This window comes from Patagioenas fasciata, chromosome W (genome assembly GCF_037038585.1).
Source record: "Patagioenas fasciata isolate bPatFas1 chromosome W, bPatFas1.hap1, whole genome shotgun sequence".
Taxonomy (NCBI): Eukaryota; Metazoa; Chordata; class Aves; order Columbiformes; family Columbidae; genus Patagioenas; species Patagioenas fasciata.
In genome coordinates, this window is record NC_092559.1 from 59,025,368 (window position 1) to 59,090,042 (window position 64,675).

General features: G+C 49.9%; 2 protein-coding genes, 2 long non-coding RNA genes, 2 other non-coding genes and 3 pseudogenes across 7 annotated transcripts; 4 read left to right on the forward strand and 5 right to left on the reverse strand.

The window, feature by feature from the left end:
* Positions 1-2,782: 2,782 nt before the first annotated feature.
* LOC136114508 (adenosine 5'-monophosphoramidase HINT1-like) lies at positions 2,783-5,850 on the reverse strand (annotated as a pseudogene).
* A 4,694-nt stretch (positions 5,851-10,544) lies between these two features.
* Positions 10,545-13,604, reverse strand: LOC136114512 (adenosine 5'-monophosphoramidase HINT1-like; annotated as a pseudogene).
* Positions 13,605-19,308: 5,704 nt separating this feature from the next.
* On the reverse strand, positions 19,309-21,173 carry LOC136114550 (uncharacterized). The gene is made up of 3 exons (XR_011736327.1): positions 21,139-21,173; positions 19,512-19,616; positions 19,309-19,436 (listed from the first exon to the last, which is right to left on the reverse strand). It is a non-coding gene; the product is annotated as an uncharacterized lncRNA (long non-coding RNA).
* A 4,884-nt stretch (positions 21,174-26,057) lies between these two features.
* On the reverse strand, positions 26,058-29,125 carry LOC136114680 (adenosine 5'-monophosphoramidase HINT1-like; annotated as a pseudogene).
* A 5,697-nt stretch (positions 29,126-34,822) lies between these two features.
* On the reverse strand, positions 34,823-36,687 carry LOC136114551 (uncharacterized). The gene is made up of 3 exons (XR_011736328.1): positions 36,653-36,687; positions 35,026-35,130; positions 34,823-34,950 (listed from the first exon to the last, which is right to left on the reverse strand). It is a non-coding gene; the product is annotated as an uncharacterized lncRNA (long non-coding RNA).
* Positions 36,688-43,924: 7,237 nt separating this feature from the next.
* Positions 43,925-47,046, forward strand: LOC136114639 (large ribosomal subunit protein uL22-like). 2 transcript variants are annotated; one of them, XM_065860063.2, is made up of 7 exons: positions 43,925-43,985; positions 44,335-44,387; positions 44,490-44,530; positions 45,341-45,475; positions 45,735-45,833; positions 46,261-46,452; positions 46,958-47,046. In XM_065860063.2, the coding sequence occupies exons 2-7, from the start codon at positions 44,348-44,350 to the stop codon at positions 47,003-47,005; spliced, it is 555 nt and encodes a 184-aa protein (XP_065716135.1). In that variant the 5' UTR covers positions 43,925-43,985; positions 44,335-44,347; the 3' UTR covers positions 47,006-47,046. The 2 variants fall into 2 exon arrangements, with proteins under 2 accessions (XP_065716135.1, XP_065716134.1); XM_065860062.1 differs by having other exon boundaries at positions 43,963-44,065.
* Positions 44,184-44,256, forward strand: LOC136114691 (small nucleolar RNA SNORD58). Its single transcript, XR_010653135.1, has one exon. It is a non-coding gene; the product is annotated as a small nucleolar RNA SNORD58 (small nucleolar RNA).
* LOC136114690 (small nucleolar RNA SNORD58) lies at positions 46,521-46,594 on the forward strand. Its single transcript, XR_010653134.1, has one exon. It is a non-coding gene; the product is annotated as a small nucleolar RNA SNORD58 (small nucleolar RNA).
* A 206-nt stretch (positions 47,047-47,252) lies between the features above and the next one.
* LOC136114640 (UPF0729 protein C18orf32 homolog) lies at positions 47,253-53,430 on the forward strand. The gene is made up of 2 exons (XM_065860064.2): positions 47,253-47,354; positions 52,494-53,430. The coding sequence occupies exon 2, from the start codon at positions 52,519-52,521 to the stop codon at positions 52,756-52,758; it is 240 nt and encodes a 79-aa protein (XP_065716136.1). The 5' UTR covers positions 47,253-47,354; positions 52,494-52,518; the 3' UTR covers positions 52,759-53,430.
* The last annotated feature ends 11,245 nt before the right edge of the window (positions 53,431-64,675 follow it).

Here is a 64,675-nt window from a genome sequence, read left to right on the forward strand (position 1 = left end):
CCCCCCCCCCCCCTCAAAGTGACAGGCTCTCCGGACGTTTCCCAACTTTTTTATCCCCAAAACGTCCTGTTCCTACCCCAGTCACTGTTGTTCTTTAAACCACCAGCCCCCTTCAACTTCTGCACAGAGGAATCTGCCTTTTAGGCTTGGTGATGGGTTGACCTTGGCCAGCTGCCAGGGGCCCAGCCAGCTGCTCTCTCTCACTGCCCCTCCTCAAGAGGACAGGGGGAAAGAAAACAGGATGAAGCAGCGTCAAGGTTTAAGGCAAGGCGGCAATAAACCGTGGCAGACGCTCCCTGTTATCCCCTCATTTTCACGCCACCCCTTTCCTTTAGATGGGAAAGATGATAAAAAAGATAAGGGGAAAGGAAGAGAGACTCAGACTTCAAGTTGGAAAGTTTTAAAGGGTTTTCCTAATGCTACTAATAAATAGAGAATATATACGAAATCAAATCTACAAAAGCAATCATCTCAAGCGCTCGATGTGGAGCTGGCGTCACTCGAGCAGCGGCGGAGCTGGGTGTGCGGAGCTGGTGGCTCCAGCAGGTGCAGGCCAGGCCCCCGGAAGTCATGGGCGGGACTTCACAGCAAACCGGAACCGGGTTGCAGGGATGCAGGGCCTGAGGCCTGTAGATCACAGGCAGACAGACAGGGTCCTCTCTAGATGCCAGCCATGGTCAAAGAGAGCTCGACCCTCGTGATCACCCTCTTACACAGGGGGTATGACGATTATGGGATGGAACACTTCCGTTGGTCAGTGCTAGTCACCTGTTCCACCCACCCCTCCTCAAACACGCCCCTCTCGCAACGGAACGTGGGAAAACTGATCAGTCTTTCTTGGCTACCATAGTAATAAATCTAAACACGAGCTTCTTCGGCATTCCGTTGGTCTCTTATCAGCACCGAGTACAGCATCCCAGGAAAAATATGCAGGCTAAAACTCAGAGCAGTACAGCCACCTAGAAGAACTTAGCTGAAAGGAAAAAAAAAAAAAAAAAAAAAAAAATCACTAAAAGAGAGCCGGTCTTGTTTTTAACAAAACCGGGACAAGAAGTTCCTCCGGGAAATATCCACCAGCCGGATCCGCGGGCAGCAGGGAACTACCTGCCCCGGACAGCGTTTTGCCCTTCCTTAAATGCGTTTTCACAGGGGCGCCACCAGCGTCGCTGAGTTGCTCAGCTTTGGCCCGCGGTGAGTCCCGTGCCTAGCTGCCTTGCCCAGACAACTTGCACCGGGAGAGGGGTTTCACGGTGATACAAGACAGACTCTTTTTTCTTTTTTTTTTGTTTTTTCCCCTCTCTCTCCTCTTTTCCAGTGAGACCAATCATCCACTGGAACAGCCTCCCCAGGGACATGGTAGAGTCCCCATCGCTGGAGCTTTTCAAGATGCCATTGGACAGGGTGCTAGATAAAGGTTGGACCAGACGATCTTTTGAGGTCCCTTCCCACCCGGGCTGCTCTAGGATGCTACAATTCTTCAGTGGGTCAGCGTTGAATAACCCTTTGCTCTCTCCGGTTTGGAGCAAAGTATCGGCAATGTTGCCTGCGAGGTGAGGCGCAACGTTCCACCAGGCGCCACAGACTTCCAGAACCTCTGGTAATCACTCGCCCGAGTCTCTCTGAATGGCTAAGCCATACCTAGCTTCTTCACAATCCCCCTGCCCCCACCCAGAAGCAGGAACACCTTCTAGATGCCTTAGGGAGTTTACACAGACAGAACAATAGACCTTACCTGGCTCGGTCAGTCAGTAAGCAAACACACACTGCACCAGCGCAGTTTCGAGGCAACATCACGTGTCAGTTTCCACCTACTTCAGGTAAATCATTTCCATCTCCTCCCCAGGGAAGATGAAACAAAGGCGAAGCCCTCGGGTGTCACCAAATTTCACCTGATGGCTTGGGGATACAGAAGAGATGACAGACGCCTTCCAGTGGGCATCTCAGATGCCTCTGCCTCAGTAACATAGCCTTCAAGGGCAACAAAGGATCGCCCTGCTTTCCCACGCCCATCTCCCTTTTTTAACAGCTGTTAAAGAAAGACGAAGTTTGCCGTCTCCCTGTGATGTACTTTTGGTTTGGGTCTGGCTGGGACGGAGGTAACTTTCCCCACAGCAGCCCTCGTAGTGCTGTGCTTTGTAGCTCTAGCTAGAAGGGTGTTGAGAACACACCGATGCTTTGGCTACTGCTGAGCAGTGCTCCCACAGCACAGAGGCTGTCTCTCCAACCACCCCCACCGTCCAGTGAGCTGGGGGTGGGCAAGAGGTTGGGAGGGGACAGAGCCAGGACAGCTGACCCAAACCGACAAAAGAGAGATTCCACTCTGCTATGGAAGCACCGCAGCTGCCATTCAGACCGACCGTTTTCTCCTGCCGTATCCCTCCTCACCAGAAAAGGGACATCAACGGGGCCTTCTCACACAGCCGTTGATAAAGCGCTCCAACAGGAGTTGGATGCTTCCAACACATTGCCCTGTGCCGAAACCACCCTCGTACGGCATGCCTGTAGCGTCACGTACGGTATCTTCTCAAGTTTCAGCAGCAGCCTACGCTGGCTTTATGTACATTTGCGTACCACTTCCAAAAAGCTACGAGTTCGCTTCGTGCCACACACGGGAGACTACTGCCAAGCGGTTCCAGCGCCACGCTTCAAATGACTGGGCAAATCATTATCTGTCTACAGAACGCTGTTAACGGACCGAAACGTTCCGCACACTTGCACTCCGGGGAGACACCCTTTTAACCTGCAGAACTCTTTCCCCTCAGTAAGACGCACAAGACGGAGGTGATATCCCCATGCTAAAACTTTATTGTGCAACTGCTGCTCAAAGCTTTTAGTACCTTCCACAGACACACGTCACACAAAATTAGACATCAACAGTGGCTAGACTGACGGGCAACAGACAAAAATCCATTCAGAGGCGGTTCGTGCACGCCCAGCGACTCTTGCGGCGCAAACAAATCTCAGCCGGGCGGACAGGCCAACTCACGGCCACCCCGAATAGGTAGACGTACGTGACAGACAGACTGCCCACCCTCGGGCCCTTCATCCACAGCCATCCGGAATCCGTTGGTCAGACCCAGGCGAGCAGCACGCTTCTTGCCAACAGTCATTAAATGCCCGGGAAGCTGGAGAAGGAAGTACAAACCCATAAATTAATAAAATAAAAAGCCACACGCAAAGAGGGGAGAGGGCAGGAAGGGAAGGACTGAGAGCAGAGGACCACCCCCCCAGAGAAACCAGCGTGCCAATTCCTAGCAATTCAACCACTGCCCTTCAAATTACTGTCTGTCTGTCCGTCTGTCTGTCTGCCCCCCCGCCCGCCCGCCCGCCCGCAGCTGACATTTGCCAGGCAAAGCTACAAAGACCTATAATGCACACCACTATGGGGGAGGGGGGGAAGCAGCTATGCAATTTGTTTCAAGCAAGACACCGCCCAACTACAAAACGCCCACGGAAGCCAAGTTTGTCTCTGGGTTAAAGCCCCCTTATATCTCCAGGCAACGTCAGCAATTCTGGTGCAAAATAAGCTTTAGGCTGCCTTCTGCATGGCTTTACGGAGTCTTTGAACTCGACTTTTATAGATAAAAGTGAAGCACCCAGCACCTCTCAACCAGCTTTGCCCTTCCTCGCCCCTCACCTGCCAAAAACCCCAAGCCCTCTTCTCCATATTAGAAGAACAACTAGCACTACTCCTCCTCCTCCTCTTACTCTATAAACCATGACAACGGGCATCAGACCGCACTCCAAAACAAAACAGCCCTGCATTTTGCACCAGAAGTACATACCCAGGGATGAGCATTGCTTCACGTCGCCGCTGTTAGTCAAAAAGCTCAATTCCATTACGAGCCAGAGGCAAAAGATTACAGCGCTAGAAAACCCAGAATAGCCTCCTGTGCCCTATCAAGAGGAAAAGAGGGGCTGGGGAAGAGTCCAGTAAATTAGGAACTAATTACAGGTACTCTTCAGCGTACAGAAAGCTTCCAGAGTACTTACAGAGTCACCGGAACCTTCAGCTTCAGATAACCTGATAATCGGCTCCCTAGGCATGACTAGGAAAAGCGTCGCAGCTTGGGGTGAAAGATCACGGAACGCAAGGCACTGGAGGAAGAGCAAACAGTTAAAACGTAACTGGCTTCAGAGAAAGGTAACAGCTTAAGCAAATCAATAGGCCCCGCTGGACTCGTACAGAAGCAGATTACCCGAGACCCCAAACGCAAGCCGAGACGTTGATTTTCTTTTTTTTTCCTCGCGCGATATTAATACTTTCTGTACTCGAAATACAACCTATTTACAGAGCCCCCTCCAGAAGTGGGATTCAGCACGCAAGATGACAGGGGCAACGAGACGGGCCAGTGCTTCAGATTAGCGACCTCCAGTATGGTTTAATTTGGGTTGATCATTTCCTAAGCAGTTTTTCTATTCAATGCGGTCCACGCAGAGGCGGGAGGCAAATGGCTTAACTGAATCGGCAAAGAATTCAGCGGAGCGCGAGATCAGCGGCCGTTCGTTTGCCGCGGTACAGGGAGCTCAAGTACTGAACAAAAGCACGATCACAGGAAGCCTGCAAGGGCATAGCGCGAGTCCGCCTTCTATGCTGCACAGAAACCCTACCTTCGAAAGCAGAAGACGTCCCTAACCGTTAACCTTCAGCATTTTAATAACAAAATTATACAGGATACTAACTGAAAGTTAACATCACGTAGGCAACGGCCGCAACTTTTTTTTTCCCCGCAGTCTAAGCAGCTCACTCTTGTTACTAGCACGCTGCGGCGCACCAGCACCCGTGAACGTTGCAAGCACGCTGTTATCGTGGTCCCACTTCACCACAGAAACAAGATCTGGGAAGCTTTGGCAGCCTGCAGGATGACCCGTTTCTAGATCGGTGGTTTTAGTTGTTTTTTATTTTTAAGAAAAACAAGAACAGTTGTACTTCTTTGCTTTAATAATCCAGTTTGGGGGTTCAGAACCAAAACCTAGCACAGCAGAGCTGCGAAATCTCTAGAATGCTATTACGAGGCACATCAAGACCTGCCTTTCTCCTACGCGGAACTAACTCCTCGCGGACCTTCACTGTTCACGTACGTACACCGGGAATCCCCGAGGACACTGACTGCGTGTACTTAACCTAAGGTTTCAAGACTACCATCCTACACGAGGTAGGGCCGCTCCCATCCCTCGGCAGCAAACTTTGCTCGACTTGCAGTGCCAAAGGGATATCACGCGGCAAACGTCTGCGGCTGCCACCCAGTGCGTAACCGTCAGAGGCCCTTCTCTGCGCGCGCGCATACACGACACGGAGCGAGGGGGTGGGGGGGCTGGAAACCGAGGCGAACCGGACAGTACCAGCAACCCGGTACGCGCCGCGGCAGCCGGGGGACGGGACAGGACGAGACACCGACGAAGCGCGATGTTTTAGGGCTGGTGCGGTAGAGAGCGCCACAACCCAGAGAGGCCCCGTCCGTCGCCCGTCCCTCCGCCCACCCGCAAGCAATGCCGCCACCCGCCCTGCCGCGCTCCCGGGCAGCGCGCAACGGGTCCTCGGCTCAGGGGGGGCCTGCGAGCGCGGGGGGGAGGGGGGGGAAGCGAAGAAGAAACGCGCACAGAGCAAAGCCGCGGCTACCTTCTCGTCCTCGTAGACGACGTTGGCGGGGAAGCGCCTTGCCGCAGACAGTAATGGCGCCGCCAGGCCGCCCGCGCCCCAATAATCTCGGCAGCCACGACAACGCCCGTTGTCGCTTCCTCCACTCGGCCAGGCCCTCCGCGGCTCCCATTGGGCCGTCAGATCGCCGCCGGCCGATCCCGCGTCTCGATTGGCCGTCTCGTCTGTCGTTTGCCCTCGTCCCCGCCCCCCTCGACCTGGTGCTTACCGGGGCTCGGGCAGTTTGCGTGCGCTCGGGCCGCGGAGGGATCTGGGCCGTGTAGTGCTGCGACCCTGTGGGCGGGCAACGAGGTCTCAGAAGAGGCTGCTGTAGCTAGAAGTACTCTTTACTGTTGTTTATTACCGCAGCAAGTCCACCCCAAGCGTGCTCGCGGCTGCTTTTGGTGCTGCTTTTCCCTCCAGTCAAATGACTGCTTTTGCCAGGGCAGGGCAGGCCTTGACTTTTCAGAGCATTTCGCAGAACCAACAGGGCTTGCTCTAAATTGTTCCCTGAAAGCCCCACTTCAGCTGCAGATGTCTCTAAGCTGCATGCCTCCTGGGAGAAAATCAAATACAAAGCGCGTGTCTTTCCAAGCCAGCTCTGTGGAATCAATCCTTTTTTCTTGTCTCTCTGTTTCTTTCTACATAGAGGGCGACCACCCCCCCACCCCCCGCCTCCACTTCCTTCTGAACAGTTTCTAGCCGTGGATTGCAGCGCTCCAGTCGCGTGAGTCATCCCACCAAGTTTCAGTGATAGCGATTAGGCCATAGCTTTCCAGCTGCACAGTGGCTTCCAACTCCTCCTGTTCGTTACCTGTGCTGCGTGCACTGGTATGGAGGCGCTTCAGTTGGGCTGTTGACCCTCTCACCTTTTTGGAGGATCAAGCCCCGATTCCTTTGCGGCGTTTCGCAGGTGTTCCCCTGTTGGTTCCTAATGCGTCAGCAGCCCCTGTTGCTCAAAACTCCCTCCTCTTCCCCCGCTGAGTCTAGTTTAAAGCCCTCCTTGTCAGTCTGGCCAGCTTGTTGGCAAAGACCCTCTTGCCCCACCTGGTCAGGTGAAGCCATCAGCTCCCAACAGACCCGGCTTCTCAAAGGTAGATCCGTGACCATAGAAGCCAAAGCCCGGACACCTTAATCCTATCGTGTGAGGCTATCAGCGAGAACCCAGCACCAAATCCAACAAAACCGTTTGGCTGGAGACCGGGCTGATAAGCGGCCGAACCCGCGTGAACGTGGCAGAAACATCCGACTACGAGTCAACCACTTCATGCTATAAATGCGTGCGGCCATCAGGCTCCCTTGAGCTCTCCCTCCACAGCAGCCGGCTGCGCGGCGGCGATCTCCCCTTGAGCAGGGACGCCTCTCGAGGTTTCCCCTTGAGGCTGAGAGATCCCTTACCTGACACCAGGCATCGACGGGCTGGTAAGCGACACGTTTTTGCACGCGTGCAACATTTAAGATGCGTATAGTAAGCTTACGCGAGAATCTTTGTATCCCATACTAGCTTTAAGCGTCGTAAATAGCATCCATCTGTACTTATTAAATATTTTGCACACCTACATTTACTGATTAGACCTCAATAAACTAACTACTAGACCAGATCAGATCTGAGTGATCTCTTGACTCTTCTCCTGTGACACCCGGCCGCTATCAGAAGCGTCACTGGTGCCCAATTCTCAGCTTTGGGTCTCCTGCGCTACTGAAATTTCAGTTACAGAAGACCGATGGCTACCTGGGCTTCAGTCAAATCAACATTCAGCCCTAATCCTTCCTGACAAAAGGGTCAGGAACTACATCTTCAGCCTTTCTTATTGTCCCTTTATCCCTCGCATCCTCAGGGCATTGCCTTCTCTAAAGCTCCGTTTTAATCGAGTTTAGCCAGACCGAGTTAAGTTAACCGAGCTCACAGTCTACTCCATGACCTCTTTGTAGCTGTTCCCGGGTTTCCAACGCACGCACAAAGAGCATCCGACGGGCTCCGTCCATTTTCATCCCTTTGCGCGCAGGGGCTCCAGTTCTTTGTCACTTGTATTACCAAGCGAGGAAAAAAACGGAGACCGGGTCCTTTTTTCTCACACGAACCTCTTATTGCTCAGAAAGAAGGCTTTTTCTCATGAAATTTGCCCCCCCCCCCCCCCCCCCTCAAAGTGACAGGCTCTCCGGACGTTTCCCAACTTTTTTATCCCCAAAACGTCCTGTTCCTACCCCAGTCACTGTTGTTCTTTAAACCACCAGCCCCCTTCAACTTCTGCACAGAGGAATCTGCCTTTTAGGCTTGGTGATGGGTTGACCTTGGCCAGCTGCCAGGGGCCCAGCCAGCTGCTCTCTCTCACTGCCCCTCCTCAAGAGGACAGGGGGAAAGAAAACAGGATGAAGCAGCGTCAAGGTTTAAGGCAAGGCGGCAATAAACCGTGGCAGACGCTCCCTGTTATCCCCTCATTTTCACGCCACCCCTTTCCTTTAGATGGGAAAGATGATAAAAAAGATAAGGGGAAAGGAAGAGAGACTCAGACTTCAAGTTGGAAAGTTTTAAAGGGTTTTCCTAATGCTACTAATAAATAGAGAATATATACGAAATCTACAAAAGCAATCATCTCAAGCGCTCGATGTGGAGCTGGCGTCACTCGAGCAGCGGCGGAGCTGGGTGTGCGGAGCTGGTGGCTCCAGCAGGTGCAGGCCAGGCCCCCGGAAGTCATGGGCGGGACTTCACAGCAAACCGGAACCGGGTTGCAGGGATGCAGGGCCTGAGGCCTGTAGATCACAGGCAGACAGACAGGGTCCTCTCTAGATGCCAGCCATGGTCAAAGAGAGCTCGACCCTCGTGATCACCCTCTTACACAGGGGGTATGACGATTATGGGATGGAACACTTCCGTTGGTCAGTGCTAGTCACCTGTTCCACCCACCCCTCCTCAAACACGCCCCTCTCGCAACGGAACGTGGGAAAACTGATCAGTCTTTCTTGGCTACCATAGTAATAAATCTAAACACGAGCTTCTTCGGCATTCCGTTGGTCTCTTATCAGCACCGAGTACAGCATCCCAGGAAAAATATGCAGGCTAAAACTCAGAGCAGTACAGCCACCTAGAAGAACTTAGCTGAAAGGAAAAAAAAAAAAAAAAAAAAAAAAATCACTAAAAGAGAGCCGGTCTTGTTTTTAACAAAACCGGGACAAGAAGTTCCTCCGGGAAATATCCACCAGCCGGATCCGCGGGCAGCAGGGAACTACCTGCCCCGGACAGCGTTTTGCCCTTCCTTAAATGCGTTTTCACAGGGGCGCCACCAGCGTCGCTGAGTTGCTCAGCTTTGGCCCGCGGTGAGTCCCGTGCCTAGCTGCCTTGCCCAGACAACTTGCACCGGGAGAGGGGTTTCACGGTGATACAAGACAGACTCTTTTTTCTTTTTTTTTTGTTTTTTCCCCTCTCTCTCCTCTTTTCCAGTGAGACCAATCATCCACTGGAACAGCCTCCCCAGGGACATGGTAGAGTCCCCATCGCTGGAGCTTTTCAAGATGCCATTGGACAGGGTGCTAGATAAAGGTTGGACCAGACGATCTTTTGAGGTCCCTTCCCACCCGGGCTGCTCTAGGATGCTACAATTCTTCAGTGGGTCAGCGTTGAATAACCCTTTGCTCTCTCCGGTTTGGAGCAAAGTATCGGCAATGTTGCCTGCGAGGTGAGGCGCAACGTTCCACCAGGCGCCACAGACTTCCAGAACCTCTGGTAATCACTCGCCCGAGTCTCTCTGAATGGCTAAGCCATACCTAGCTTCTTCACAATCCCCCTGCCCCCACCCAGAAGCAGGAACACCTTCTAGATGCCTTAGGGAGTTTACACAGACAGAACAATAGACCTTACCTGGCTCGGTCAGTCAGTAAGCAAACACACACTGCACCAGCGCAGTTTCGAGGCAACATCACGTGTCAGTTTCCACCTACTTCAGGTAAATCATTTCCATCTCCTCCCCAGGGAAGATGAAACAAAGGCGAAGCCCTCGGGTGTCACCAAATTTCACCTGATGGCTTGGGGATACAGAAGAGATGACAGACGCCTTCCAGTGGGCATCTCAGATGCCTCTGCCTCAGTAACATAGCCTTCAAGGGCAACAAAGGATCGCCCTGCTTTCCCACGCCCATCTCCCTTTTTTAACAGCTGTTAAAGAAAGACGAAGTTTGCCGTCTCCCTGTGATGTACTTTTGGTTTGGGTCTGGCTGGGACGGAGGTAACTTTCCCCACAGCAGCCCTCGTAGTGCTGTGCTTTGTAGCTCTAGCTAGAAGGGTGTTGAGAACACACCGATGCTTTGGCTACTGCTGAGCAGTGCTCCCACAGCACAGAGGCTGTCTCTCCAACCACCCCCACCGTCCAGTGAGCTGGGGGTGGGCAAGAGGTTGGGAGGGGACAGAGCCAGGACAGCTGACCCAAACCGACAAAAGAGAGATTCCACTCTGCTATGGAAGCACCGCAGCTGCCATTCAGACCGACCGTTTTCTCCTGCCGTATCCCTCCTCACCAGAAAAGGGACATCAACGGGGCCTTCTCACACAGCCGTTGATAAAGCGCTCCAACAGGAGTTGGATGCTTCCAACACATTGCCCTGTGCCGAAACCACCCTCGTACGGCATGCCTGTAGCGTCACGTACGGTATCTTCTCAAGTTTCAGCAGCAGCCTACGCTGGCTTTATGTACATTTGCGTACCACTTCCAAAAAGCTACGAGTTCGCTTCGTGCCACACACGGGAGACTACTGCCAAGCGGTTCCAGCGCCACGCTTCAAATGACTGGGCAAATCATTATCTGTCTACAGAACGCTGTTAACGGACCGAAACGTTCCGCACACTTGCACTCCGGGGAGACACCCTTTTAACCTGCAGAACTCTTTCCCCTCAGTAAGACGCACAAGACGGAGGTGATATCCCCATGCTAAAACTTTATTGTGCAACTGCTGCTCAAAGCTTTTAGTACCTTCCACAGACACACGTCACACAAAATTAGACATCAACAGTGGCTAGACTGACGGGCAACAGACAAAAATCCATTCAGAGGCGGTTCGTGCACGCCCAGCGACTCTTGCGGCGCAAACAAATCTCAGCCGGGCGGACAGGCCAACTCACGGCCACCCCGAATAGGTAGACGTACGTGACAGACAGACTGCCCACCCTCGGGCCCTTCATCCACAGCCATCCGGAATCCGTTGGTCAGACCCAGGCGAGCAGCACGCTTCTTGCCAACAGTCATTAAATGCCCGGGAAGCTGGAGAAGGAAGTACAAACCCATAAATTAATAAAATAAAAAGCCACACGCAAAGAGGGGAGAGGGCAGGAAGGGAAGGACTGAGAGCAGAGGACCACCCCCCCAGAGAAACCAGCGTGCCAATTCCTAGCAATTCAACCACTGCCCTTCAAATTACTGTCTGTCTGTCCGTCTGTCTGTCTGCCCCCCCGCCCGCCCGCAGCTGACATTTGCCAGGCAAAGCTACAAAGACCTATAATGCACACCACTATGGGGGAGGGGGGGAAGCAGCTATGCAATTTGTTTCAAGCAAGACACCGCCCAACTACAAAACGCCCACGGAAGCCAAGTTTGTCTCTGGGTTAAAGCCCCCTTATATCTCCAGGCAACGTCAGCAATTCTGGTGCAAAATAAGCTTTAGGCTGCCTTCTGCATGGCTTTACGGAGTCTTTGAACTCGACTTTTATAGATAAAAGTGAAGCACCCAGCACCTCTCAACCAGCTTTGCCCTTCCTCGCCCCTCACCTGCCAAAAACCCCAAGCCCTCTTCTCCATATTAGAAGAACAACTAGCACTACTCCTCCTCCTCCTCTTACTCTATAAACCATGACAACGGGCATCAGACCGCACTCCAAAACAAAACAGCCCTGCATTTTGCACCAGAAGTACATACCCAGGGATGAGCATTGCTTCACGTCGCCGCTGTTAGTCAAAAAGCTCAATTCCATTACGAGCCAGAGGCAAAAGATTACAGCGCTAGAAAACCCAGAATAGCCTCCTGTGCCCTATCAAGAGGAAAAGAGGGGCTGGGGAAGAGTCCAGTAAATTAGGAACTAATTACAGGTACTCTTCAGCGTACAGAAAGCTTCCAGAGTACTTACAGAGTCACCGGAACCTTCAGCTTCAGATAACCTGATAATCGGCTCCCTAGGCATGACTAGGAAAAGCGTCGCAGCTTGGGGTGAAAGATCACGGAACGCAAGGCACTGGAGGAAGAGCAAACAGTTAAAACGTAACTGGCTTCAGAGAAAGGTAACAGCTTAAGCAAATCAATAGGCCCCGCTGGACTCGTACAGAAGCAGATTACCCGAGACCCCAAACGCAAGCCGAGACGTTGATTTTCTTTTTTTTTCCTCGCGCGATATTAATACTTTCTGTACTCGAAATACAACCTATTTACAGAGCCCCCTCCAGAAGTGGGATTCAGCACGCAAGATGACAGGGGCAACGAGACGGGCCAGTGCTTCAGATTAGCGACCTCCAGTATGGTTTAATTTGGGTTGATCATTTCCTAAGCAGTTTTTCTATTCAATGCGGTCCACGCAGAGGCGGGAGGCAAATGGCTTAACTGAATCGGCAAAGAATTCAGCGGAGCGCGAGATCAGCGGCCGTTCGTTTGCCGCGGTACAGGGAGCTCAAGTACTGAACAAAAGCACGATCACAGGAAGCCTGCAAGGGCATAGCGCGAGTCCGCCTTCTATGCTGCACAGAAACCCTACCTTCGAAAGCAGAAGACGTCCCTAACCGTTAACCTTCAGCATTTTAATAACAAAATTATACAGGATACTAACTGAAAGTTAACATCACGTAGGCAACGGCCGCAACTTTTTTTTTCCCCGCAGTCTAAGCAGCTCACTCTTGTTACTAGCACGCTGCGGCGCACCAGCACCCGTGAACGTTGCAAGCACGCTGTTATCGTGGTCCCACTTCACCACAGAAACAAGATCTGGGAAGCTTTGGCAGCCTGCAGGATGACCCGTTTCTAGATCGGTGGTTTTAGTTGTTTTTTATTTTTAAGAAAAACAAGAACAGTTGTACTTCTTTGCTTTAATAATCCAGTTTGGGGGTTCAGAACCAAAACCTAGCACAGCAGAGCTGCGAAATCTCTAGAATGCTATTACGAGGCACATCAAGACCTGCCTTTCTCCTACGCGGAACTAACTCCTCGCGGACCTTCACTGTTCACGTACGTACACCGGGAATCCCCGAGGACACTGACTGCGTGTACTTAACCTAAGGTTTCAAGACTACCATCCTACACGAGGTAGGGCCGCTCCCATCCCTCGGCAGCAAACTTTGCTCGACTTGCAGTGCCAAAGGGATATCACGCGGCAAACGTCTGCGGCTGCCACCCAGTGCGTAACCGTCAGAGGCCCTTCTCTGCGCGCGCGCATACACGACACGGAGCGAGGGGGTGGGGGGGCTGGAAACCGAGGCGAACCGGACAGTACCAGCAACCCGGTACGCGCCGCGGCAGCCGGGGGACGGGACAGGACGAGACACCGACGAAGCGCGATGTTTTAGGGCTGGTGCGGTAGAGAGCGCCACAACCCAGAGAGGCCCCGTCCGTCGCCCGTCCCTCCGCCCACCCGCAAGCAATGCCGCCACCCGCCCTGCCGCGCTCCCGGGCAGCGCGCAACGGGTCCTCGGCTCAGGGGGGGCCTGCGAGCGCGGGGGGGAGGGGGGGGAAGCGAAGAAGAAACGCGCACAGAGCAAAGCCGCGGCTACCTTCTCGTCCTCGTAGACGACGTTGGCGGGGAAGCGCCTTGCCGCAGACAGTAATGGCGCCGCCAGGCCGCCCGCGCCCCAATAATCTCGGCAGCCACGACAACGCCCGTTGTCGCTTCCTCCACTCGGCCAGGCCCTCCGCGGCTCCCATTGGGCCGTCAGATCGCCGCCGGCCGATCCCGCGTCTCGATTGGCCGTCTCGTCTGTCGTTTGCCCTCGTCCCCGCCCCCCTCGACCTGGTGCTTACCGGGGCTCGGGCAGTTTGCGTGCGCTCGGGCCGCGGAGGGATCTGGGCCGTGTAGTGCTGCGACCCTGTGGGCGGGCAACGAGGTCTCAGAAGAGGCTGCTGTAGCTAGAAGTACTCTTTACTGTTGTTTATTACCGCAGCAAGTCCACCCCAAGCGTGCTCGCGGCTGCTTTTGGTGCTGCTTTTCCCTCCAGTCAAATGACTGCTTTTGCCAGGGCAGGGCAGGCCTTGACTTTTCAGAGCATTTCGCAGAACCAACAGGGCTTGCTCTAAATTGTTCCCTGAAAGCCCCACTTCAGCTGCAGATGTCTCTAAGCTGCATGCCTCCTGGGAGAAAATCAAATACAAAGCGCGTGTCTTTCCAAGCCAGCTCTGTGGAATCAATCCTTTTTTCTTGTCTCTCTGTTTCTTTCTACATAGAGGGCGACCACCCCCCCACCCCCCGCCTCCACTTCCTTCTGAACAGTTTCTAGCCGTGGATTGCAGCGCTCCAGTCGCGTGAGTCATCCCACCAAGTTTCAGTGATAGCGATTAGGCCATAGCTTTCCAGCTGCACAGTGGCTTCCAACTCCTCCTGTTCGTTACCTGTGCTGCGTGCACTGGTATGGAGGCGCTTCAGTTGGGCTGTTGACCCTCTCACCTTTTTGGAGGATCAAGCCCCGATTCCTTTGCGGCGTTTCGCAGGTGTTCCCCTGTTGGTTCCTAATGCGTCAGCAGCCCCTGTTGCTCAAAACTCCCTCCTCTTCCCCCGCTGAGTCTAGTTTAAAGCCCTCCTTGTCAGTCTGGCCAGCTTGTTGGCAAAGACCCTCTTGCCCCACCTGGTCAGGTGAAGCCATCAGCTCCCAACAGACCCGGCTTCTCAAAGGTAGATCCGTGACCATAGAAGCCAAAGCCCGGACACCTTAATCCTATCGTGTGAGGCTATCAGCGAGAACCCAGCACCAAATCCAACAAAACCGTTTGGCTGGAGACCGGGCTGATAAGCGGCCGAACCCGCGTGAACATGGCAGAAACATCCGACTACGAGTCAACCACTTCATGCTATAAATGCGTGCGGCCATCAGGCTCCCTTGAGCTCTCCCTCCACAGCAGCCGGCTGCGCGGCGGCGATCTCCCCTTGAGCAGGGACGCCTCTCGAGGTTTCCCCTTGAGGCTGAGAGATCCCTTACCTGACACCAGGCATCGACGGGCTGGTAAGCGACACGTTTTTGCACGCGTGCAACATTTAAGATGCGTATAGTAAGCTTACGCGAGAATCTTTGTATCCCATACTAGCTTTAAGCGTCGTAAATAGCATCCATCTGTACTTATTAAATATTTTGCACACCTACATTTACTGATTAGACCTCAATAAACTAACTACTAGACCAGATCAGATCTGAGTGATCTCTTGACTCTTCTCCTGTGACACCCGGCCGCTATCAGAAGCGTCACTGGTGCCCAATTCTCAGCTTTGGGTCTCCTGCGCTACTGAAATTTCAGTTACAGAAGACCGATGGCTACCTGGGCTTCAGTCAAATCAACATTCAGCCCTAATCCTTCCTGACAAAAGGGTCAGGAACTACATCTTCAGCCTTTCTTATTGTCCCTTTATCCCTCGCATCCTCAGGGCATTGCCTTCTCTAAAGCTCCGTTTTAATCGAGTTTAGCCAGACCGAGTTAAGTTAACCGAGCTCACAGTCTACTCCATGACCTCTTTGTAGCTGTTCCCGGGTTTCCAACGCACGCACAAAGAGCATCCGACGGGCTCCGTCCATTTTCATCCCTTTGCGCGCAGGGGCTCCAGTTCTTTGTCACTTGTATTACCAAGCGAGGAAAAAAACGGAGACCGGGTCCTTTTTTCTCACACGAACCTCTTATTGCTCAGAAAGAAGGCTTTTTCTCATGAAATTTGCCCCCCCCCCCCCCCCCCCCCTCAAAGTGACAGGCTCTCCGGACGTTTCCCAACTTTTTTATCCCCAAAACGTCCTGTTCCTACCCCAGTCACTGTTGTTCTTTAAACCACCAGCCCCCTTCAACTTCTGCACAGAGGAATCTGCCTTTTAGGCTTGGTGATGGGTTGACCTTGGCCAGCTGCCAGGGGCCCAGCCAGCTGCTCTCTCTCACTGCCCCTCCTCAAGAGGACAGGGGGAAAGAAAACAGGATGAAGCAGCGTCAAGGTTTAAGGCAAGGCGGCAATAAACCGTGGCAGACGCTCCCTGTTATCCCCTCATTTTCACGCCACCCCTTTCCTTTAGATGGGAAAGATGATAAAAAAGATAAGGGGAAAGGAAGAGAGACTCAGACTTCAAGTTGGAAAGTTTTAAAGGGTTTTCCTAATGCTACTAATAAATAGAGAATATATACGAAATCTACAAAAGCAATCATCTCAAGCGCTCGATGTGGAGCTGGCGTCACTCGAGCAGCGGCGGAGCTGGGTGTGCGGAGCTGGTGGCTCCAGCAGGTGCAGGCCAGGCCCCCGGAAGTCATGGGCGGGACTTCACAGCAAACCGGAACCGGGTTGCAGGGATGCAGGGCCTGAGGCCTGTAGATCACAGGCAGACAGACAGGGTCCTCTCTAGATGCCAGCCATGGTCAAAGAGAGCTCGACCCTCGTGATCACCCTCTTACACAGGGGGTATGACGATTATGGGATGGAACACTTCCGTTGGTCAGTGCTAGTCACCTGTTCCACCCACCCCTCCTCAAACACGCCCCTCTCGCAACGGAACGTGGGAAAACTGATCAGTCTTTCTTGGCTACCATAGTAATAAATCTAAACACGAGCTTCTTCGGCATTCCGTTGGTCTCTTATCAGCACCGAGTACAGCATCCCAGGAAAAATATGCAGGCTAAAACTCAGAGCAGTACAGCCACCTAGAAGAACTTAGCTGAAAGGAAAAAAAAAAAAAAAAAAAAAAAAATCACTAAAAGAGAGCCGGTCTTGTTTTTAACAAAACCGGGACAAGAAGTTCCTCCGGGAAATATCCACCAGCCGGATCCGCGGGCAGCAGGGAACTACCTGCCCCGGACAGCGTTTTGCCCTTCCTTAAATGCGTTTTCACAGGGGCGCCACCAGCGTCGCTGAGTTGCTCAGCTTTGGCCCGCGGTGAGTCCCGTGCCTAGCTGCCTTGCCCAGACAACTTGCACCGGGAGAGGGGTTTCACGGTGATACAAGACAGACTCTTTTTTCTTTTTTTTTTGTTTTTTCCCCTCTCTCTCCTCTTTTCCAGTGAGACCAATCATCCACTGGAACAGCCTCCCCAGGGACATGGTAGAGTCCCCATCGCTGGAGCTTTTCAAGATGCCATTGGACAGGGTGCTAGATAAAGGTTGGACCAGACGATCTTTTGAGGTCCCTTCCCACCCGGGCTGCTCTAGGATGCTACAATTCTTCAGTGGGTCAGCGTTGAATAACCCTTTGCTCTCTCCGGTTTGGAGCAAAGTATCGGCAATGTTGCCTGCGAGGTGAGGCGCAACGTTCCACCAGGCGCCACAGACTTCCAGAACCTCTGGTAATCACTCGCCCGAGTCTCTCTGAATGGCTAAGCCATACCTAGCTTCTTCACAATCCCCCTGCCCCCACCCAGAAGCAGGAACACCTTCTAGATGCCTTAGGGAGTTTACACAGACAGAACAATAGACCTTACCTGGCTCGGTCAGTCAGTAAGCAAACACACACTGCACCAGCGCAGTTTCGAGGCAACATCACGTGTCAGTTTCCACCTACTTCAGGTAAATCATTTCCATCTCCTCCCCAGGGAAGATGAAACAAAGGCGAAGCCCTCGGGTGTCACCAAATTTCACCTGATGGCTTGGGGATACAGAAGAGATGACAGACGCCTTCCAGTGGGCATCTCAGATGCCTCTGCCTCAGTAACATAGCCTTCAAGGGCAACAAAGGATCGCCCTGCTTTCCCACGCCCATCTCCCTTTTTTAACAGCTGTTAAAGAAAGACGAAGTTTGCCGTCTCCCTGTGATGTACTTTTGGTTTGGGTCTGGCTGGGACGGAGGTAACTTTCCCCACAGCAGCCCTCGTAGTGCTGTGCTTTGTAGCTCTAGCTAGAAGGGTGTTGAGAACACACCGATGCTTTGGCTACTGCTGAGCAGTGCTCCCACAGCACAGAGGCTGTCTCTCCAACCACCCCCACCGTCCAGTGAGCTGGGGGTGGGCAAGAGGTTGGGAGGGGACAGAGCCAGGACAGCTGACCCAAACCGACAAAAGAGAGATTCCACTCTGCTATGGAAGCACCGCAGCTGCCATTCAGACCGACCGTTTTCTCCTGCCGTATCCCTCCTCACCAGAAAAGGGACATCAACGGGGCCTTCTCACACAGCCGTTGATAAAGCGCTCCAACAGGAGTTGGATGCTTCCAACACATTGCCCTGTGCCGAAACCACCCTCGTACGGCATGCCTGTAGCGTCACGTACGGTATCTTCTCAAGTTTCAGCAGCAGCCTACGCTGGCTTTATGTACATTTGCGTACCACTTCCAAAAAGCTACGAGTTCGCTTCGTGCCACACACGGGAGACTACTGCCAAGCGGTTCCAGCGCCACGCTTCAAATGACTGGGCAAATCATTATCTGTCTACAGAACGCTGTTAACGGACCGAAACGTTCCGCACACTTGCACTCCGGGGAGACACCCTTTTAACCTGCAGAACTCTTTCCCCTCAGTAAGACGCACAAGACGGAGGTGATATCCCCATGCTAAAACTTTATTGTGCAACTGCTGCTCAAAGCTTTTAGTACCTTCCACAGACACACGTCACACAAAATTAGACATCAACAGTGGCTAGACTGACGGGCAACAGACAAAAATCCATTCAGAGGCGGTTCGTGCACGCCCAGCGACTCTCGCGGCGCAAACAAATCTCAGCCGGGCGGACAGGCCAACTCACGGCCACCCCGAATAGGTAGACGTACGTGACAGACAGACTGCCCACCCTCGGGCCCTTCATCCACAGCCATCCGGAATCCGTTGGTCAGACCCAGGCGAGCAGCACGCTTCTTGCCAACAGTCATTAAATGCCCGGGAAGCTGGAGAAGGAAGTACAAACCCATAAATTAATAAAATAAAAAGCCACACGCAAAGAGGGGAGAGGGCAGGAAGGGAAGGACTGAGAGCAGAGGACCACCCCCCCAGAGAAACCAGCGTGCCAATTCCTAGCAATTCAACCACTGCCCTTCAAATTACTGTCTGTCTGTCCGTCTGTCTGTCTGCCCCCCCGCCCGCCCGCCCGCCCGCAGCTGACATTTGCCAGGCAAAGCTACAAAGACCTATAATGCACACCACTATGGGGGAGGGGGGGAAGCAGCTATGCAATTTGTTTCAAGCAAGACACCGCCCAACTACAAAACGCCCACGGAAGCCAAGTTTGTCTCTGGGTTAAAGCCCCCTTATATCTCCAGGCAACGTCAGCAATTCTGGTGCAAAATAAGCTTTAGGCTGCCTTCTGCATGGCTTTACGGAGTCTTTGAACTCGACTTTTATAGATAAAAGTGAAGCACCCAGCACCTCTCAACCAGCTTTGCCCTTCCTCGCCCCTCACCTGCCAAAAACCCCAAGCCCTCTTCTCCATATTAGAAGAACAACTAGCACTACTCCTCCTCCTCCTCTTACTCTATAAACCATGACAACGGGCATCAGACCGCACTCCAAAACAAAACAGCCCTGCATTTTGCACCAGAAGTACATACCCAGGGATGAGCATTGCTTCACGTCGCCGCTGTTAGTCAAAAAGCTCAATTCCATTACGAGCCAGAGGCAAAAGATTACAGCGCTAGAAAACCCAGAATAGCCTCCTGTGCCCTATCAAGAGGAAAAGAGGGGCTGGGGAAGAGTCCAGTAAATTAGGAACTAATTACAGGTACTCTTCAGCGTACAGAAAGCTTCCAGAGTACTTACAGAGTCACCGGAACCTTCAGCTTCAGATAACCTGATAATCGGCTCCCTAGGCATGACTAGGAAAAGCGTCGCAGCTTGGGGTGAAAGATCACGGAACGCAAGGCACTGGAGGAAGAGCAAACAGTTAAAACGTAACTGGCTTCAGAGAAAGGTAACAGCTTAAGCAAATCAATAGGCCCCGCTGGACTCGTACAGAAGCAGATTACCCGAGACCCCAAACGCAAGCCGAGACGTTGATTTTCTTTTTTTTTCCTCGCGCGATATTAATACTTTCTGTACTCGAAATACAACCTATTTACAGAGCCCCCTCCAGAAGTGGGATTCAGCACGCAAGATGACAGGGGCAACGAGACGGGCCAGTGCTTCAGATTAGCGACCTCCAGTATGGTTTAATTTGGGTTGATCATTTCCTAAGCAGTTTTTCTATTCAATGCGGTCCACGCAGAGGCGGGAGGCAAATGGCTTAACTGAATCGGCAAAGAATTCAGCGGAGCGCGAGATCAGCGGCCGTTCGTTTGCCGCGGTACAGGGAGCTCAAGTACTGAACAAAAGCACGATCACAGGAAGCCTGCAAGGGCATAGCGCGAGTCCGCCTTCTATGCTGCACAGAAACCCTACCTTCGAAAGCAGAAGACGTCCCTAACCGTTAACCTTCAGCATTTTAATAACAAAATTATACAGGATACTAACTGAAAGTTAACATCACGTAGGCAACGGCCGCAACTTTTTTTTTCCCCGCAGTCTAAGCAGCTCACTCTTGTTACTAGCACGCTGCGGCGCACCAGCACCCGTGAACGTTGCAAGCACGCTGTTATCGTGGTCCCACTTCACCACAGAAACAAGATCTGGGAAGCTTTGGCAGCCTGCAGGATGACCCGTTTCTAGATCGGTGGTTTTAGTTGTTTTTTATTTTTAAGAAAAACAAGAACAGTTGTACTTCTTTGCTTTAATAATCCAGTTTGGGGGTTCAGAACCAAAACCTAGCACAGCAGAGCTGCGAAATCTCTAGAATGCTATTACGAGGCACATCAAGACCTGCCTTTCTCCTACGCGGAACTAACTCCTCGCGGACCTTCACTGTTCACGTACGTACACCGGGAATCCCCGAGGACACTGACTGCGTGTACTTAACCTAAGGTTTCAAGACTACCATCCTACACGAGGTAGGGCCGCTCCCATCCCTCGGCAGCAAACTTTGCTCGACTTGCAGTGCCAAAGGGATATCACGCGGCAAACGTCTGCGGCTGCCACCCAGTGCGTAACCGTCAGAGGCCCTTCTCTGCGCGCGCGCATACACGACACGGAGCGAGGGGGTGGGGGGGCTGGAAACCGAGGCGAACCGGACAGTACCAGCAACCCGGTACGCGCCGCGGCAGCCGGGGGACGGGACAGGACGAGACACCGACGAAGCGCGATGTTTTAGGGCTGGTGCGGTAGAGAGCGCCACAACCCAGAGAGGCCCCGTCCGTCGCCCGTCCCTCCGCCCACCCGCAAGCAATGCCGCCACCCGCCCTGCCGCGCTCCCGGGCAGCGCGCAACGGGTCCTCGGCTCAGGGGGGGCCTGCGAGCGCGGGGGGGAGGGGGGGGAAGCGAAGAAGAAACGCGCACAGAGCAAAGCCGCGGCTACCTTCTCGTCCTCGTAGACGACGTTGGCGGGGAAGCGCCTTGCCGCAGACAGTAATGGCGCCGCCAGGCCGCCCGCGCCCCAATAATCTCGGCAGCCACGACAACGCCCGTTGTCGCTTCCTCCACTCGGCCAGGCCCTCCGCGGCTCCCATTGGGCCGTCAGATCGCCGCCGGCCGATCCCGCGTCTCGATTGGCCGTCTCGTCTGTCGTTTGCCCTCGTCCCCGCCCCCCTCGACCTGGTGCTTACCGGGGCTCGGGCAGTTTGCGTGCGCTCGGGCCGCGGAGGGATCTGGGCCGTGTAGTGCTGCGACCCTGTGGGCGGGCAACGAGGTCTCAGAAGAGGCTGCTGTAGCTAGAAGTACTCTTTACTGTTGTTTATTACCGCAGCAAGTCCACCCCAAGCGTGCTCGCGGCTGCTTTTGGTGCTGCTTTTCCCTCCAGTCAAATGACTGCTTTTGCCAGGGCAGGGCAGGCCTTGACTTTTCAGAGCATTTCGCAGAACCAACAGGGCTTGCTCTAAATTGTTCCCTGAAAGCCCCACTTCAGCTGCAGATGTCTCTAAGCTGCATGCCTCCTGGGAGAAAATCAAATACAAAGCGCGTGTCTTTCCAAGCCAGCTCTGTGGAATCAATCCTTTTTTCTTGTCTCTCTGTTTCTTTCTACATAGAGGGCGACCACCCCCCCACCCCCCGCCTCCACTTCCTTCTGAACAGTTTCTAGCCGTGGATTGCAGCGCTCCAGTCGCGTGAGTCATCCCACCAAGTTTCAGTGATAGCGATTAGGCCATAGCTTTCCAGCTGCACAGTGGCTTCCAACTCCTCCTGTTCGTTACCTGTGCTGCGTGCACTGGTATGGAGGCGCTTCAGTTGGGCTGTTGACCCTCTCACCTTTTTGGAGGATCAAGCCCCGATTCCTTTGCGGCGTTTCGCAGGTGTTCCCCTGTTGGTTCCTAATGCGTCAGCAGCCCCTGTTGCTCAAAACTCCCTCCTCTTCCCCCGCTGAGTCTAGTTTAAAGCCCTCCTTGTCAGTCTGGCCAGCTTGTTGGCAAAGACCCTCTTGCCCCACCTGGTCAGGTGAAGCCATCAGCTCCCAACAGACCCGGCTTCTCAAAGGTAGATCCGTGACCATAGAAGCCAAAGCCCGGACACCTTAATCCTATCGTGTGAGGCTATCAGCGAGAACCCAGCACCAAATCCAACAAAACCGTTTGGCTGGAGACCGGGCTGATAAGCGGCCGAACCCGCGTGAACGTGGCAGAAACATCCGACTACGAGTCAACCACTTCATGCTATAAATGCGTGCGGCCATCAGGCTCCCTTGAGCTCTCCCTCCACAGCAGCCGGCTGCGCGGCGGCGATCTCCCCTTGAGCAGGGACGCCTCTCGAGGTTTCCCCTTGAGGCTGAGAGATCCCTTACCTGACACCAGGCATCGACGGGCTGGTAAGCGACACGTTTTTGCACGCGTGCAACATTTAAGATGCGTATAGTAAGCTTACGCGAGAATCTTTGTATCCCATACTAGCTTTAAGCGTCGTAAATAGCATCCATCTGTACTTATTAAATATTTTGCACACCTACATTTACTGATTAGACCTCAATAAACTAACTACTAGACCAGATCAGATCTGAGTGATCTCTTGACTCTTCTCCTGTGACACCCGGCCGCTATCAGAAGCGTCACTGGTGCCCAATTCTCAGCTTTGGGTCTCCTGCGCTACTGAAATTTCAGTTACAGAAGACCGATGGCTACCTGGGCTTCAGTCAAATCAACATTCAGCCCTAATCCTTCCTGACAAAAGGGTCAGGAACTACATCTTCAGCCTTTCTTATTGTCCCTTTATCCCTCGCATCCTCAGGGCATTGCCTTCTCTAAAGCTCCGTTTTAATCGAGTTTAGCCAGACCGAGTTAAGTTAACCGAGCTCACAGTCTACTCCATGACCTCTTTGTAGCTGTTCCCGGGTTTCCAACGCACGCACAAAGAGCATCCGACGGGCTCCGTCCATTTTCATCCCTTTGCGCGCAGGGGCTCCAGTTCTTTGTCACTTGTATTACCAAGCGAGGAAAAAAACGGAGACCGGGTCCTTTTTTCTCACACGAACCTCTTATTGCTCAGAAAGAAGGCTTTTTCTCATGAAATTTGCCCCCCCCCCCCCCTCAAAGTGACAGGCTCTCCGGACGTTTCCCAACTTTTTTATCCCCAAAACGTCCTGTTCCTACCCCAGTCACTGTTGTTCTTTAAACCACCAGCCCCCTTCAACTTCTGCACAGAGGAATCTGCCTTTTAGGCTTGGTGATGGGTTGACCTTGGCCAGCTGCCAGGGGCCCAGCCAGCTGCTCTCTCTCACTGCCCCTCCTCAAGAGGACAGGGGGAAAGAAAACAGGATGAAGCAGCGTCAAGGTTTAAGGCAAGGCGGCAATAAACCGTGGCAGACGCTCCCTGTTATCCCCTCATTTTCACGCCACCCCTTTCCTTTAGATGGGAAAGATGATAAAAAAGATAAGGGGAAAGGAAGAGAGACTCAGACTTCAAGTTGGAAAGTTTTAAAGGGTTTTCCTAATGCTACTAATAAATAGAGAATATATACGAAATCTACAAAAGCAATCATCTCAAGCGCTCGATGTGGAGCTGGCGTCACTCGAGCAGCGGCGGAGCTGGGTGTGCGGAGCTGGTGGCTCCAGCAGGTGCAGGCCAGGCCCCCGGAAGTCATGGGCGGGACTTCACAGCAAACCGGAACCGGGTTGCAGGGATGCAGGGCCTGAGGCCTGTAGATCACAGGCAGACAGACAGGGTCCTCTCTAGATGCCAGCCATGGTCAAAGAGAGCTCGACCCTCGTGATCACCCTCTTACACAGGGGGTATGACGATTATGGGATGGAACACTTCCGTTGGTCAGTGCTAGTCACCTGTTCCACCCACCCCTCCTCAAACACGCCCCTCTCGCAACGGAACGTGGGAAAACTGATCAGTCTTTCTTGGCTACCATAGTAATAAATCTAAACACGAGCTTCTTCGGCATTCCGTTGGTCTCTTATCAGCACCGAGTACAGCATCCCAGGAAAAATATGCAGGCTAAAACTCAGAGCAGTACAGCCACCTAGAAGAACTTAGCTGAAAGGAAAAAAAAAAAAAAAAAAAAAAAAATCACTAAAAGAGAGCCGGTCTTGTTTTTAACAAAACCGGGACAAGAAGTTCCTCCGGGAAATATCCACCAGCCGGATCCGCGGGCAGCAGGGAACTACCTGCCCCGGACAGCGTTTTGCCCTTCCTTAAATGCGTTTTCACAGGGGCGCCACCAGCGTCGCTGAGTTGCTCAGCTTTGGCCCGCGGTGAGTCCCGTGCCTAGCTGCCTTGCCCAGACAACTTGCACCGGGAGAGGGGTTTCACGGTGATACAAGACAGACTCTTTTTTCTTTTTTTTTTGTTTTTTCCCCTCTCTCTCCTCTTTTCCAGTGAGACCAATCATCCACTGGAACAGCCTCCCCAGGGACATGGTAGAGTCCCCATCGCTGGAGCTTTTCAAGATGCCATTGGACAGGGTGCTAGATAAAGGTTGGACCAGACGATCTTTTGAGGTCCCTTCCCACCCGGGCTGCTCTAGGATGCTACAATTCTTCAGTGGGTCAGCGTTGAATAACCCTTTGCTCTCTCCGGTTTGGAGCAAAGTATCGGCAATGTTGCCTGCGAGGTGAGGCGCAACGTTCCACCAGGCGCCACAGACTTCCAGAACCTCTGGTAATCACTCGCCCGAGTCTCTCTGAATGGCTAAGCCATACCTAGCTTCTTCACAATCCCCCTGCCCCCACCCAGAAGCAGGAACACCTTCTAGATGCCTTAGGGAGTTTACACAGACAGAACAATAGACCTTACCTGGCTCGGTCAGTCAGTAAGCAAACACACACTGCACCAGCGCAGTTTCGAGGCAACATCACGTGTCAGTTTCCACCTACTTCAGGTAAATCATTTCCATCTCCTCCCCAGGGAAGATGAAACAAAGGCGAAGCCCTCGGGTGTCACCAAATTTCACCTGATGGCTTGGGGATACAGAAGAGATGACAGACGCCTTCCAGTGGGCATCTCAGATGCCTCTGCCTCAGTAACATAGCCTTCAAGGGCAACAAAGGATCGCCCTGCTTTCCCACGCCCATCTCCCTTTTTTAACAGCTGTTAAAGAAAGACGAAGTTTGCCGTCTCCCTGTGATGTACTTTTGGTTTGGGTCTGGCTGGGACGGAGGTAACTTTCCCCACAGCAGCCCTCGTAGTGCTGTGCTTTGTAGCTCTAGCTAGAAGGGTGTTGAGAACACACCGATGCTTTGGCTACTGCTGAGCAGTGCTCCCACAGCACAGAGGCTGTCTCTCCAACCACCCCCACCGTCCAGTGAGCTGGGGGTGGGCAAGAGGTTGGGAGGGGACAGAGCCAGGACAGCTGACCCAAACCGACAAAAGAGAGATTCCACTCTGCTATGGAAGCACCGCAGCTGCCATTCAGACCGACCGTTTTCTCCTGCCGTATCCCTCCTCACCAGAAAAGGGACATCAACGGGGCCTTCTCACACAGCCGTTGATAAAGCGCTCCAACAGGAGTTGGATGCTTCCAACACATTGCCCTGTGCCGAAACCACCCTCGTACGGCATGCCTGTAGCGTCACGTACGGTATCTTCTCAAGTTTCAGCAGCAGCCTACGCTGGCTTTATGTACATTTGCGTACCACTTCCAAAAAGCTACGAGTTCGCTTCGTGCCACACACGGGAGACTACTGCCAAGCGGTTCCAGCGCCACGCTTCAAATGACTGGGCAAATCATTATCTGTCTACAGAACGCTGTTAACGGACCGAAACGTTCCGCACACTTGCACTCCGGGGAGACACCCTTTTAACCTGCAGAACTCTTTCCCCTCAGTAAGACGCACAAGACGGAGGTGATATCCCCATGCTAAAACTTTATTGTGCAACTGCTGCTCAAAGCTTTTAGTACCTTCCACAGACACACGTCACACAAAATTAGACATCAACAGTGGCTAGACTGACGGGCAACAGACAAAAATCCATTCAGAGGCGGTTCGTGCACGCCCAGCGACTCTTGCGGCGCAAACAAATCTCAGCCGGGCGGACAGGCCAACTCACGGCCACCCCGAATAGGTAGACGTACGTGACAGACAGACTGCCCACCCTCGGGCCCTTCATCCACAGCCATCCGGAATCCGTTGGTCAGACCCAGGCGAGCAGCACGCTTCTTGCCAACAGTCATTAAATGCCCGGGAAGCTGGAGAAGGAAGTACAAACCCATAAATTAATAAAATAAAAAGCCACACGCAAAGAGGGGAGAGGGCAGGAAGGGAAGGACTGAGAGCAGAGGACCACCCCCCCAGAGAAACCAGCGTGCCAATTCCTAGCAATTCAACCACTGCCCTTCAAATTACTGTCTGTCTGTCCGTCTGTCTGTCTGCCCCCCCGCCCGCCCGCCCGCCCGCAGCTGACATTTGCCAGGCAAAGCTACAAAGACCTATAATGCACACCACTATGGGGGAGGGGGGGAAGCAGCTATGCAATTTGTTTCAAGCAAGACACCGCCCAACTACAAAACGCCCACGGAAGCCAAGTTTGTCTCTGGGTTAAAGCCCCCTTATATCTCCAGGCAACGTCAGCAATTCTGGTGCAAAATAAGCTTTAGGCTGCCTTCTGCATGGCTTTACGGAGTCTTTGAACTCGACTTTTATAGATAAAAGTGAAGCACCCAGCACCTCTCAACCAGCTTTGCCCTTCCTCGCCCCTCACCTGCCAAAAACCCCAAGCCCTCTTCTCCATATTAGAAGAACAACTAGCACTACTCCTCCTCCTCCTCTTACTCTATAAACCATGACAACGGGCATCAGACCGCACTCCAAAACAAAACAGCCCTGCATTTTGCACCAGAAGTACATACCCAGGGATGAGCATTGCTTCACGTCGCCGCTGTTAGTCAAAAAGCTCAATTCCATTACGAGCCAGAGGCAAAAGATTACAGCGCTAGAAAACCCAGAATAGCCTCCTGTGCCCTATCAAGAGGAAAAGAGGGGCTGGGGAAGAGTCCAGTAAATTAGGAACTAATTACAGGTACTCTTCAGCGTACAGAAAGCTTCCAGAGTACTTACAGAGTCACCGGAACCTTCAGCTTCAGATAACCTGATAATCGGCTCCCTAGGCATGACTAGGAAAAGCGTCGCAGCTTGGGGTGAAAGATCACGGAACGCAAGGCACTGGAGGAAGAGCAAACAGTTAAAACGTAACTGGCTTCAGAGAAAGGTAACAGCTTAAGCAAATCAATAGGCCCCGCTGGACTCGTACAGAAGCAGATTACCCGAGACCCCAAACGCAAGCCGAGACGTTGATTTTCTTTTTTTTTCCTCGCGCGATATTAATACTTTCTGTACTCGAAATACAACCTATTTACAGAGCCCCCTCCAGAAGTGGGATTCAGCACGCAAGATGACAGGGGCAACGAGACGGGCCAGTGCTTCAGATTAGCGACCTCCAGTATGGTTTAATTTGGGTTGATCATTTCCTAAGCAGTTTTTCTATTCAATGCGGTCCACGCAGAGGCGGGAGGCAAATGGCTTAACTGAATCGGCAAAGAATTCAGCGGAGCGCGAGATCAGCGGCCGTTCGTTTGCCGCGGTACAGGGAGCTCAAGTACTGAACAAAAGCACGATCACAGGAAGCCTGCAAGGGCATAGCGCGAGTCCGCCTTCTATGCTGCACAGAAACCCTACCTTCGAAAGCAGAAGACGTCCCTAACCGTTAACCTTCAGCATTTTAATAACAAAATTATACAGGATACTAACTGAAAGTTAACATCACGTAGGCAACGGCCGCAACTTTTTTTTTCCCCGCAGTCTAAGCAGCTCACTCTTGTTACTAGCACGCTGCGGCGCACCAGCACCCGTGAACGTTGCAAGCACGCTGTTATCGTGGTCCCACTTCACCACAGAAACAAGATCTGGGAAGCTTTGGCAGCCTGCAGGATGACCCGTTTCTAGATCGGTGGTTTTAGTTGTTTTTTATTTTTAAGAAAAACAAGAACAGTTGTACTTCTTTGCTTTAATAATCCAGTTTGGGGGTTCAGAACCAAAACCTAGCACAGCAGAGCTGCGAAATCTCTAGAATGCTATTACGAGGCACATCAAGACCTGCCTTTCTCCTACGCGGAACTAACTCCTCGCGGACCTTCACTGTTCACGTACGTACACCGGGAATCCCCGAGGACACTGACTGCGTGTACTTAACCTAAGGTTTCAAGACTACCATCCTACACGAGGTAGGGCCGCTCCCATCCCTCGGCAGCAAACTTTGCTCGACTTGCAGTGCCAAAGGGATATCACGCGGCAAACGTCTGCGGCTGCCACCCAGTGCGTAACCGTCAGAGGCCCTTCTCTGCGCGCGCGCATACACGACACGGAGCGAGGGGGTGGGGGGGCTGGAAACCGAGGCGAACCGGACAGTACCAGCAACCCGGTACGCGCCGCGGCAGCCGGGGGACGGGACAGGACGAGACACCGACGAAGCGCGATGTTTTAGGGCTGGTGCGGTAGAGAGCGCCACAACCCAGAGAGGCCCCGTCCGTCGCCCGTCCCTCCGCCCACCCGCAAGCAATGCCGCCACCCGCCCTGCCGCGCTCCCGGGCAGCGCGCAACGGGTCCTCGGCTCAGGGGGGGCCTGCGAGCGCGGGGGGGAGGGGGGGGAAGCGAAGAAGAAACGCGCACAGAGCAAAGCCGCGGCTACCTTCTCGTCCTCGTAGACGACGTTGGCGGGGAAGCGCCTTGCCGCAGACAGTAATGGCGCCGCCAGGCCGCCCGCGCCCCAATAATCTCGGCAGCCACGACAACGCCCGTTGTCGCTTCCTCCACTCGGCCAGGCCCTCCGCGGCTCCCATTGGGCCGTCAGATCGCCGCCGGCCGATCCCGCGTCTCGATTGGCCGTCTCGTCTGTCGTTTGCCCTCGTCCCCGCCCCCCTCGACCTGGTGCTTACCGGGGCTCGGGCAGTTTGCGTGCGCTCGGGCCGCGGAGGGATCTGGGCCGTGTAGTGCTGCGACCCTGTGGGCGGGCAACGAGGTCTCAGAAGAGGCTGCTGTAGCTAGAAGTACTCTTTACTGTTGTTTATTACCGCAGCAAGTCCACCCCAAGCGTGCTCGCGGCTGCTTTTGGTGCTGCTTTTCCCTCCAGTCAAATGACTGCTTTTGCCAGGGCAGGGCAGGCCTTGACTTTTCAGAGCATTTCGCAGAACCAACAGGGCTTGCTCTAAATTGTTCCCTGAAAGCCCCACTTCAGCTGCAGATGTCTCTAAGCTGCATGCCTCCTGGGAGAAAATCAAATACAAAGCGCGTGTCTTTCCAAGCCAGCTCTGTGGAATCAATCCTTTTTTCTTGTCTCTCTGTTTCTTTCTACATAGAGGGCGACCACCCCCCCACCCCCCGCCTCCACTTCCTTCTGAACAGTTTCTAGCCGTGGATTGCAGCGCTCCAGTCGCGTGAGTCATCCCACCAAGTTTCAGTGATAGCGATTAGGCCATAGCTTTCCAGCTGCACAGTGGCTTCCAACTCCTCCTGTTCGTTACCTGTGCTGCGTGCACTGGTATGGAGGCGCTTCAGTTGGGCTGTTGACCCTCTCACCTTTTTGGAGGATCAAGCCCCGATTCCTTTGCGGCGTTTCGCAGGTGTTCCCCTGTTGGTTCCTAATGCGTCAGCAGCCCCTGTTGCTCAAAACTCCCTCCTCTTCCCCCGCTGAGTCTAGTTTAAAGCCCTCCTTGTCAGTCTGGCCAGCTTGTTGGCAAAGACCCTCTTGCCCCACCTGGTCAGGTGAAGCCATCAGCTCCCAACAGACCCGGCTTCTCAAAGGTAGATCCGTGACCATAGAAGCCAAAGCCCGGACACCTTAATCCTATCGTGTGAGGCTATCAGCGAGAACCCAGCACCAAATCCAACAAAACCGTTTGGCTGGAGACCGGGCTGATAAGCGGCCGAACCCGCGTGAACGTGGCAGAAACATCCGACTACGAGTCAACCACTTCATGCTATAAATGCGTGCGGCCATCAGGCTCCCTTGAGCTCTCCCTCCACAGCAGCCGGCTGCGCGGCGGCGATCTCCCCTTGAGCAGGGACGCCTCTCGAGGTTTCCCCTTGAGGCTGAGAGATCCCTTACCTGACACCAGGCATCGACGGGCTGGTAAGCGACACGTTTTTGCACGCGTGCAACATTTAAGATGCGTATAGTAAGCTTACGCGAGAATCTTTGTATCCCATACTAGCTTTAAGCGTCGTAAATAGCATCCATCTGTACTTATTAAATATTTTGCACACCTACATTTACTGATTAGACCTCAATAAACTAACTACTAGACCAGATCAGATCTGAGTGATCTCTTGACTCTTCTCCTGTGACACCCGGCCGCTATCAGAAGCGTCACTGGTGCCCAATTCTCAGCTTTGGGTCTCCTGCGCTACTGAAATTTCAGTTACAGAAGACCGATGGCTACCTGGGCTTCAGTCAAATCAACATTCAGCCCTAATCCTTCCTGACAAAAGGGTCAGGAACTACATCTTCAGCCTTTCTTATTGTCCCTTTATCCCTCGCATCCTCAGGGCATTGCCTTCTCTAAAGCTCCGTTTTAATCGAGTTTAGCCAGACCGAGTTAAGTTAACCGAGCTCACAGTCTACTCCATGACCTCTTTGTAGCTGTTCCCGGGTTTCCAACGCACGCACAAAGAGCATCCGACGGGCTCCGTCCATTTTCATCCCTTTGCGCGCAGGGGCTCCAGTTCTTTGTCACTTGTATTACCAAGCGAGGAAAAAAACGGAGACCGGGTCCTTTTTTCTCACACGAACCTCTTATTGCTCAGAAAGAAGGCTTTTTCTCATGAAATTTGCCCCCCCCCCCCCCTCAAAGTGACAGGCTCTCCGGACGTTTCCCAACTTTTTTATCCCCAAAACGTCCTGTTCCTACCCCAGTCACTGTTGTTCTTTAAACCACCAGCCCCCTTCAACTTCTGCACAGAGGAATCTGCCTTTTAGGCTTGGTGATGGGTTGACCTTGGCCAGCTGCCAGGGGCCCAGCCAGCTGCTCTCTCTCACTGCCCCTCCTCAAGAGGACAGGGGGAAAGAAAACAGGATGAAGCAGCGTCAAGGTTTAAGGCAAGGCGGCAATAAACCGTGGCAGACGCTCCCTGTTATCCCCTCATTTTCACGCCACCCCTTTCCTTTAGATGGGAAAGATGATAAAAAAGATAAGGGGAAAGGAAGAGAGACTCAGACTTCAAGTTGGAAAGTTTTAAAGGGTTTTCCTAATGCTACTAATAAATAGAGAATATATACGAAATCTACAAAAGCAATCATCTCAAGCGCTCGATGTGGAGCTGGCGTCACTCGAGCAGCGGCGGAGCTGGGTGTGCGGAGCTGGTGGCTCCAGCAGGTGCAGGCCAGGCCCCCGGAAGTCATGGGCGGGACTTCACAGCAAACCGGAACCGGGTTGCAGGGATGCAGGGCCTGAGGCCTGTAGATCACAGGCAGACAGACAGGGTCCTCTCTAGATGCCAGCCATGGTCAAAGAGAGCTCGACCCTCGTGATCACCCTCTTACACAGGGGGTATGACGATTATGGGATGGAACACTTCCGTTGGTCAGTGCTAGTCACCTGTTCCACCCACCCCTCCTCAAACACGCCCCTCTCGCAACGGAACGTGGGAAAACTGATCAGTCTTTCTTGGCTACCATAGTAATAAATCTAAACACGAGCTTCTTCGGCATTCCGTTGGTCTCTTATCAGCACCGAGTACAGCATCCCAGGAAAAATATGCAGGCTAAAACTCAGAGCAGTACAGCCACCTAGAAGAACTTAGCTGAAAGGAAAAAAAAAAAAAAAAAAAAAAAAATCACTAAAAGAGAGCCGGTCTTGTTTTTAACAAAACCGGGACAAGAAGTTCCTCCGGGAAATATCCACCAGCCGGATCCGCGGGCAGCAGGGAACTACCTGCCCCGGACAGCGTTTTGCCCTTCCTTAAATGCGTTTTCACAGGGGCGCCACCAGCGTCGCTGAGTTGCTCAGCTTTGGCCCGCGGTGAGTCCCGTGCCTAGCTGCCTTGCCCAGACAACTTGCACCGGGAGAGGGGTTTCACGGTGATACAAGACAGACTCTTTTTTCTTTTTTTTTTGTTTTTTCCCCTCTCTCTCCTCTTTTCCAGTGAGACCAATCATCCACTGGAACAGCCTCCCCAGGGACATGGTAGAGTCCCCATCGCTGGAGCTTTTCAAGATGCCATTGGACAGGGTGCTAGATAAAGGTTGGACCAGACGATCTTTTGAGGTCCCTTCCCACCCGGGCTGCTCTAGGATGCTACAATTCTTCAGTGGGTCAGCGTTGAATAACCCTTTGCTCTCTCCGGTTTGGAGCAAAGTATCGGCAATGTTGCCTGCGAGGTGAGGCGCAACGTTCCACCAGGCGCCACAGACTTCCAGAACCTCTGGTAATCACTCGCCCGAGTCTCTCTGAATGGCTAAGCCATACCTAGCTTCTTCACAATCCCCCTGCCCCCACCCAGAAGCAGGAACACCTTCTAGATGCCTTAGGGAGTTTACACAGACAGAACAATAGACCTTACCTGGCTCGGTCAGTCAGTAAGCAAACACACACTGCACCAGCGCAGTTTCGAGGCAACATCACGTGTCAGTTTCCACCTACTTCAGGTAAATCATTTCCATCTCCTCCCCAGGGAAGATGAAACAAAGGCGAAGCCCTCGGGTGTCACCAAATTTCACCTGATGGCTTGGGGATACAGAAGAGATGACAGACGCCTTCCAGTGGGCATCTCAGATGCCTCTGCCTCAGTAACATAGCCTTCAAGGGCAACAAAGGATCGCCCTGCTTTCCCACGCCCATCTCCCTTTTTTAACAGCTGTTAAAGAAAGACGAAGTTTGCCGTCTCCCTGTGATGTACTTTTGGTTTGGGTCTGGCTGGGACGGAGGTAACTTTCCCCACAGCAGCCCTCGTAGTGCTGTGCTTTGTAGCTCTAGCTAGAAGGGTGTTGAGAACACACCGATGCTTTGGCTACTGCTGAGCAGTGCTCCCACAGCACAGAGGCTGTCTCTCCAACCACCCCCACCGTCCAGTGAGCTGGGGGTGGGCAAGAGGTTGGGAGGGGACAGAGCCAGGACAGCTGACCCAAACCGACAAAAGAGAGATTCCACTCTGCTATGGAAGCACCGCAGCTGCCATTCAGACCGACCGTTTTCTCCTGCCGTATCCCTCCTCACCAGAAAAGGGACATCAACGGGGCCTTCTCACACAGCCGTTGATAAAGCGCTCCAACAGGAGTTGGATGCTTCCAACACATTGCCCTGTGCCGAAACCACCCTCGTACGGCATGCCTGTAGCGTCACGTACGGTATCTTCTCAAGTTTCAGCAGCAGCCTACGCTGGCTTTATGTACATTTGCGTACCACTTCCAAAAAGCTACGAGTTCGCTTCGTGCCACACACGGGAGACTACTGCCAAGCGGTTCCAGCGCCACGCTTCAAATGACTGGGCAAATCATTATCTGTCTACAGAACGCTGTTAACGGACCGAAACGTTCCGCACACTTGCACTCCGGGGAGACACCCTTTTAACCTGCAGAACTCTTTCCCCTCAGTAAGACGCACAAGACGGAGGTGATATCCCCATGCTAAAACTTTATTGTGCAACTGCTGCTCAAAGCTTTTAGTACCTTCCACAGACACACGTCACACAAAATTAGACATCAACAGTGGCTAGACTGACGGGCAACAGACAAAAATCCATTCAGAGGCGGTTCGTGCACGCCCAGCGACTCTCGCGGCGCAAACAAATCTCAGCCGGGCGGACAGGCCAACTCACGGCCACCCCGAATAGGTAGACGTACGTGACAGACAGACTGCCCACCCTCGGGCCCTTCATCCACAGCCATCCGGAATCCGTTGGTCAGACCCAGGCGAGCAGCACGCTTCTTGCCAACAGTCATTAAATGCCCGGGAAGCTGGAGAAGGAAGTACAAACCCATAAATTAATAAAATAAAAAGCCACACGCAAAGAGGGGAGAGGGCAGGAAGGGAAGGACTGAGAGCAGAGGACCACCCCCCCAGAGAAACCAGCGTGCCAATTCCTAGCAATTCAACCACTGCCCTTCAAATTACTGTCTGTCTGTCCGTCTGTCTGTCTGCCCCCCCGCCCGCCCGCCCGCCCGCAGCTGACATTTGCCAGGCAAAGCTACAAAGACCTATAATGCACACCACTATGGGGGAGGGGGGGAAGCAGCTATGCAATTTGTTTCAAGCAAGACACCGCCCAACTACAAAACGCCCACGGAAGCCAAGTTTGTCTCTGGGTTAAAGCCCCCTTATATCTCCAGGCAACGTCAGCAATTCTGGTGCAAAATAAGCTTTAGGCTGCCTTCTGCATGGCTTTACGGAGTCTTTGAACTCGACTTTTATAGATAAAAGTGAAGCACCCAGCACCTCTCAACCAGCTTTGCCCTTCCTCGCCCCTCACCTGCCAAAAACCCCAAGCCCTCTTCTCCATATTAGAAGAACAACTAGCACTACTCCTCCTCCTCCTCTTACTCTATAAACCATGACAACGGGCATCAGACCGCACTCCAAAACAAAACAGCCCTGCATTTTGCACCAGAAGTACATACCCAGGGATGAGCATTGCTTCACGTCGCCGCTGTTAGTCAAAAAGCTCAATTCCATTACGAGCCAGAGGCAAAAGATTACAGCGCTAGAAAACCCAGAATAGCCTCCTGTGCCCTATCAAGAGGAAAAGAGGGGCTGGGGAAGAGTCCAGTAAATTAGGAACTAATTACAGGTACTCTTCAGCGTACAGAAAGCTTCCAGAGTACTTACAGAGTCACCGGAACCTTCAGCTTCAGATAACCTGATAATCGGCTCCCTAGGCATGACTAGGAAAAGCGTCGCAGCTTGGGGTGAAAGATCACGGAACGCAAGGCACTGGAGGAAGAGCAAACAGTTAAAACGTAACTGGCTTCAGAGAAAGGTAACAGCTTAAGCAAATCAATAGGCCCCGCTGGACTCGTACAGAAGCAGATTACCCGAGACCCCAAACGCAAGCCGAGACGTTGATTTTCTTTTTTTTTCCTCGCGCGATATTAATACTTTCTGTACTCGAAATACAACCTATTTACAGAGCCCCCTCCAGAAGTGGGATTCAGCACGCAAGATGACAGGGGCAACGAGACGGGCCAGTGCTTCAGATTAGCGACCTCCAGTATGGTTTAATTTGGGTTGATCATTTCCTAAGCAGTTTTTCTATTCAATGCGGTCCACGCAGAGGCGGGAGGCAAATGGCTTAACTGAATCGGCAAAGAATTCAGCGGAGCGCGAGATCAGCGGCCGTTCGTTTGCCGCGGTACAGGGAGCTCAAGTACTGAACAAAAGCACGATCACAGGAAGCCTGCAAGGGCATAGCGCGAGTCCGCCTTCTATGCTGCACAGAAACCCTACCTTCGAAAGCAGAAGACGTCCCTAACCGTTAACCTTCAGCATTTTAATAACAAAATTATACAGGATACTAACTGAAAGTTAACATCACGTAGGCAACGGCCGCAACTTTTTTTTTCCCCGCAGTCTAAGCAGCTCACTCTTGTTACTAGCACGCTGCGGCGCACCAGCACCCGTGAACGTTGCAAGCACGCTGTTATCGTGGTCCCACTTCACCACAGAAACAAGATCTGGGAAGCTTTGGCAGCCTGCAGGATGACCCGTTTCTAGATCGGTGGTTTTAGTTGTTTTTTATTTTTAAGAAAAACAAGAACAGTTGTACTTCTTTGCTTTAATAATCCAGTTTGGGGGTTCAGAACCAAAACCTAGCACAGCAGAGCTGCGAAATCTCTAGAATGCTATTACGAGGCACATCAAGACCTGCCTTTCTCCTACGCGGAACTAACTCCTCGCGGACCTTCACTGTTCACGTACGTACACCGGGAATCCCCGAGGACACTGACTGCGTGTACTTAACCTAAGGTTTCAAGACTACCATCCTACACGAGGTAGGGCCGCTCCCATCCCTCGGCAGCAAACTTTGCTCGACTTGCAGTGCCAAAGGGATATCACGCGGCAAACGTCTGCGGCTGCCACCCAGTGCGTAACCGTCAGAGGCCCTTCTCTGCGCGCGCGCATACACGACACGGAGCGAGGGGGTGGGGGGGCTGGAAACCGAGGCGAACCGGACAGTACCAGCAACCCGGTACGCGCCGCGGCAGCCGGGGGACGGGACAGGACGAGACACCGACGAAGCGCGATGTTTTAGGGCTGGTGCGGTAGAGAGCGCCACAACCCAGAGAGGCCCCGTCCGTCGCCCGTCCCTCCGCCCACCCGCAAGCAATGCCGCCACCCGCCCTGCCGCGCTCCCGGGCAGCGCGCAACGGGTCCTCGGCTCAGGGGGGGCCTGCGAGCGCGGGGGGGAGGGGGGGGAAGCGAAGAAGAAACGCGCACAGAGCAAAGCCGCGGCTACCTTCTCGTCCTCGTAGACGACGTTGGCGGGGAAGCGCCTTGCCGCAGACAGTAATGGCGCCGCCAGGCCGCCCGCGCCCCAATAATCTCGGCAGCCACGACAACGCCCGTTGTCGCTTCCTCCACTCGGCCAGGCCCTCCGCGGCTCCCATTGGGCCGTCAGATCGCCGCCGGCCGATCCCGCGTCTCGATTGGCCGTCTCGTCTGTCGTTTGCCCTCGTCCCCGCCCCCCTCGACCTGGTGCTTACCGGGGCTCGGGCAGTTTGCGTGCGCTCGGGCCGCGGAGGGATCTGGGCCGTGTAGTGCTGCGACCCTGTGGGCGGGCAACGAGGTCTCAGAAGAGGCTGCTGTAGCTAGAAGTACTCTTTACTGTTGTTTATTACCGCAGCAAGTCCACCCCAAGCGTGCTCGCGGCTGCTTTTGGTGCTGCTTTTCCCTCCAGTCAAATGACTGCTTTTGCCAGGGCAGGGCAGGCCTTGACTTTTCAGAGCATTTCGCAGAACCAACAGGGCTTGCTCTAAATTGTTCCCTGAAAGCCCCACTTCAGCTGCAGATGTCTCTAAGCTGCATGCCTCCTGGGAGAAAATCAAATACAAAGCGCGTGTCTTTCCAAGCCAGCTCTGTGGAATCAATCCTTTTTTCTTGTCTCTCTGTTTCTTTCTACATAGAGGGCGACCACCCCCCCACCCCCCGCCTCCACTTCCTTCTGAACAGTTTCTAGCCGTGGATTGCAGCGCTCCAGTCGCGTGAGTCATCCCACCAAGTTTCAGTGATAGCGATTAGGCCATAGCTTTCCAGCTGCACAGTGGCTTCCAACTCCTCCTGTTCGTTACCTGTGCTGCGTGCACTGGTATGGAGGCGCTTCAGTTGGGCTGTTGACCCTCTCACCTTTTTGGAGGATCAAGCCCCGATTCCTTTGCGGCGTTTCGCAGGTGTTCCCCTGTTGGTTCCTAATGCGTCAGCAGCCCCTGTTGCTCAAAACTCCCTCCTCTTCCCCCGCTGAGTCTAGTTTAAAGCCCTCCTTGTCAGTCTGGCCAGCTTGTTGGCAAAGACCCTCTTGCCCCACCTGGTCAGGTGAAGCCATCAGCTCCCAACAGACCCGGCTTCTCAAAGGTAGATCCGTGACCATAGAAGCCAAAGCCCGGACACCTTAATCCTATCGTGTGAGGCTATCAGCGAGAACCCAGCACCAAATCCAACAAAACCGTTTGGCTGGAGACCGGGCTGATAAGCGGCCGAACCCGCGTGAACGTGGCAGAAACATCCGACTACGAGTCAACCACTTCATGCTATAAATGCGTGCGGCCATCAGGCTCCCTTGAGCTCTCCCTCCACAGCAGCCGGCTGCGCGGCGGCGATCTCCCCTTGAGCAGGGACGCCTCTCGAGGTTTCCCCTTGAGGCTGAGAGATCCCTTACCTGACACCAGGCATCGACGGGCTGGTAAGCGACACGTTTTTGCACGCGTGCAACATTTAAGATGCGTATAGTAAGCTTACGCGAGAATCTTTGTATCCCATACTAGCTTTAAGCGTCGTAAATAGCATCCATCTGTACTTATTAAATATTTTGCACACCTACATTTACTGATTAGACCTCAATAAACTAACTACTAGACCAGATCAGATCTGAGTGATCTCTTGACTCTTCTCCTGTGACACCCGGCCGCTATCAGAAGCGTCACTGGTGCCCAATTCTCAGCTTTGGGTCTCCTGCGCTACTGAAATTTCAGTTACAGAAGACCGATGGCTACCTGGGCTTCAGTCAAATCAACATTCAGCCCTAATCCTTCCTGACAAAAGGGTCAGGAACTACATCTTCAGCCTTTCTTATTGTCCCTTTATCCCTCGCATCCTCAGGGCATTGCCTTCTCTAAAGCTCCGTTTTAATCGAGTTTAGCCAGACCGAGTTAAGTTAACCGAGCTCACAGTCTACTCCATGACCTCTTTGTAGCTGTTCCCGGGTTTCCAACGCACGCACAAAGAGCATCCGACGGGCTCCGTCCATTTTCATCCCTTTGCGCGCAGGGGCTCCAGTTCTTTGTCACTTGTATTACCAAGCGAGGAAAAAAACGGAGACCGGGTCCTTTTTTCTCACACGAACCTCTTATTGCTCAGAAAGAAGGCTTTTTCTCATGAAATTTGCCCCCCCCCCCCCCCCCCCTCAAAGTGACAGGCTCTCCGGACGTTTCCCAACTTTTTTATCCCCAAAACGTCCTGTTCCTACCCCAGTCACTGTTGTTCTTTAAACCACCAGCCCCCTTCAACTTCTGCACAGAGGAATCTGCCTTTTAGGCTTGGTGATGGGTTGACCTTGGCCAGCTGCCAGGGGCCCAGCCAGCTGCTCTCTCTCACTGCCCCTCCTCAAGAGGACAGGGGGAAAGAAAACAGGATGAAGCAGCGTCAAGGTTTAAGGCAAGGCGGCAATAAACCGTGGCAGACGCTCCCTGTTATCCCCTCATTTTCACGCCACCCCTTTCCTTTAGATGGGAAAGATGATAAAAAAGATAAGGGGAAAGGAAGAGAGACTCAGACTTCAAGTTGGAAAGTTTTAAAGGGTTTTCCTAATGCTACTAATAAATAGAGAATATATACGAAATCTACAAAAGCAATCATCTCAAGCGCTCGATGTGGAGCTGGCGTCACTCGAGCAGCGGCGGAGCTGGGTGTGCGGAGCTGGTGGCTCCAGCAGGTGCAGGCCAGGCCCCCGGAAGTCATGGGCGGGACTTCACAGCAAACCGGAACCGGGTTGCAGGGATGCAGGGCCTGAGGCCTGTAGATCACAGGCAGACAGACAGGGTCCTCTCTAGATGCCAGCCATGGTCAAAGAGAGCTCGACCCTCGTGATCACCCTCTTACACAGGGGGTATGACGATTATGGGATGGAACACTTCCGTTGGTCAGTGCTAGTCACCTGTTCCACCCACCCCTCCTCAAACACGCCCCTCTCGCAACGGAACGTGGGAAAACTGATCAGTCTTTCTTGGCTACCATAGTAATAAATCTAAACACGAGCTTCTTCGGCATTCCGTTGGTCTCTTATCAGCACCGAGTACAGCATCCCAGGAAAAATATGCAGGCTAAAACTCAGAGCAGTACAGCCACCTAGAAGAACTTAGCTGAAAGGAAAAAAAAAAAAAAAAAAAAAAAAATCACTAAAAGAGAGCCGGTCTTGTTTTTAACAAAACCGGGACAAGAAGTTCCTCCGGGAAATATCCACCAGCCGGATCCGCGGGCAGCAGGGAACTACCTGCCCCGGACAGCGTTTTGCCCTTCCTTAAATGCGTTTTCACAGGGGCGCCACCAGCGTCGCTGAGTTGCTCAGCTTTGGCCCGCGGTGAGTCCCGTGCCTAGCTGCCTTGCCCAGACAACTTGCACCGGGAGAGGGGTTTCACGGTGATACAAGACAGACTCTTTTTTCTTTTTTTTTTGTTTTTTCCCCTCTCTCTCCTCTTTTCCAGTGAGACCAATCATCCACTGGAACAGCCTCCCCAGGGACATGGTAGAGTCCCCATCGCTGGAGCTTTTCAAGATGCCATTGGACAGGGTGCTAGATAAAGGTTGGACCAGACGATCTTTTGAGGTCCCTTCCCACCCGGGCTGCTCTAGGATGCTACAATTCTTCAGTGGGTCAGCGTTGAATAACCCTTTGCTCTCTCCGGTTTGGAGCAAAGTATCGGCAATGTTGCCTGCGAGGTGAGGCGCAACGTTCCACCAGGCGCCACAGACTTCCAGAACCTCTGGTAATCACTCGCCCGAGTCTCTCTGAATGGCTAAGCCATACCTAGCTTCTTCACAATCCCCCTGCCCCCACCCAGAAGCAGGAACACCTTCTAGATGCCTTAGGGAGTTTACACAGACAGAACAATAGACCTTACCTGGCTCGGTCAGTCAGTAAGCAAACACACACTGCACCAGCGCAGTTTCGAGGCAACATCACGTGTCAGTTTCCACCTACTTCAGGTAAATCATTTCCATCTCCTCCCCAGGGAAGATGAAACAAAGGCGAAGCCCTCGGGTGTCACCAAATTTCACCTGATGGCTTGGGGATACAGAAGAGATGACAGACGCCTTCCAGTGGGCATCTCAGATGCCTCTGCCTCAGTAACATAGCCTTCAAGGGCAACAAAGGATCGCCCTGCTTTCCCACGCCCATCTCCCTTTTTTAACAGCTGTTAAAGAAAGACGAAGTTTGCCGTCTCCCTGTGATGTACTTTTGGTTTGGGTCTGGCTGGGACGGAGGTAACTTTCCCCACAGCAGCCCTCGTAGTGCTGTGCTTTGTAGCTCTAGCTAGAAGGGTGTTGAGAACACACCGATGCTTTGGCTACTGCTGAGCAGTGCTCCCACAGCACAGAGGCTGTCTCTCCAACCACCCCCACCGTCCAGTGAGCTGGGGGTGGGCAAGAGGTTGGGAGGGGACAGAGCCAGGACAGCTGACCCAAACCGACAAAAGAGAGATTCCACTCTGCTATGGAAGCACCGCAGCTGCCATTCAGACCGACCGTTTTCTCCTGCCGTATCCCTCCTCACCAGAAAAGGGACATCAACGGGGCCTTCTCACACAGCCGTTGATAAAGCGCTCCAACAGGAGTTGGATGCTTCCAACACATTGCCCTGTGCCGAAACCACCCTCGTACGGCATGCCTGTAGCGTCACGTACGGTATCTTCTCAAGTTTCAGCAGCAGCCTACGCTGGCTTTATGTACATTTGCGTACCACTTCCAAAAAGCTACGAGTTCGCTTCGTGCCACACACGGGAGACTACTGCCAAGCGGTTCCAGCGCCACGCTTCAAATGACTGGGCAAATCATTATCTGTCTACAGAACGCTGTTAACGGACCGAAACGTTCCGCACACTTGCACTCCGGGGAGACACCCTTTTAACCTGCAGAACTCTTTCCCCTCAGTAAGACGCACAAGACGGAGGTGATATCCCCATGCTAAAACTTTATTGTGCAACTGCTGCTCAAAGCTTTTAGTACCTTCCACAGACACACGTCACACAAAATTAGACATCAACAGTGGCTAGACTGACGGGCAACAGACAAAAATCCATTCAGAGGCGGTTCGTGCACGCCCAGCGACTCTTGCGGCGCAAACAAATCTCAGCCGGGCGGACAGGCCAACTCACGGCCACCCCGAATAGGTAGACGTACGTGACAGACAGACTGCCCACCCTCGGGCCCTTCATCCACAGCCATCCGGAATCCGTTGGTCAGACCCAGGCGAGCAGCACGCTTCTTGCCAACAGTCATTAAATGCCCGGGAAGCTGGAGAAGGAAGTACAAACCCATAAATTAATAAAATAAAAAGCCACACGCAAAGAGGGGAGAGGGCAGGAAGGGAAGGACTGAGAGCAGAGGACCACCCCCCCAGAGAAACCAGCGTGCCAATTCCTAGCAATTCAACCACTGCCCTTCAAATTACTGTCTGTCTGTCCGTCTGTCTGTCTGCCCCCCCGCCCGCCCGCCCGCCCGCCCGCAGCTGACATTTGCCAGGCAAAGCTACAAAGACCTATAATGCACACCACTATGGGGGAGGGGGGGAAGCAGCTATGCAATTTGTTTCAAGCAAGACACCGCCCAACTACAAAACGCCCACGGAAGCCAAGTTTGTCTCTGGGTTAAAGCCCCCTTATATCTCCAGGCAACGTCAGCAATTCTGGTGCAAAATAAGCTTTAGGCTGCCTTCTGCATGGCTTTACGGAGTCTTTGAACTCGACTTTTATAGATAAAAGTGAAGCACCCAGCACCTCTCAACCAGCTTTGCCCTTCCTCGCCCCTCACCTGCCAAAAACCCCAAGCCCTCTTCTCCATATTAGAAGAACAACTAGCACTACTCCTCCTCCTCCTCTTACTCTATAAACCATGACAACGGGCATCAGACCGCACTCCAAAACAAAACAGCCCTGCATTTTGCACCAGAAGTACATACCCAGGGATGAGCATTGCTTCACGTCGCCGCTGTTAGTCAAAAAGCTCAATTCCATTACGAGCCAGAGGCAAAAGATTACAGCGCTAGAAAACCCAGAATAGCCTCCTGTGCCCTATCAAGAGGAAAAGAGGGGCTGGGGAAGAGTCCAGTAAATTAGGAACTAATTACAGGTACTCTTCAGCGTACAGAAAGCTTCCAGAGTACTTACAGAGTCACCGGAACCTTCAGCTTCAGATAACCTGATAATCGGCTCCCTAGGCATGACTAGGAAAAGCGTCGCAGCTTGGGGTGAAAGATCACGGAACGCAAGGCACTGGAGGAAGAGCAAACAGTTAAAACGTAACTGGCTTCAGAGAAAGGTAACAGCTTAAGCAAATCAATAGGCCCCGCTGGACTCGTACAGAAGCAGATTACCCGAGACCCCAAACGCAAGCCGAGACGTTGATTTTCTTTTTTTTTCCTCGCGCGATATTAATACTTTCTGTACTCGAAATACAACCTATTTACAGAGCCCCCTCCAGAAGTGGGATTCAGCACGCAAGATGACAGGGGCAACGAGACGGGCCAGTGCTTCAGATTAGCGACCTCCAGTATGGTTTAATTTGGGTTGATCATTTCCTAAGCAGTTTTTCTATTCAATGCGGTCCACGCAGAGGCGGGAGGCAAATGGCTTAACTGAATCGGCAAAGAATTCAGCGGAGCGCGAGATCAGCGGCCGTTCGTTTGCCGCGGTACAGGGAGCTCAAGTACTGAACAAAAGCACGATCACAGGAAGCCTGCAAGGGCATAGCGCGAGTCCGCCTTCTATGCTGCACAGAAACCCTACCTTCGAAAGCAGAAGACGTCCCTAACCGTTAACCTTCAGCATTTTAATAACAAAATTACACAGGATACTAACTGAAAGTTAACATCATGTTGGATGCTTCCAACACATTGCGCTGTGCTGAAATCACCTTCATATGGCATGACAATCTTTTAACAGGTCAGTGTTTGATTTTTTTTTAATAAATAATAGTGCAGTACCAGTTGCACTTCATAACCATGGATCTTTTTGTTCAGATCTACGACCGCCCTGTCAGATTCTGCTCTCTCTATCCCCATGCTGAGCCGCCATCTAGCTGCTGTCTTCGGTTCTGCTCCTCGGTCTAGGTAACTGCTTTCTAAATTGAATTAACTCCAGCCTTGAGCTGTGTTTTGGCTTATTAATTAGTGTTTCCTGACTGAAACAGGTGTTTTCTCTCCACACGAAGGGGTTTATTCCTCAGTGAAAGCCACCTTTCACTGGTTTTTCGCTGTTCGTTCTGCGTTGTCTGGGAAATTCTGTGTGAGTTTTCGCGAGAACTTGCGGTTTTCGCGGCTCCCGGCGTGCCCCGCGCTTCCTTTTCCCCGTTGCTGCCTGGAGGTGAGGTTGTCATGGCTGATACGGAGCCATCGCCATTTGTTGCCATCCCGCTCCGGTGACCCCGGGGAGGCGATGAGGGGGTGAGGGCTCGGTCTGTGTTCCCGAACGCCCTGGGTATTTGCAGGGAGGGAGGGAGGCGGATAGTGGATCGTGGCGGTGTTTGGGGGTGAGGGGGTTTAGGGCCTGGAGAGGCCATGGCTGTGGTTATGACTCTCTTAGGACGTCTTTGGATTTAAGTGTGGAAAAAAAAAAAGCGTAATTTTTGAGTAGCTGTTCTAGTTCTGTGTTGGTTGGTTCTGTATATCTCTGTTAGAAGTTTAATGTGTATATTGAAATTGTTATTTTTCAGCTGAGTTCCCAAAATGGTACGTTACTCCCTGGATCCGGAGAACCCCACAAAATGTGAGTTGTTATTTTTTTTTTTTTCCTGGATGTTCGTCTAGGACTTTACCAAAACTTTTGAGATTTTAATTCTTAAAATTGGTCCATTTTTTTTCCCCGTAGCTTGCAAGTCACGAGGCTCCAACCTGCGAGTGCATTTCAAGGTATGTGATGTGTAAATATATTTGTTTTTTTTTCAAGGTAGTGTCTTTTAGTCTTCTGGATCATGGCATACTTATTAAGTAGGGTGGTGTAGTTACTTTTTACCTGCTTGTAGTGTTTTTTATCCACAGGAACAAACCCAAGGTGGTGTGTGCTAAAAGAGTTTAGTAAGACAGATAATATAATAAAATAAAATAGAAAAATAGTTGTAGGGAATTTAGCAGGAGGAATCAGGCTGGTGTTAGGTGAGGGATTTATTTTCCTTGTTTTATTCTACATTTTTGGTCATCTGGAAGGAATACTGTGTTGGATCGGAGCTGAGCAGCTGCTCGGTGTTAATATAGTGCAAAGATATTTCACTTATTTTGGTTTGCTTTTTTATTTTGATCAAGTAGGGTTATAATTACTGTCAGACTTCTGCATTTAGTGTCTTAGGCACTGATAATTTATTCTTGGTTTTTCTTCATTTTTCTCTCTACTTTATAATTCCCTTATAGAGATTGTAGGTTGTGTAGCTTATTTTTTATCACTTCTTCTTAGGTGACATATTTGACCTTTTAGTAAGAATTTATACTTCAGGCTCCTCCTTTTGTTGTGTTAGCAGTCAAAAGAGTTATGAAAAGTAAAAATACTCCAACTTTAATTTTGCTGATTGGAAAGATCTGGACGTTGGTTAAAATTCAAAATTCAGTGATGAAAGTTGTGCCAAGGCTTAGAAAATTGGGTGGTAAAGCAGAGAAAAAAAAAAAGCATTGTTAATTTTTCTTCAGTGCTTTTTTTTTTTTTTTGTTTTTTTTGTTTTTTTTTTGTAGAACACCCGTGAGACAGCGCAGGCCATCAAGGGCATGCACATCCGCAAGGCCACCAAGTACCTGAAGGATGTCTCCTTGAAAAAACAGTGTGTCCCCTTCCGTCGCTACAACGGGGGAGTCGGGAGATGTGCCCAGGTAAAAAAATGATGTTGAGACAATGTGGAGAACAGTCCGTTCATGTTATATATAAAATTAAAGAGAGAAAAAATACTTAGTTCCAGTGCAAGCATTGCAGCTACTCCCAGTGTCAAGTAATTAATGAAATTGAGTTATTTTGACGTGCAAGCTTACTGAAAAAGGGATTTAATAGCAAGTTAATGGAGCGTAGAGGACAAAAAAAAAAAACAAACCAAAAAACAAACAAACAAAACCAAACCCATTACTTTTTTTGCAGGCCAAGCAGTGGGGCTGGACGCAGGGCCGGTGGCCCAAAAAAAGCGCCGAGTTTTTGCTGCACATGCTGAAAAACGCCGAGAGCAACGCAGAACTCAAGGTAGGGCGGGGTAGATGGTGTTGAATGCAAAGAGTTTGTGCTGAAGTGTGAGTAATAATTCTTTGTGGCCAGCGAGTTTGTGCATGGTTAACCACTGTAAGTGTGGTTTATGTCTCTTTAAAATGTACAAAATAACCCCAAAAATCTGTAGACTTGTGGTCAGTTTGTACCTTTGCAATATACTCAATTTTGGTGACTTTGGTGGTGATGACAATTTAATATGTTTTGGAGTAACCATCAAAGAATAATTCTCTCTTTCTGAGCCATCAGTGTCATTTTAAATCCACCGTGATGCATAGAAGGGTCATTGGTGTAAATTAAGCTGTTTTTAGTGACGTGGGGAGGTGGTTATTAACATTTCTGCTGCAGAGGTGATTGATTCCAAGAAGAAAATCACAGGGTTTTGGATCTTTCCCTCCCACCCTAGGGTCTTGACGTGGACTCTCTGGTGATCGAGCACATCCAGGTGAACAAGGCTCCCAAAATGCGCCGCCGCACCTACCGAGCTCATGGGAGGATCAACCCCTACATGAGCTCCCCCTGCCACATCGAGATGATCCTCACTGAGAAGGAGCAGATCGTGCCCAAGCCAGAGGAAGAAGTTGCTCAAAAGAAAAAGGTACTGGCTCGTATCCTCCGTCAAAACATCGCAGGGATTTAACGTTTAGTGATTTTGAGACAGAGGGGTTGCTGTGATGACTTATCTTAGGACACCTTTGGAACACCCATGAAAAAAAAAAAAAGAATTATTTCTGAGCAACCTTAATATGTATTGTAAATACAACCTTGGGAATGTAGAAAAGGAACTTTTTGGGGGGGTCATATTGGTTGGTTTTTCGTTCCCCCTCTCAGATGTGATGTGTGAGGGTGAGATTTTAAGTCTGTAAGCTTGTAAGGATGCTTAATTAAGTGCAAATGTGATTAGTGGATCATTTTGTAAACAGGTGAAGAGATTTCTAACAATCCTCAGTCTTTCTTTCAAATTCTGACTCCAAACTTTGCATAAGTTGTTTTAGGAAGGTCCAGGCTGTTGCTCTTTTCTAATTTCTGTGGGGTTTTTTTGTTTTTTTTTTTTTTTTTTTGTTTTGTTTTGTGGTTTTGTTTTTTTTTTTTTTTCTTTTCAGATATCTCAAAAGAAGCTCAAGAAGCAAAAGCTGATGGCACGGGAGTAATATCTGCCAACTCAGATCTACATAAATGAATTTTAAAAGTTTACGTGTCTTGTGTGCACTTCTTGGGTGTTTCAGGGCTGGCTCGGGATATTATTAATACATAAACCAAGCGAATTTCACATAAATCCGGGTGTTTTATTTTTCCTCCCCGTCTGCCGGCGGGCGGTAGAACCCGGGGGCGGCCGCGTCCTAATGCGGGGCGGAGTCTCCCGCTGCGGGGGGCGGGGCGTGGGCTACGTGACGCGCACACCGCCTTCTCTCATTCGTGGAGAATCCGCACTGCGCGTCAGCTGGGTGCGGCGGAGAAAGGCGCGGCGGCGGTCGATCTCGGCGCTCGGTCCCTGTTGAGGTAAATGCTGGGCCGGGCGGGAACCGGCAGGGCTGTGGCTGCTCCTGGGAGTCTCTTCGTGCTCTGCCGGGCTGGAGCTGTCCCGGGGGCCTGGCCTCGCCTCGGCCCTTTGCTCCTTTCCCCGCGGGCGGAGCGGCTCCATTAATGGAGAGTGGGCGGGGTGAATCGGGCCTAGGCATCGGAAGAACCGGGGCGGATCACAAAAATTAGGCATTCTAGACGAGCTCATCCTTTATGGAAAGAGAAATTAAGGCCTTTTGTCTGCGTTGGCTTTTTTTCCTGTTCCATAATAACAGTCGTGTAACGATCAAGTTCCAAAAAAAAAAAAAAAAAAAAACCCAAACCAAAAAATCGCAAATGTACTTCAATTTCAACATCATGCTTGTTCTTTGCTGACCTAATAGATGGTGCCTGACAAAAACAAAATCTCACATCACAAAGGAATATGCTTGCTGTTAAATTTGAACATTTGCCTGTTTGTGTTTGGTTGTGCCTTTTTTTTTTTTTTTTCCTAAAAATTCTCTGCATTAAAAATCACAGGAGAAACTAATGACCAATTTTAAAACATATTAGGACCTATTTCCACTGAATTTCGTGTTTTGCATAGGTCTGAATTCTTTTTTTGGTCCGGAATTCAGACGTGAAGAGGCTGCGGGGACAACCCAGGGTGTTTCTTCTATAACGGATGAATCCACAACCTCTTGCTAGAAATTTAGTATTTAAGAAGTTGTGGCAGGGAGAATACCAGAATTATTTTTTAAATGGGTAACCTCATCTGTGTTGTCTGAATTTAAGATTCTTCTCTGATTTCAGGGATAAACAGATTCTGTAAAAACTACATCTGAAACAGCCGAAGCTACACGTGGAATTAGTCAACTCGAAATTTGTCCTGGGGCTAGAAAATCTTTAGGCCAGCTTAAAAAAAAAAAAAGCGAAACTGGTCACAAACTAAAGTGTGCACATCTGCCTCTTCCTTCTCCATTCCAGGAAGCTTTTGTATTGCTGCTTGGGATATTGGCAGCTTAAAATAAGAGGGATGTGAAGGGCAAAGTTGCGCTGTGCAGCAGAGCGTGTCTAATATATTCAATCTAATATGTTATATCAAATACAGGGACAGCTCTAATCCTGCTTACCTTTCCATTCCTGCGCTTTCACAGTATCACAGTATGTTTGGAATTGGAAGGGACCTCAAAAGATCATCTAGTTCAATCCCCCTGCTGGAGCAGGAACGCCTAGGTGAGGTCGCACAGGAAGGTGTCCAGGCGGGCTTTGAATGTCTCCAGGGAAGGAGACTCCACAACCTCCCTGGGCAGCCTGTTCCAGTGCTCTGTCACCCTCACTGAGAAGAAGTTTTTTCTCAAATTTAAGTGGAACCTCTTGTGTTCCAGCTTGATCCCATTACCCCTTGTCCTATCATTGGTTGTCACCGAGAAGAGCCTGGCTCCATCCTCGTGACACTCACCCTTTATATATCTGTAAACATTAATGAGGTCACCCCTCAGTCTCTTCTTCTCCAAGCTAAAGAACCCCAGCTCCCTCAGCCTTTCTTCATAAGGGAGATGCTCCACTCCCTTAATCATCTTTGTTGCGCTACGCTGGACTCTCTCCAGCAGTTCCCTGTCTTTCTTGAACTGAGGGGCCCAGAACTGGACACAATATTCCAGATGGGGTCTCACCAGGGCGGAGTAGAGGGGAAGGAGGACCTCTCTCGATCTACTGACCACCCCCCTTGTAATACACCCGAGGATGCCATTAGCCTTCCTGGCCACAAGGGCACAGTGCTGGCTCATGGTCATCCTGTTGTCCACCAGGACCCCCAGGTCCCTTTCCCCTACACTGCTCTCTAATATGTAATTTCCCAACCTATACTGGAACCTGGGGTTGTTCCTGCCCAGATGCAGGACTCTACACTTTCCCTTGTTAAATTTCATCAGGTTATTCCCTGCCCAACTCTCCAGCCTGTCCAGGTCCCGCTGGATAGCAGCACAGCCTTCTGGCGTGTCAGCCACTCCTCCCAGCTTAGTGTCATCAGCAAACTTGCTGATAGTACACTCAATTCCCTCGTCTAAATCATTAATTAATATATTGAATAATATTGGCCCCAGTACTGACCCCTGAGGCACTCCACTAGATACTGGCCTCCAACTGGACTCCGCACCATTGACCACCACTCTCTGTCTTCTCTCTTTAAGCCAGTTTGCAACCCACCTCACTACTCTATTGTCTAGACCACAGCTCCTCAATTTAGCTGTGAGGATGCTGTGAGAGACTGTGTCAAAGGCTTTACTGAAGTCAAGGTAGACCACATCCACCGCTCTGCCATCATCCATCCACCTTGTTACATTCTCATAAAAGGCTATGAGGTTGGTCAAGCATGACTTACCCTTGGTAAAGCCATGCTGACTGCCCCTAATGACCCTCTTATCCCTGATGTGCCTTGAGATGACACCAAGGATAAGCTGTTCCATTACTTTCCCAGGGACAGAGGTGAGGCTGACCGGTCTATAATTACCCGGGTCCTCCTTCTTGCCCTTTTTGAAGACTGGAGTGACATTTGCTTTCCTCCAATCCCAAGACTTGGCAAAAATGATGGAGAGCGGTCCAGCAATGACTTCAGCCAGCTCCCTCAGCACCCGCGGATGCACCCCATCTGGACCCATGGATTTATGGATGTCCAGACTATTTAATTGCTCCGTAACCCAGTCCTCATCCACTAAAGCAAACTCCTCCATTGACCTGGCTTCATCCGGGGTCTCAGGGGTACAGGGTTCCCCAGGACAGCCTCCAGCAGAGTAGACAGAGACAAAGAAGGCATTCAGCAATTCTGCCTTCTCTGTGTCTTCTGCCACCAGGGCACCCACCTCATTCATCAGTGGGCCTACATTGCCTCTGGTATTAGTTTTATCTGCTATGTATTTGAAAAAGTTCTTTTTGCTGTCCTTGACCCCTCTCGTCAGCTGTAATTCTAAGGAGGCCTTGGCTACCCTAGCTGCCTTCCTACATCCTCTAACAGCAGCCTTATATTCCTCCCAAGTGGCCAGCCCCTGCTTCCATGACCTGTAAACTCTCCTCTTCTGCTTGACCATACCCAACAGATCCCTATTCAACCACACAGGCCTCCTGGCTCCCTTCCTCGACTTCCTACGTGTGGGGATGCTCTGATCCTGAGCATGGAAGAAGCAATCTCTGAATGTGATCCAGCTCTCTTGGGCCCCTTTTCCTTCAAGCAGTCTTGCCCATGGGATTTCCCCCAGCAATTGCTTGAAAAGGCCGAAATTAGCCCTGCCAAAGTCCAGGGTTGCAATTCTACTTGCTATTCTGTTCCTGCCACACGAGATGCTGAACTCCACCATCTCGTGGTCACTGCAACCCAGGCAGCCCTCGACCTTTACTGCTTCGACCAGACCCTCTTTGTTAGTGAGGATGAGATCCAGCAGTGCACCTCTCCTGGTCGGCTCCTCCACCATCTGCATGAGGAAGTTATCATCAATGCACTGGAGGAACCTCCTGGACTGTGGCTGGCTGGCTGAATGGTCCTTCCAGCAAACATCAGGGAAGTTAAAATCACCCACAACAACCAGGGCCTGTGACTGTGAGGCCACTCTCAGCTGCGCATAGAAGGCCTCATCAACTTCCTCAGTCTGATCTGGTGGCCTGTAATAGACACCTACAACAGTATCACCCCTGCCAGCCTGCCCCTTGATCCTGACCCATACGCTCTCAACTCGTTCCTCATCCGCTCCTGGGCAGAATTTAGTACATTGCAGTTGCTCTCTCACATAGAGAGCAACTCCACCACCACGCCTGGCTGGCCTGTCTTTCCTGAAAAGGGCGTAGCCATTCATGACCACATTCCAGTCATGTGAACTGTCCCACCACGTTTCTGTAATTGCCACCAGATCTCCCAACCGAACATAGGATTCTAACTCCTCCTGCTTATTCCCCATGCTGTGCGCATTGGTGTACAGGCAGTTCAGGGAGCGAGCAGAGCACACCAATTTCTCCCTAGGGGCACAGGAGGCCACCCGGTCCTCATCCATTTTAGAATGGTGCCCCGCTGGGGCAAGCCCAACTACAACCCCATCCCCCTTCGAGCCTAGTTTAAAGCTCTCCAAATGAGCCCAGCTAATTCCTGCCCCAGCATCCTTTTGCCCCTGCGAGATAAGCCTTTCCCACGTAACACTGTCTGGACTGGTATCTTATAAAACCAACCGTTACCAAAAAAACCAAAGCCCTGCCTGTAGCACCAGTCTTGGAGCCAACCATTTAGAGACTGAATTTTCCCATTCCACCCCACATCGTCACTTGAAGAGGGAAGGAGTGAAGAGGAGATCACTTGAGCCCCTGAGTCTTTCACCATCCTTCCCAAGACCTTGAAATTGTTCTTCATTCCCCTCAGACTACGGGAAGCAGCTTCCTCCCCATCTGTCTGGAAGACCAGCAGCGGGTAGTAGTCTGTCAGGTGCACCAGTCTGGGGCTTTGGTTTTCTTCTGTTTTGATCACAAATTTCAGGCTGCTGTTTTTGAAGATTTCCTAGTTTTGGGAGAGAAGAAAGGATTAAAATTTTAATAATTTGGGTAATTTTACAGGATGAGTGTGGGATGAAGTGGTTCCTCCTGTGTGGGAGGAAGGCAGTAACCCATATTCTCATTTTTTTCTCCTTTTCTCAAATCCTGGCAAGGATTTTCCGCCCTCCTTTCGCCTACTTGCCCTTCAGCCATTAGATGGATTTCAGTCCTGTCATTTAATTGCACCTGAAATAAGAAGAAAATGAGAAAAACAAACCTTTTGGACCCTTTGTTAGAGTAAGAACTGAGCTAATATCTGCAGCTCACTGATTAAACTGTATTTATGTGGTTTAGGCAAAACCTTTTTATTTTCTGGATGTGTTTTACTACGTTCCAGCTGTAGGAATGATGAATTAATGCAAACTCTACTCTCTTTTTGGTTAAAACATCACGAATATTTCCCTCATTGAGGACTTTATAACATTGGAACGCGCAGCATTTTTGAAACTTTAATCTCTTAGTAAAGACTCTTTTATGTTCAAACATAAACTGCAATCCTTATTCATGATTTAAGATTGTTTTCTTAGCTCATGGCATCCTAAATTGTTGGGGTTTTTTTCCCCTCATCAGTTCTGTGACAGAAGGAGAGGAAACCATGGTGTGCATTCCTTGTATCGTCATCCCCGTCCTCCTCTGGGTCTACAAGAAATTCCTCGAGCCGTATATTTACCCGCTTATCATGCCCTTCGTGAAGCGCGTGTGGCCCAAGAAAGTGGTGGAAGAAATAGCGTCCCCGAAACGAGGTCAAGGAAGCGACACTGGAAACCCACGGGCACCTTCTGCTGCCAAAAGAGATCAGGAGGATGAATTTGGAGTTTATAAAGTAAGATGGTAAAGTCCAGAGCTCAACAGGGAAAGTCCGAATCAAACACCCAGCGATAGTTTGGGGTTGGCAGCACTAAAGTGTAAATAGTTGGGTTTTTTTACGGATGTTTTTGTAGCTATTTTCTTATGAAAGGGAGGTACCGGTGCTGAACCAGCTGGAAATAGATGTTTGTCCTGGTTTTGTTAAAAAACAAGTTTCTCTTTTAGTGAATTTTTGCCTGTCAGCTAAAGCCTTCATATTAGCTGCATTTTCCTGGAGAACCCGACACATGTTTTGGTTAAACCTAGCAATGGAATGCAAACTTATTGATAAGCACGGATGGACATCTCGCGAGAGGAGCAACGAAAAACTGGTGATCGAGAGACTGACCAACGGTGTATAACATTCCATTCACGTGAATACTTCGTATAAAAGTGGGAGATCACGAGGATCTCGGCTCTCTTTCTCTTTTTTCCTCATGGCTGACATTAGGAGAGGACCTTGCTGGTCGTCCCTGCGAACTGAGGCCTAGTGACAGACTGAATCCAGCTCCGGTTGGCTACAGAGTCTAATCCAGGACTTTGGGTGCTGGCTCTGCAGTTGCTGAGACTTACAAGATTGGTTTTGTATATTTTGTATTATTTTCTCTATTCTTATTAGTAGCATTAGTAAAACATCTTTAACTTTTCCAACTCTCTTCTCTCTGTCCTTCTTTCCCTCCCGATCACCTGTCCTGAGTGGGAAGGGGGGAGAGGGAGGGGCAAAAGGGGGAAGTGGGGGGGAGAGGAGGTTAACAATACATCTGCCAGGGTTTGATTGTCACCCCGCAATCTTAACCCTCGACAGATAATTGGCGCCCAACGTGGGGCAAGAGAAAGGGGTAAATTTGGAGATTTTTGGCTTTTCTACTGCTCTGACGTACCTTTCAATTTTCTTGGCACGGTGCCAACTCATAGAGTTGTGATACTCGCGCGTCTGTTTGCTTTGGATATTATTTAGTGGTATTAAGGCAAAGTGAATTACATTGATTTAAAGATGTTATGGCAGAAGTTGTATCAGTTATTTTCTACATTGTGCTCGCTGATCCCATATCTGTGTTGGTGTTTCTTTCTGAATCGAAGTATTCATTATATAACAACAAGAAACTGGACAGCGGTCATGATGATTCTGTGTGGTATGGCACTGGTTTATTTCATTATACTGCAGCCGCTAATGAATTTCTACTCGCTTCTGCTTTACCTTGAAAAACCTCCAGGAGAGATTAAAGAGCAGAATGGCTCTATATTTGCTAATTGGTCAAGCGAATCTTTAGAAAGGCTGACTAACAATACTTTTGTGTTTTCGCTAGGACAGTTTGAAAATGTTTTAGAGAACTTTGAATATCCTTGGAGCTTTGATAGAACTGTGATGGTGTTATCTGGTTTGCTGAATGTGTGTCAGTTTGTGTTACTGTTAAGAGAAATGAGGTTCAATAGGAGGTTTGCGTCTCTTCTTAGTCCTGAGATTTGCAGTGCGTCTTCGGAAGCTTTAGCAAAAAGCACTCCGAGCCGCTCGAGAAAAAGCAAAACAGCCAAAGCTGCTGCTGCAGCCACTGCCCCCCCAACCGCGGCTTCACAGGCTGAAGCTACAGCTCCTCCGCAGAGCTCCTCTGCCAAGGTCGCTGCAGATAACGTTACTTCTCCAGCCTCCAAGGCTAACAAGGCAGCCCCCCCGTCCTCACACACTGGGCACTGTTGCTGCTGTAACCACGGCAATCACTGTGACAGTCATTCAGACTCTGGAAATGAATCAGATGATGGTGAACCCATATCAGCATCAGTTGCTGGTTGTAAGAAAGTCACTAGAAAGACTACCCGTGCAGCAGGTGATGGCACAGGGCCAACATCAACCCAAGAGGCATCATCATCAGGACAGGGTGGAGATGAAGTGACCACCACTCGGTCCTTTTCTCCAGGTGAGCTGAGAGATCTGCGAAAAGACTTTAGTCGTCGTGAAGGCGAGAATATTTTAACCTGGCTGCTGCGATGCTGGGACAATGGGGCAGAAACAATTGAATTAGAAGGTGGTGAAGCCAGGCAGCTGGGATCTCTGTCAAAAGATTCCACCATTGATAGGGCAATTTCAAGAGAGTCTAATGCCACTACTCTCTGGACCCGTCTCCTGGCAGCTATGAAAGTCAGATTTCCCTACAAGGAAGACTGTATATCCAAGTTAGGGAAATGGAATACTATGGAGAGAGGTATCCAGTTCCTGAGAGAATTAGCTGTGCGAGAGATCATCTATCTAGGACCAAACAGCCAAGAGGGGACAGACCCAGATAGAATCAATTGTACAAAATCTATGTGGCGCAGATTTGTACAAAGTGCACCACCTGCATATGCTAAGTCATTGGCAGGAATGGTTTGGTCAGCTAGAGGTATACAAGAAATTAATTAAGTGATTGAGCAGCTCCGGTACTTTGAGGACAGCCTTGCTGGTTCTCTACGGGCTTGTGTCTCCGCTGTGGAGAAACTGTGTGAAAAATCTGATGACCGGTTTGAAAAGCTGTTGCAAGAAATCAAAGAGCTCAGAGAAGACTCGTACCGTTCACGACCTGCACAAACCTATGTTTCAGCTGTTAGGAGAAGGCGTTTCCAATCTCGAGAGAGAGGGCAGAGACGGCCCACAAAAAGAGGTTCACTGTGGTTCTTCCTACATGAGCAGGGAGAAAACATGAATAAGTGGCATGGAAGGCCTACCTCAGAACTTCAAGAACGAGTACGTGAGATAAAAGGAAAAACTCCTAGGAAGGTGGCTGCTCCAGTTTACAAAAGGAGCAGAAGAGATTCTGATGCTCTTGAAGGAACCTCTAATTCACACCCAGAGACTGTGCAAAACAGGAATTAGAGGTGCCCTGCCTCCAACCAGGTGGAGGAAAGGGATAACAGAGTTTATTGGACTGTACAAATATTATGGCCTGGTACAACACAACCCCAGGAATACAAAGCTTTAGTGGACACTGGTGCTCAGTGCACAATAATTCCTTCTAATTATAAAGGAACGCAATCCATCAATATTGTTGGAGTGACTGGGGGATCCCAGGAGCTGACTGTTGTAGAGGCTGAAATGAGCCTAACTGGAAAAAACTGGCAAAAGCATCCCATTGTGACTGGTCCAGATGCTCCGTGCATCCTTGGTATAGACTACCTCAGGAGAGGGTATTTTAAGGACCCAAAAGGGTATAGGTGGGCATTTGGTATAGCAGCTGTGGACACTGAGAAAATTGAACAGCTGTCTGATTTGCCTGGTCTTTCAGATGACCCTTCTGTTGTAGGACTGCTGATGGTTGACGATCAGCAGGTGCCAATTGCTACCACGACGGTGCATCGCCGGCAATATCGCACCAATCGAGACTCTTTGATTCCTATCCGGAAGCTGATCCATCAATGGGAAAGCCAGGGTGTGATCAGTAAGACTCGCTCACCTTTTAACAGCCCAATCTGGCCAGTGCGTAAGTCTAGTGACGAGTGGAGACTAACTGTAGACTATCGTGGCCTGATTGAAGTTACACCACCACTGAGTGCTGCTGTGCCTGACATGCTAGAACTGCAATTTGAACTGGAGTCAAAGGCAGCCAAGTGGTATGCTACAACTGACATTGCTAATGCATTTTTCTCTATTCCTGTAGCAGCAGAGTGCAGGCCACAGTTTGCTTTCACTTGGAGGGGCATCCAGTATACATGGAATCGCTTGCCCCAGGGGTGGAAACACAGTCCTACCATCTGCCATGGACTGATCCAGACCACGCTGGATCAAGGTGAAGCTCCAGAACACTTGCAATATATTGATGACATCATCGTATGGGGTGACACAGCCAAAGAAGTCTTCGAGAAAGGTGAGAGAATAATTCATATTCTTTTGGATGCTGGTTTTGCCATAAAACGAAGCAAGGTCAAGGGACCTGCACGAGAGATCCAGTTTTTAGGAATAAAATGGCAAGATGGCCGTCGTCAGATCCCAATGGATGTGATCAACAAAATTGCAGCAATGTCTCCACCTACTAATAAAAAGGAGACACAGACTTTCTTAGGCGTTGTAGGTTTTTGGAGAATGCATATTCCTGACTACAGCCACATTGTGAGCCCTCTCTATCGAGTGACTCGTAAAAAGAACCAATTTGAGTGGGGCCCTGAACAACGACAAGCCTTTGAACAAATTAAGCTTGAGATAACTCATGCGGTGGCCCTTGGACCAGTTTGGACTGGACTAGATGTTAAAAATGTGCTCTACACCGCAGCCGGAGATAATGGACTTACCTGGAGCCTCTGGCAGAAAGCACCAGGAGAAACCCAAGGTCGACCCTTAGGTTGTTGGAGTCGAGGATACAAAGGATCTGAGGCCAACTATACTCCAACTGAAAAGGAGATACTAGCAGCATATGAAGGAGTTCGAGCTGCTTCAGAAGTGATCGGCACTGAAGCACAGCTCCTCCTGGCACCTCGACTGCCAGTGCTGAGCTGGATGTTCAAAGGGACGGTTCCCTCTCCACATCATGCAACCGAAGTTACATGGAGTAAATGGATTGCACTGATCACGCAACGAGCTCGAATTGGAAGTCCCAACCGTCCAGGGATATTAGAAGTGATTACAGACTGGCCAGAAAGCAAAGATTTTGGGATGTCTCCAGATGAGGAGGAAGTAAAACGTGCTGAAGAAGCACCACCATATAATACGCTTTCAGAGACCGATAAGCAGTATGCACTGTTCACAGATGGATCCTGTCGTCTTGTAGGAAAACATCGAAGGTGGAAAGCTGCTGTGTGGAGTCCCACACGACAAGTTACAGAAGCCACTGAAGGACAAGGTGAATCCAGTCAGTTTGCGGAAGTGAAAGCCATCCAGCTGGCTTTGGACATTGCTGAACGAGAGAAGTGGCCAATACTTTATCTCTATACTGACTCATGGATGGTAGCAAATGCCTTGTGGGGGTGGCTACAGCAATGGAAGAAAAGCAACTGGCAGCGCAGAGGTAAACCCATTTGGGCTGCCACACTGTGGCAAGACATTGCTGCTCGGCTAGAGAGCCTGCCTGTGAAAGTTCGTCATGTAGATGCTCATGTGCCTAAAAGTCGAGCCACCGAGGAACATCTAAACAACCAACAAGCAGATCAAGCTGCTAAGATTAAAGTAGCTGAGGTGGACTTGGACTGGCAACATAAAGGTGAACTTTTCCTAGCTCGGTGGGCCCATGATGCTTCAGGGCATCAAGGTAGAGATGCAACATACAAATGGGCTCGTGATCGAGGGGTGGATTTAACTATGGACACTATTTCACAGGTTATTCATGAATGTGAAACTTGCGCCGAAATCAAACAAGCAAAACGGTTAAAACCTGTATGGTATGGGGGGCGATGGTTAAAGTATAAGTATGGAGAAGCTTGGCAGATTGATTATATTACACTTCCACAAACACGTCAAGGTAAGCGTTATGTACTTACAATGGTGGAAGCAACCACTGGATGGTTGGAAACATATGCCGTACCTCATGCTACAGCCCGAAATACTATCTTGGGCCTTGAAAAGCAAGTCCTTTGGCGGCACGGTACGCCAGAAAGAATTGAATCAGACAATGGTACTCATTTCAAAAACAGTATTATAGACAATTGGGCCAAAGAACATGGTATTGAGTGGGTATATCATATTCCATATCATGCACCAGCCTCTGGGAAAATTGAAAGGTACAATGGTTTGTTAAAAACTACACTAAAGGCACTTGGTGGTGGAACCTTTAAAAACTGGGATTCACATTTAGCAAAAGCCACTTGGTTGGTCAACACTAGGGGATCAACCAATCGAGCCGGGCCTGCCCAATCAGAAATTCTACGGACTGTAGAAGGAGATAAAGTCCCTGTAGTACACATGAAAAATATCTTAGGAAAGGCAGTCTGGGTTACTCCTGCCTCAGGCAAAGGCAAACGTATTCGTGGGATTGTTTTTGCCCAGGGACCTGGCAGCACCTGGTGGGTGATGCTTAAGGATGGAGAAGTCCGGTGTGTACCTCATGGGGATTTGATTTCAGGTGAAAATATGCAATGCTGAACTGTATGATGTGAATTGCCGCACTAACAATGTTTAATAAGTGTCTTTCAGATCAAGACAATGGTGATGAAACTAGAGCTAGCTTCTTCGAGTGGCGCCCGACACCTTCTTCGAAGTTGGTGTCCTTAACCCACAAGCAGTGGTCATGAGATGCACTTGTATCATTTTTCCTGCCCTGGGAGACTGTTGTGACAAAATGAACTTAATGAACTTTTCAAAGGATGGTCCACTGATTAATTACTCCTGTGTATATATGTACATATGTGTATATATATATATTAGTAGTGATTAATTAGATTGTATTGATAGATTGTATTGATAAGGTTTAAGTATTCAGTGAATGTCATATTATAAGGGGTGGAATGTCCTGGTTTTGTTAAAAAACAAGTTTCTCTTTTAGTGAATTTTCGCCTGTCAGCTAAAGCCTTCATATTAGCTGCATTTTCCTGGAGAACCCGACACATGTTTTGGTTAAACCTAGCAATGGAATGCAAACTTATTGATAAGCACGGATGGACATCTCGCGAGAGGGGCAACGAGAAACTGGTGATCGAGAAACTGACCAACGGTGTATAACATTCCATTCACGTGAATACTTCGTATAAAAGTGGGAGATCACGAGGATCTCGGCTCTCTTTCCCTTTTTTCCTCATGGCTGACATTAGAAGAGGACCTTGCTGGTCGTCCCTGCGAACTGAGGCCTAGTGACAGACTGAATCCAGCTCCGGTTGGCTACAGAGTCTAATCCAGGACTTTGGGTGCTGGCTCTGCAGTTGCTGAGACTTTCAAGATTGGTTTTGTATATTTTGTATTATTTTCTCTATTCTTATTAGTAGCATTAGTAAAACATCTTTAACTTTTCCAACTCTCTTCTCTCTGTCCTTCTTTCCCTCCCAATCGCCTGTCCTGAGTGGGAAGGGGGGAGAGGGAGGGGCAAAAGGGGGAAGTGGGGGGGAGAGGAGGTTAACAATACATCTGCCAGGGTTTGATTGTCACCCCGCAATCTTAACCCTCGACAATGTTTCAAGACAACTTCTTGGTCTTGGAAGGATAGGAATTGTTCTGAAACAACTTGGTTAATTTTATGTTTTTAATGACTGGCTATTCTTTCAGAGGAGAAAGAAGTCGAATAATTGGTGCATCATGCCAGATGCATGAAGCAGAATTAAAAAAAAAAAGCACTTTTCAGCAAGCTCTGCCACTCATAATGGGGGAAAATGTTATTATTTGTTTCTTCTAACAAAATGCGAAGATTTGTATATGTTATTTCTGCCCTTATTTCCTCCCTGCTAAGGTGTAAATCTAAAAGAGACACCAGCCCTTTGGTTCTCGTGCAGATTTCTTTGCTGCCCTTGCTTCTAAAAGTCATTTTTGTCACCAGCTGTAACTATTCTGGGTGTGAAGTCCTTTTGACATCTCATTAACAACTCTGTCTTTTCTTTGCAGTTTGAAAGCAATAGGGTTGAAAATGGAATTGCCGCAAAGAGATCCACAGTGGTTTCTGACAAGAAAACGGATTAAAGGAATTAATTCGTGATGAAATTATTCCCTTGTGTCCAATATGAACTGGTGATATTTCTCTCACTTTAAGACATTTTTCCTTTGCACATTTTAGCTGAAAAAAAAAACTTATCACTTACAGGAGAGGGTCTCTTGCCACGAAAATGGCAGCTAGCACATTTCTTAATTTAAAAGATGTTCTTTATTTTCCTCACTGGAACTACTTTTCATCTATTTGATGTGATTAGCTTTTAGGTTAAATAACTTATTAATGAATCTAGGAAGGTAAATGTATCTTGGCATCTTAGTTTGACTAAGCAGTTCAGGTTTTCACCCTAAAAACTGTAGCTGTTATTGATTTTGCTGAAGAACTATAAATTGGATTGTGGCAATGTAAATGTCATGGTTAAATTATTAAGAATTTAGACTTTCATGTCAAATCTGTGGATGAACTAAAGGAGTTATGCTATATGCAAAATTTACTTAGCTTGCTACAAGCAGAAAGTCTTGATTTGATACTTCCATGAATTATTTTCCTTGAAACATTGTGTCTTTCTTTCCTGGATAGGAGCAGCAGGGGCATGATGCAAGAGAATTGTTGCTTTATCTTCTGTTGTGGTGGTTTAAAATGTTGCAGCTCTGTCTTAAATAAAAAAAGAAAAAACCAAAAAAAAACTTAACTAAAATCTTTTGAACATGCTTGTGTGATTTCAGTTATAATAAACCAGGATTTTATTTAAAAATAAGTTGCTTTGTGCGACTGTTCTTAGACTTTTGAGCTAGAAATCTTTAGAGTGGTACGAAAATATTATCAAACCTGTGGACAGGCTCCGGGCAGATGGAGGTCATAAAACTATCTCCTACCAGATAATTAATTATTCCGAAGATTTCATTGATGCCAAACGCCTCTGGTGAGGTGTTTTTTTTCCTACTACTACGTGGTTTTGTCAGGTCTTGTGTGAATCCAAGTGCAACGTTCACAGCTGGATATCGGGCCCGTGTTTCTACAACCATTATGTCCGTAATAAGCTGAATCACAGAAAACTTCTTGTAAGTTGTTGCCTAATCCTGTTTGCTCTCCCTTAACGAGCTCGTCAATTAGGAAGTGAAGTTGGTGTTGCTGTTTAAGCAGCTTTTGCATCATCCATGGAACATAATCCCCCATCTGATTGGTGTATCACAGATGGCAGTGTTTTAGACCCGTCAAGTACCTACTCTTTGTGGTATTAAAACCTGTTTTTTATTATTCTAAGCGTGCCTGCATGGTATAATCCATACAATAAAAGGTAGTGATCCTAACTGTGTGCTCCTATCACTTCTCAGATATATTATTGTGTGAATTGTTTAGTAGAGAAGACGGGGATTAGGAAGCAGAAGTGAGGAAAAGAGGCCGCTCCAGTTTCTGATCATTTTTGTCCTCTGTATCTTTGGATATTTCGCCTGTATATTGTTGCGACAAATCGTATCCATCGAAACTTCAGCCAGTAAAAGGTAAAAGATTGTCCCTTCTGCTGTGGTTTGTGTCCTAGGACAGGTAAACTTAGACACTGTTTTAAAATTATGGGCATCTGATAAGCAGGCCAAAGTTTTAGAGTAATACCTTCAGCTCTTACAGCTGGGAACGCAACAAAAAGTAGAGCAAGAGCCATACTGGGGCTCCTTTAGTTTGTAAATGTGTGCAGTTTCTAAAATCTACATAATTAATTGAATTATTTAGGATATTATTGTACAAGGAAGTACATCAGACTGACACAGACAATAAACTATAGTAAATGAGGCTTCTAGCACTGTATTTAAACAGCAGGGCTGCTGAAAATCCTGCAAAAAGCAAAATAGGCAGATAATGCAATTATCTCTTCTCGTTTGTAAAATTACCCCATTCGTGCTTTCTGAGGTGGTGTTTCAATACTTTCCTAAGCTGCAATTAAACGCTAATGTGATTAATCATCCAGCTTTCTGGAATGAGGCACTTCACTGCGAGGCCTGGCAGGTTTGTGTTGCAAAAATTTCCAAAAATAGGCCAATAATCCTATGGTATTGTGAAGAGTTAAGAAAAAATAAGTCAGAAAACAGATGAAGGAGAGGAGATCATCTGCTGGGATGCTAAGAAGTGCATAAAGCCTTATTTAAGACAAATAAGTTGAGAGAAATTAAGGAAATCCTAACGTGAGAGAACAAGAATCAAGAAATCACTATTTGAAAAAATAACATTCAAATAATCTAATTTAAAATTATATTTCTTTACGGGAAGGTCTAAATGTGACATGGTACCTTCCATGTGTTGGTTCGGTAGCTGGATGGCAAGAACTTCAAATAGTTGAAATACTCCTTTAAGATACTGCAAGTATGTGCAAAAAAAAAGTTTTATACTGCAAATTCTTTTGATGGACCTGATTGTGCAGGCAATGGAAATTCTGGCGGGTTGAATGGAACATGATCAGCCTCTCAGGATGTCGACACTGACAGTGAATTCTGTGCAGAATTATCTTTATTCAGATGTGTTAATATTCACAAAGCCGATCTAATGACAGTAATACAATATAATGTTATTACCAAAAAGTGGCAATTGCACCCCAGTCTTCTGTACAATGCAGAACATAATTACTGGAAGAAGAGTCTTTTCAGAGGCTGCTGGTAAAGGAAATTAAGAGAAATTTAATTTACACTTAGATTAACTAAATCTGCCTTCAATGAGAACTAATTCTGTTTCATTGAATGTTGGAGAATGGCTTAAAAATAAGGGACATGGGTCTGCAGAGTAGTTGTACGAGCAGAGCCTGTTCTGAAGGCCTTAGCATAAGTAGCAAGACTAGGCTGCAGTGGGAACTGCTGACTGTTTCAGTAAAATCAGTGAGGTCACTGAGTCCTTGGCAGAGTTTCACAGCTTTCAAGAGCACTACAATGTAGAATAAGCATAGCTAGCAGCTGCAAGTAGGAGGACCATGCAAATGTACTGTTAGAGCTTAAGCCAATTAGTAGGTGACAGATATGCATAATTATCGTGAACTGTATAAGTATATGCTATTCGGGCTAATAAATCGAACTATGCTTTATCACTCATATTGAGTTGACCTGCGTGTTCCTCCACCGCTCAAAATTGAACTAATACATGAAGGAAGGGATTATCTCCCTTGTGCGGTTTTCTGATTGTTAGAACACGCTCGATGAACCAAATAATATTTTAGGTTTCACAGACTGTCATTTTGCTTTTTAGTCAGTCTGACTGCAGTAGTTTAATTGAAATGGTCTCGAAAACCACGTTTGCTGCAGTGATTCTCTTGCTTTAGGAATGTTTTTTAGCTCATGGCGCTGTCAGTTTCTTTCATTGTTGTATATTAAACAAATTCTTTGAAATGTTGCGAATAGATATATTTATAGGTAGATAAATGTAGCAATACTTGTATTTTGCATGAAGATTGTTTATCAATTCCTTCTCTGTGCACAGTCTTACCTCTTTTATAGCCACTCTGTTGTCTGTGCACCATTTTTATTGCCATAGTGGTCCAATCAAATACCATATGAACATGACACCAAAGATTTTTGCTTTTTTGTGCTAACGTATATGAAGTGGTCACACCCACCTTTGCATTTGCACTGTTTGTATACATCCTGTTTGCTTACACACACAGTTTACAGGTTTTACAGGCATGTGTGAGACCCAGGTTGCGTATTTAGTGTCACACGCTGCGATACTTTTGTGGGGGGTGGTAATTTAGGGTTCTGCTCACTGCAGAACAATGTTTATATTTCTTAAAGAGTCTGTATTTTAGAGTTCTGAAGGCAAACTTTCAGGTGAGGCCTCTACCCATTCATGAAAGCTAGCTTTCAGCCATTCCCTCCCTGATAACCATTTGCTCTGGAGTCTATATTTTATAACTCCAGAGGCAAACTTTCAAGGCCTGTTAACCGTATGCAGAGCAGACTTTCAGGAGGCAAAATTCTCAGAAAAATAAGAAATTTTAATGGAGTAGAATAGCAGAAGGGCTGGCTCAAGCTGAGTACCTGTGCAGATGTCTACCCTGAGCACAGGAAACCATAGACCTTTGTATCTTTACAAACCATTCATACCATGATTCAGTCCAATAGCAACATTTCACTTTGGGGTCTTTTTGTTTCTCATTGGATCCCTTTCTTTGATTCCACGTGGGCCTTTGTTTTGTTCAGCTGTATGTTTATGGTCCATAACCTTGCAGGTGCTGTTTTGTCTAGATAAATCCTTTCAGCAAAGTGCGAAATAGGCCCCGTTTTGCAGATGTCTTGAATGTCTCCGCATTAGCCTTGTATCATTATTTTTCCCAGTCCCGTTTCTCCCAGCAAAGTGCAAATTAGACCTTATCTTGCAAGTGTTCCGTGTAGTTTGTAGTTGTTT

Excerpts from the sequence above, each read along its gene's own strand:
- LOC136114639 (XM_065860063.2), top strand. The coding sequence starts at position 44,348 with ATGGTACGTTACTCCCTGGATCCGGAGAACCCCACAAAAT. Across the intron at positions 45,476-45,734 it reads GAGTCGGGAGATGTGCCCAG|GCCAAGCAGTGGGGCTGGAC; the intron begins GTAAAAAAATGA and ends CTTTTTTTGCAG. Across the intron at positions 46,453-46,957 it reads AAGTTGCTCAAAAGAAAAAG|ATATCTCAAAAGAAGCTCAA; the intron begins GTACTGGCTCGT and ends TTTTCTTTTCAG.
- LOC136114640 (XM_065860064.2), top strand. The coding sequence starts at position 52,519 with ATGGTGTGCATTCCTTGTATCGTCATCCCCGTCCTCCTCTGGGTCTAC.